The sequence below is a fragment of the Epargyreus clarus genome, unplaced genomic scaffold (genome assembly GCF_041222505.1).
Source record: "Epargyreus clarus isolate Ecla_fem2 unplaced genomic scaffold, WU_Ecla_fem_2.2 ptg000005l, whole genome shotgun sequence".
NCBI lineage: Eukaryota > Metazoa > Arthropoda > Insecta > Lepidoptera > Hesperiidae > Epargyreus > Epargyreus clarus.
This window is the reverse complement of record NW_027332213.1, coordinates 10933089-10993593: the sequence shown is the minus strand read 5'-3', so window position 1 is coordinate 10993593 and position 60505 is coordinate 10933089. Positions and strand designations below refer to the sequence as shown.

Here is a 60505-nt window from a genome sequence, read left to right as displayed (position 1 = left end):
ACAAATTTCAATTCAGACTAAAAATAAAGTAGGTAGCTGTATACCTTTTGTATCAATGCAACAACAGACAACTAGGTATCACTCGCGTGTTCCTTCGTCAAAACAACCGGCGATCACGTCAGTGCCAGCGCTCCAAGATGTTATCACCGATGATTGGAAGGCAGCGCCCCCGTAAACTCGCTGAACTGATCCCAGCGATAAGTCAATCAAGACACTGCTCCAATCGTGGGATTTGTAATAACTGCTACATTACTGCGATACCTTGAAATGCTGTTGTGACAGGATAGAAGTATACCAACGAATACGGATGCGAGAATAAAATTTATTTAATATACTTATTCCTAATATTACAAACTTATTTTATTGATAAGTCTATCGAAATATGAGACGTATGAGAAAAGAAGTAGAGTTGTTTTCTAATATGCATTGGAGTAAAATATTGGAAGACTTCAAACTCTAGTTTTGACAGAGTTGTGAACGTGAAAAGGGTAGCATTAAATTAAAATAAGTACCTACATTAAATTCAAATAAAAAAATATGAAATTCGCCAGGTGGGTATTAGTATAGAATTTGATACCTCATATGAGAATAAATAGTGCTATGTAAAAATCCAGTACCTATCTACCATAAATATTGTGAAACGAATTCCGGAAACATATTTACGTTGAAAAGGTTGACATAAGGAAAACCATAGAATAGAATGACACAGGACGAGTACGAAAGAGGGTATTCAGCCATGTGCCCTACTGCTGCCACCGATATCATTAATTTTGATTTTTTCACTTTAAACGTGTCTTTACAAACCTGTGGCAGTTGACGCACTTAGTAGGTACTGCTGGCAAAATAAATTGTTTACATCGAAATTTTTGGATATTTTTTTTACAGTCATCGCTTTTTTTTAAGTATTACGTAAAGTACCTATTGCAATAACATGTTTTATAAAACATATTAAATATTTCTTATTATTACAAAAAATGGAGAATTTGTCTAAAAGTAAAACTAAACGAAGATCGTTTAATTATTTTTTTAGATTCTGTAAAGTAAGAAAAAAATATTATTACTGTAAAGTAAGAAAAAAGTATTATTATATAATAACTTGAACATATCTTAAAATAATAATGATAACCTGAACCGATAACTGATGAAATAATTTTGGTATATTTGAAACTTTACGTCTAATTTATCAAAATCGATTCAGATGTATTACCAAGAAATTTCTATGAGTTCGCAATAGGAACTTGCTTACCTCATGATATCATGACATCAATTATTATAATTCCATATCTGGTATAGGTTACTGTAATAGCTCTGACTTCATATAATAGTGTGATTGATTGATTTGTCAAATAGATTACTAAGACTTACCATAAGCTTTGTAAACATCTTGTGCATTATATTTAATGACTACAAAGGATAAACTATACCTACAAGTTATTGATCCTAAATATAACTCGTATACAAAAATACAGGAAAATGTTATAGTATAGGTACTGTTATGTAATTTTTGTGCTACAATTTTCAAATATTAGATACTGATAATCAAGTATCGCTTCTTCGGTTTCCTCGCATATATTTCTACGCTCTGTTACTTTGGACCAAAAACTTTGTCTTCTATTCAAATCGGTTAATTCAATAGCTTCCAAGATTAGTTGGAATAAAATTAGACCGAAAAATAAGTAAAGTTCATTTTTGTTTTATTACCTGACGTCCTCACATGAACCTGAAATATCAACACATAATGATGAAACCGAATTTTTATAACCGCTTAAAATTACATCTTAAATTCTAAACTTACACAGGTACGCATTATTTCTAATATTTAAGCATGTTTAAATCTTACTTAAAATGCAAATGTAATTTTGTTTTATTTTCGTTTATAATTTGCTGACCGTAGCAGTAGCTTACAATAATCACCAGTCCTAGTTCCGTGCAATGTCGCGTTCGCGCTGTATCGAAAAACTTTTAATTTAGCCAAGTCGCTATTGTAAGATTTTTAAAAAGCTTCAAGTATTGTATGCATTTAACAAGGAGCCGCGACGACAGATATTAATGGTTTTCTTACTATTTTTCTCGGCAAAGGATCGGCTTAGGTATCAACTCGTCTTTGTTCTCATGTGTCGTTTGAAGGAAACTTAAGAAGGTTACTTTGGTATGTTTCTTCATACTGTAACGTAAATATATCTCTGTTTATGTTCTAGTCTATTCTATTCATTAAAGTTCTAGGTTTGACGAAATCTTGAATAAGTTAATATAAGTGGTATTTGGTACATTACAATATACACCAAGATTATAAAAGTATTAAAAGCAATTAGTAAAAACAATGTTTGTTTAGAAGGAGTTCTATATGTGTATAAGAAGATGTAGTCTTTGGTTTTGTCTTTGACTTTTAAAAATAATATATTGATTTTTTTTTAAGAGTTCGAAATAAAATGGATTCAGCGACAGTTTGACATGTTTGTCTTCTTTTAATATTTTTTTATAAATCCCCAACATTTGGTCCTTCGAGCCGGATTTAACAGTATGAAGATGAATATTAATTAAATAATAAAGATCGGGACCAGTAAATGGAGATTGGATTTGGAGTAAAGGCGAAAATTTGAAGATCTGCTCTGGGTCATCGTATGTTTAAACCATACTTATTGTGAAGAAAATAGGCCTCAAGAGTTGGTTCTTCATTTTCTTTTGATTTCCACCCAACACTCATGTAATACCTACCATTAGTAGTTTCATGTTTAATGTTTACGGTTACACACCATTATTGTAAAAGTCAGTTACATTTACAATTGTAAATTCTGTCAAAATAATTACACTTACAATTGTTTTGTAAATGACGTCAAATAAGCCGATATTACATTATTTGGTCGTATTATATTTGTTAGTCGGTAACGTTGACAACTGATCAGGTGTTGTAATTGTTCATTATTTTAGGTAAGATTATATTTATATTACAAATTGTAATCGAATTTTCAGGTTGTCTCCATACTGGTCTCCCAAGATGCCTCTCAAAGTGCTTGTCAAAAAGCGAGCTAGTTATAAAAGGCAGTTAACCTTATTTTCAGAATTTATTAAAACTTTAGATGCTTCTTCATTGGACTCTTCTGAGATAAACGAATTGCAGATTCGAGTCAATCGGATGGAAACTTTATTCGAAAGGTACGATGAGGTACAGTTGGCCATCGAATGTCATGAAGATGACTTGGATCAGCAAATTATTGAACGTAATGATTTTGAAAATTTATATTATAAACTAATTTCTCAGGCAAAACAAATTATTAATAATTGTACTAAGGCTGAATGTACAGCAATTGAAGTAGGTCATGTTAGTGTTCGCAATAATATTAAATTACCTATTATTCAATTACCAAAATTTAGTGGCTCTTATGACAATTGGATGGAGTTCCATGATACATTTTTAAGCCTTATTCACAAGAATGACGATATAGACAACATTAGTAAGTTTCATTATTTGAGAGCTTCGTTGGAGGGTTCTGCTGCTATAGTCATACAATCTATTGAATTCTCATCTGTCAACTATTCAATAGCTTGGCAGTCACTATGTGAACGTTATGAGAACAAAAGGATTTTAATTCAGAATCATGTATCCGCGTTATTTAATTTAGAAGCTTTCGGTAAGGAATCGTCATTTAATTTAAAACGCCTCATAGATCAAACAAATAAACATTTGCGTTCATTAGAGTCCTTAGGAGAACCAACCGTGCACTGGGATACACTCCTCATTCACATTATTACCCGTAAGCTTGACAATAAGACTTACCGTGAATGGGAGGAATTCAAAAGTAATTTTAGTCGAGATACCAAAATAACATTAGATATCTTTCTTAACTTTATTAAAAACCGTTCTGATTTACTTGAAACAATTGAAATGTCATCTGCCTCTAACACAAAGGTTTCAAACTTTACAGGCACCAATAAAACGAATACTAAAATGAAAACTTTCATTTCGGTTTCTGATAATTGTAACAAAAATAGTTCTCAACCTTTTAAATATTGTCCCAAGTGCAAGGGCGATCATAGGTTAATTCATTGCCCTGAATTCCTTGCTCTTTCTAATGAGTCTAGGCTTCAGTTACTACGAGTACCTCAATACAAAGTATGTTTTAATTGTTTTAATTTTGGTCATTATGCAAATAATTGTAATAAACCAGGTTGTAAAGTTTGCCGTCGTAAGCACAATGTACTGGTGCATGTATCCAAGATCGATAAAAGCGCTAGTAAAGCAAGTTCGTTTGATAATTCACTGAGCTTAGCTAATAATATTAATGTGTCTAATACCCCTTTACAGCAATTGTCTCCTCAACCGCCTGCGGTGCAAGCTAACTTATCTTTAGCTGCTAGCGTCGATGAGGTTCCTCGCTCTCATGTGTTGTTGTCAACCGCGTTAATTAAAGTATTAGGACGAGATAATAAATACCATGTTGTTCGTGCCTTATTAGACAACGGTAGCACATCATGTCTAATGACTGAGAGTATTTTTGAGAAGTTAGGGCTGCCAGTCAAAAATGTGAACAATTCTGTATTAGGTATTAATAATATTACTTCGAAAGTTAATAAGTTATGTCGGTTGAATATAACATCTTTAGATAATAGTTTTTCTTCTGATATCCAATGCTTTGTTTTGTCATCGTTGACTAATTATATACCTTGTAGACAAGTTAATTTGTCAAATATTAATATTCCTTCGAATATTTGTCTTGCAGATCCTCATTTTTACGCGCCGGCTCCTGTTGATATTATTATCGGCGCTGATGTATTTTGGGAGATTTTAGGATCACGAAGACTTAAGTTAGGAGACGGTCAACCAATACTCTGTGATACAAGACTTGGATGGCTTGTATCAGGTCCCATTAAAGGTGGCCATGTATTGTCGTCTCAAATTAAATGTAATTTTACAAATGTAACCTCTGATGAATGTGCAGATGAATTTAGTAAGCTTCAGAGTCAACTTAGTAGGTTTTGGCAAATCGAGGAAGTTAGTGTAGGTTCTCATTATTCTCGCGAAGAAAAGTTGTGTGAAAATCATTTCATATCAAATACTACACGTCTGAAAGATGGTCGTTTTTGTGTAAGAATACCTCTCAAACAATCATCTGATTTATTGGGTGATTCTTGGTCTCGAGCTAAGCTATGTTTTCTTTCATTGGAACGTAGACTTAAAGCTAAACCTCAATTTTCTCAAATGTATGAGGAATTTATGTCGGAGTATGAAGCTTTAGGTCATATGACTAAATGTCAATCCATTGGTCCGATTACAGATGGGTATTACATACCTCATCATGGTGTTTTGCGTGAATCGAGTACTACTACTAAGTTGAGAGTAGTTTTTAATGCTAGTAGTCCCACTACTACGGGAATTTCGTTTAACCAACTTCAAATGGTTGGACCTGTAGTACAGGATGATTTATTGGCTATTATTCTTCGTTTTAGACAACATAAATATGTTATTGTAGCTGATGTAGAGAAAATGTATCGTCAGGTATGTGTGCACCCAGATGATCGACATCTACAACAAATTGTTTGGCGTGACGATCCGTCAAGTCAACTCCAAGTTTATCAATTGAATACCGTCACCTATGGTACGGCCAGCGCTCCATTCTTAGCGACGCGGTGTTTAAAACAATTGGGCTTGGAGAGTACAGACAAGAAGGTATCCGATGCTATTATTCATGATTTCTATGTTGACGATTTGTTAACTGGCGGAGACGATTTTAGTGAGGTTAATGACTTGCGACATAAAATAACCTCCACGTTGGCTTCGGCTCAATTAAATTTACGTAAATGGAAGTCCAACAATCCTCAACTTATTACTACGTCTGCATCGTCCCCAGCGTCACTAGATTTGAATATTGGAGATTTAGAACCAAGTAAAACTTTAGGTCTTGGTTGGTTGCCGCTCTCAGATCAATTATGTTTCCCAATCGGAGATTTGATTACCCTTGGAAATACCAAACGTGAAATGCTATCAACTATCGCACAGATTTTTGACCCACTTGGTCTATTAGCGCCTTGTGTTATTGTAATGAAGATTCTTCTTCAGAAATTATGGCTACATAAATTATCCTGGGATGAACAGTTGTCACCAGAGATTAAAAAGTTATGGTCTGAGGTAATTACCAATCTACCATTGATTAATGAAATTCGTATTCCACGTCGTGTCATTTATAATTCACCAAAAACTATTGAATTTCATATTTTTTCTGATGCGTCGGAACGTGCATACGGTGCATGTCTGTATGTACGTAGCATTAGTGATGAAGGTGAGGTCTTAGTGCGTCTATTGGTGGCTAAAAGTCGTGTAGCTCCTCTCAAGTCGATGACTATACCCAGACTTGAGCTCTGTGGTGCATTAATTGGCACTCGGCTTTATGAAAAGGCCATTGCATCATTACGACTTCAAGTCGCACGTACAGTCTTCTGGACAGATTCCACTATTGTTTTAGCATGGTTACAAACCGTACCAAATAAGTTGCAAGTTTTTGTCCGCAATAGAGTCGTGGATATTTTAGATAAAACCGGAAACTGTCAGTGGAGACATGTACCTACAGACCAAAACCCCGCGGATTACATATCTCGCGGAGTTGATATCGCATCGATTTCCACTCTAGACAAGTGGTGGTCAGGCCCATCATTTCTTTCGGAAGATATGTCATTGTGGCCGTCTAATCATTCTTACATGAATTGTGACACATTACCAGAATTGAAAGTAAATGTCGTTTTACATGGTACTGTTATTGTCAATCAAATAGATGTTGGTAGAGTTATTCAATTTGAGAGATTTTCAAATTATTTGAGACTTCAGCGCACTGTAGCATTTGTATTAAGGTTTATTAGTGGTTGCAGGAAACAATTAGTCTCAGGCACCCTCAGTTGTGAGGAGCTACAGTCAGCGTTACATTTAATCATTCAGATGTCTCAAAATGAATCTTTCCCTGAGTATAAAATGTTACTTCGTAATCAAGAATTACCTAAGAAAAGTCCATTACTTAAGTTTAATGTTTTTCTTGACGACAATAAAATAATGCGAGTAGGTGGTCGTCTTAAAAATTCAAATTATTCCTACGATAAAAAATACCCTATTATTATACAGTCCGCTCATCAATTTACTAAAATATTATTTAATTTTGAACATAAACGATTAATGCATGCAGGGCCGCAGTTATTATTAGCTTCTATTAGAGAACAGTATTGGCCTATAGGTGGTCGTAATTTAGCCAGAAAATGTTGCCGTAATTGTGTACGTTGTTGTCGATTCAAAGGAAAACCTATGTCTCCTATAATGGGTAACTTACCGCAGCAGCGCCTTCTAGCAGGCTTTCCTTTTGAAAGCGTTGGCTTAGACTACGCAGGTCCAATTCAGTCTATTTCACGTCAAGGTCGTGGAAGTAGGCGTGTTAAAGTCTATATCGCCATTTTTGTATGTTTCACTACAAAGGCTATTCATCTAGAATTAGTAGGCGACTTGACTAGTAACACTTTTTTAATGGGATTGCGTAGATTTATTTCGCGGCGAGGTAAACCTAAACATATTTTTTCGGACAACGGTACTTCATTTGTCGGAGCTTATAACGATCTGTCTAAATTCTTAAAAGATAACTGCAATTCTTTATTTGAGGAAATGGCCAATGAAGGAATTAAATTTCATTTTATACCCGCGTATTCTCCTCATTTTGCTGGCCTTGCGGAGGCTGGTGTGAAGTCAACAAAGCATCATTTGGTCAGAGTGTTGGGAAATTGTCATTTAACATATGAAGAGCTTAACACTACTCTAACTCAAATTGAGGCAATACTAAACTCCCGGCCATTGACACCGCTCTCACCAGACCCCGAAGACATGATGCCTTTAACTCCAGGACATTTTTTAATTGGACGTCCGTTGACATCTCTGCCTTCACAGGACTATCAGGAACGTCCTACAACTTCGTTATCTCGCTTCCAAGGTGAGAGCGGTGTCAATGGCCGGGAGTTTAGTATTGCCTCAATTTGAGTTAGAGTAGTGTTAAGCTCTTCATATGTTAAATGACAATTTCCCAACACTCTGACCAAATGATGCTTTGTTGACTTCACACCAGCCTCCGCAAGGCCAGCAAAATGAGGAGAATACGCGGGTATAAAATGAAATTTAATTCCTTCATTGGCCATTTCCTCAGATAAAGTATTGCAGTTATCTTTTAAGAATTTAGACAGATCGTTATAAGCTCCGACAAATGAAGTACCGTTGTCCGAAAAAATATGTTTAGGTTTACCTCGCCGCGAAATAAATCTACGCAATCCCATTAAAAAAGTGTTACTAGTCAAGTCGCCTACTAATTCTAGATGAATAGCCTTTGTAGTGAAACATACAAAAATGGCGATATAGACTTTAACACGCCTACTTCCACGACCTTGACGTGAAATAGACTGAATTGGACCTGCGTAGTCTAAGCCAACGCTTTCAAAAGGAAAGCCTGCTAGAAGGCGCTGCTGCGGTAAGTTACCCATTATAGGAGACATAGGTTTTCCTTTGAATCGACAACAACGTACACAATTACGGCAACATTTTCTGGCTAAATTACGACCACCTATAGGCCAATACTGTTCTCTAATAGAAGCTAATAATAACTGCGGCCCTGCATTCATTAATCGTTTATGTTCAAAATTAAATAATATTTTAGTAAATTGATGAGCGGACTGTATAATAATAGGGTATTTTTTATCGTAGGAATAATTTGAATTTTTAAGACGACCACCTACTCGCATTATTTTATTGTCGTCAAGAAAAACATTAAACTTAAGTAATGGACTTTTCTTAGGCAATTCTTGATTACGAAGTAACATTTTATACTCAGGGAAAGATTCATTTTGAGACATCTGAATGATTAAATGTAACGCTGACTGTAGTTCCTCACAACTGAGGGTGCCTGAGACTAATTGTTTCCTGCAACCACTAATAAACCTTAATACAAATGCTACAGTGCGCTGAAGTCTCAAATAATTTGAAAATCTCTCAAATTGAATAACTCTACCAACATCTATTTGATTGACAATAACAGTACCATGTAAAACGACATTTACTTTCAATTCTGGTAATGTGTCACAATTCATGTAAGAATGATTAGACGGCCACAATGACATATCTTCCGAAAGAAATGATGGGCCTGACCACCACTTGTCTAGAGTGGAAATAGATGCGATATCAACTCCGCGAGATATGTAATCCGCGGGGCAGACCAGAAGATAAGGAGGGTTGAAAGGCAACCTTTCAACGCCCGGGGGCATGTTTAGAAGGAGTTCTATATGTGTATAAGAAGATGTAGTCTTTGGTTTTGTCTTTGACTTTTAAAAATAATATATTGATTTTTAAAAGTCAAAGACAAAACCAAAGACTACATCTTCTTATACACATATAGAACTCCTTCTAAACATGCCCCCGGGCGTTGAAAGGTTGCCTTTCAACCCTCCTTATCTTCTGGGAGAGGGCAAATCTTACAGAATGATAAGGAGGGTTGAAAGGCAACCTTTCAACGCCCGGGGGCATGTTTAGAAGGAGTTCTATATGTGTATAAGAAGATGTAGTCTTTGGTTTTGTCTTTGACTTTTAAAAATCAATATATTATTTTTAAAAGTCAAAGACAAAACCAAAGACTACATCTTCTTATACACATATAGAACTCCTTCTAAACATGCCCCCGGGCGCTGTAAGATTTGCCCTCTCCCAGAAGATAAGGAGGGTTGAAAGGCAACCTTTCAACGCCCGGGGGCATGTTTAGAAGGAGTTCTATATGTGTATAAGAAGATGTAGTCTTTGGTTTTGTCTTTGACTTTTAAAAATAATATATTGATTTTTAAAAGTCAAAGACAAAACCAAAGACTACATCTTCTTATACACATATAGAACTCCTTCTAAACATGCCCCCGGGCGTTGAAAGGTTGCCTTTCAACCCTCCTTATCATTCTGTAAGATTTGCCCTCTCCCAGAAGATAAGGAGGGTTGAAAGGCAACCTTTCAACGCCCGGGGGCATGTTTAGAAGGAGTTCTATATGTGTATAAGAAGATGTAGTCTTTGGTTTTGTCTTTGACTTTTAAAAATCAATATATTATTTTTAAAAGTCAAAGACAAAACCAAAGACTACATCTTCTTATACACATATAGAACTCCTTCTAAACATGCCCCCGGGCGTTGAAAGGTTGCCTTTCAACCCTCCTTATCTTCTGGGAGAGGGCAAATCTTACAGAATGATCTGCGATGCAGACCGCTTGCAGTTCTAATATCTGCAACTCTGGAAACGCCGTCTGCTCCAGGGTATACTGCAACCACTCGACCAAGCTTCCAATGTAAGGGCGACAAATTCTCTTCTTTCAGAAGAACCATCGTTTTCAATTTTAGAAAACACCCTTACTCGATCGCCACTTAGAACGAAGTTGAAGCTCTGAGATGTACTCCTTACTCCAACGAGCCCAAAAGTGCTGGTGTAATTGTTCAATTCGTTAAAAGCGAGATAACGAAGTTGTAGGACGTTCCTGATAGTCCTGTGAAGGCAGAGATGTCAACGTACGTCCAATTAAAAAATGTCCTGGAGTCAAAGGCATCATGTCTTCGGGGTCTGGTGAGAGCGGTGTCAATGGCCGGGAGATTAATATTGCCTCAATTTGAGTTAGAGTAGTGTTAAGCTCTTCATATGTTAAATGACAATTTCCCAACACTCTGACCAAATGATGCTTTGTTGACTTCACACCAGCCTCCGCAAGGCCAGCAAAATGAGGAGAATACGCGGGTATAAAATGAAATTTAATTCCTTTATTGGCCATTTCCTCAGATAAAGAATTGCAGTTATCCTTTAAGAATTTAGACAGATCGTTATAAGCTCCGACAAATGAAGTACCGTTGTCCGAAAAAATATGTTTAGGTTTACCTCGCCGCGAAATAAATCTACGCAATCCCATTAAAAAAGTGTTACTAGTCAAGTCGCCTACTAATTCTAGATGAATAGCCTTTGTAGTGAAACATACAAAAATGGCGATATAGACTTTAACACGCCTACTTCCACGACCTTGACGTGAAATAGACTGAATTGGACCTGCGTAGTCTAAGCCAACGCTTTCAAAAGGAAAGCCTGCTAGAAGGCGCTGCTGCAGTAAGTTACCTATTATAGGAGACATGGTGTGTAACCGTAAACATTAAACATGAAACTACTAATGGTAGGTATTACATGAGTGTTGGGTGGAAATCAAAAGAAAATGAAGAACCAACTCTTGAGGCCTATTTTCTTCACAATAAGTATGGTTTAAACATACGATGACCCAGAGCAGATCTTCAAATTTCCGCCTTTACTCCAAATCCAATCTCCATTTACTGGTCCCGATCTTTATTATTTAATTAATATTCATCTTCATACTGTTAAAATGTTGGGGATTTATAAAAAATATTAAAGAAGACAAACATGTCAAACTGTCGCTGAATCCATTTTTATTTTGAACTCTTAAAACAAGAAAAAATCAATATAATATTTTTAAAAGTCAAAGACAAAACCAAAGACTATAATATCTTCTTATAACATGTAGAACTCCTTCTAAACATTACCAATCTACCATTGATTAATGAAATTCGTATTCTACGTCGTGTCATTTATAATTCACCAAAAACTATTGAATTTCATATTTTTTCTGATGCGTCGGAACGTGCATACGGTGCATGTCTGTATGCACGTAGCATTAGTGATGAAGGTGAGGTCTTAGTGCGTCTATTGGTGGCTAAAAGTCGTGTAGCCTCTCTCAAGTCCATGACTATACCCAGACTTGAGCTCTGTGGTGCATTAATTGGCACTCGGCTTTATGAAAAGGCCATTGCATCATTACGACTTCAAGTCGCATGTACAGTCTTCTGAACAGATTCCACTATTGTTTTAGCATGGTTACAAACCGTACCAAATAAGTTGCAAGTTTTTGTCCGCAATAGAGTCGTGGATATTTTAGATAAAACCGGGAACTGTCAGTGGAGACATGTACCTACAGACCAAAACCCCGCGGATTACATATCTCGCGGAGTTGATATCGCATCGATTTCCACTCTAGACAAGTGGTGGTCAGGTCCCATCATTTCTTTCGGAAGATATGTCATTGTGGCCGTCTAATCATTCTTACATGAATTGTGACACATTACCAGAATTGAAAGTAAATGTCGTTTTACATGGTACTGTTATTGTCAATCAAATAGATGTTGGTAGAGTTATTCAATTTGAGAGATTTTCAAATTATTTGAGACTTCAGCGCACTGTAGCATTTGTATTAAGGTTTATTAGTGGTTGCAGGAAACAATTAGTCTCAGGCACCCTCAGTTGTGAGGAGCTACAGTCAGCGTTACATTTAATCATTCAGATGTCTCAAAATGAATCTTTCCCTGAGTATAAAATGTTACTTCGTAATCAAGAATTGCCTAAGAAAAGTCCATTACTTAAGTTTAATGTTTTTCTTGACGACAATAAAATAATGCGAGTAGGTGGTCGTCTTAAAAATTCAAATTATTCCTACGATAAAAAATACCCTATTATTATACAGTCCGCTCATCAATTTACTAAAATATTATTTAATTTTGAACATAAACGATTAATGCATGCAGGGCCGCAGTTATTATTAGCTTCTATTAGAGAACAGTATTGGCCTATAGGTGGTCGTAATTTAGCCAGAATATGTTGCCGTAATTGTGTACGTTGTTGTCGATTCAAAGGAAAACCTATGTCTCCTATAATGGGTAACTTACCGCAGCAGCGCCTTCTAGCAGGCTTTCCTTTTGAAAGCGTTGGCTTAGACTACGCAGGTCCAATTCAGTCTATTTCACGTCAAGGTCGTGGAAGTAGGCGTGTTAAAGTCTATATCGCCATTTTTGTATGTTTCACTACAAAGGCTATTCATCTAGAATTAGTAGGCGACTTGACTAGTAACACTTTTTTAATGGGATTGCGTAGATTTATTTCGCGGCGAGGTAAACCTAAACATATTTTTTCGGACAACGGTACTTCATTTGTCGGAGCTTATAACGATCTGTCTAAATTCTTAAAAGATAACTGCAATTCTTTATCTGGGGAAATGGCCAATGAAGGAATTAAATTTCATTTTATACCCGCGTATTCTCCTCATTTTGCTGGCCTTGCGGAGGCTGGTGTGAAGTCAACAAAGCATCATTTGGTCAGAGTGTTGGGAAATTGTCATTTAACATATGAAGAGCTTAACACTACTCTAACTCAAATTGAGGCAATACTAAACTCCCGGCCATTGACACCGCTCTCACCAGACCCCGAAGACATGATGCCTTTAAGTCCAGGATATTTTTTAATTGGACGTCCGTTGACATCTCTGCCTTCACAGGACTATCAGGAACGTCCTACAACTTCGTTATCTCGCTTCCAACGAATTGAACAATTACGCCAGCACTTTTGGGCTCGTTGGAGTAAGGAGTACATCTCAGAGCTTCAACTTCGTTCTAAGTGGCGATCGAGTAAGGGTGCTACTCTCAAATTAAATTCCCTGGTTCTTCTGAAAGAAGAGAATTTATCACCCTTACATTGGAAGCTTGGTCGAGTGGTTGCAGTATACCCTGGAGCAGACGGCGTTTCCAGAGTTGCAGATATTAGAACTGCAAGCGGTCTGCATCGCAGATCATTCTGTAAGATTTGCCCTCTCCCAGAAGATAAGGAGGGTTGAAAGGCAACCTTTCAACGCCCGGGGGCATGTTTAGAAGGAGTTCTATATGTGTATAAGAAGATGTAGTCTTTGGTTTTGTGTTTGACTTTTAAAAATCAATATAAAAATGGATTCAGCGACAGTTTGACATGTTTGTCTTCTTTTAATATTTTTTATAAATCCCCAACATTTGATCCGGCTCGAAGGACCGAAGGAAACATGCCGTTTAGAAGGAGTTCTATATGTGTATAAGAAGATGTAGTCTTTGGTTTTGTCTTTGACTTTTAAAAATAATATATTGATTTTTTCTTGTTTTAAGAGTTCGAAATAAAAATGGATTCAGCGACAGTTTGACATGTTTGTCTTCTTTTAATATTATTTATAAATCCCCAACATTTGGTCGTGCTGGCGTAATTGTTCAATTCGTTGGAAGCGAGATAACGAAGTTGTAGGACGTTCCTGATAGTCCTGTGAAGGCAGAGATGTCAACGGACGTCCAATTAAAAAATGTCCTGGAGTTAAAGGCATCATGTCTTCGGGGTCTGGTGAGAGCGGTGTCAATGGCCGGGAGTTTAGTATTGCCTCAATTTGAGTTAGAGTAGTGTTAAGCTCTTCATATGTTAAATGACAATTTCCCAACACTCTGACCAAATGATGCTTTGTTGACTTCACACCAGCCTCCGCAAGGCCAGCAAAATGAGGAGAATACGCGGGTATAAAATGAAATTTAATTCCTTCATTGGCCATTTCCTCAGATAAAGAATTGCAGTTATCTTTTAAGAATTTAGACAGATCGTTATAAGCTCCGACAAATGAAGTACCGTTGTCCGAAAAAATATGTTTAGGTTTACCTCGCCGCGAAATAAATCTACGCAATCCCATTAAAAAGGTGTTACTAGTCAAGTCGCCTACTAATTCTAGATGAATAGCCTTTGTAGTGAAACATACAAAAATGGCGATATAGACTTTGACACGCCTACTTCCACGACCTTGACGTGAAATAGACTGAATTGGACCTGCGTAGTCTAAGCCAACGCTTTCAAAAGGAAAGCCTGCTAGAAGGCGCTGCTGCGGTAAGTTACCCATTATAGGAGACATAGGTTTTCCTTTGAATCGACAACAACGTACACAATTACGGCAACATTTTCTGGCTAAATTACGACCACCTATAGGCCAATACTGTTCTCTAATAGAAGCTAATAATAACTGCGGCCCTGCATGCATTAATCGTTTATGTTCAAAATTAAATAATATTTTAGTAAATTGATGAGCGGACTGTATAATAATAGGGTATTTTTTATCGTAGGAATAATTTGAATTTTTAAGACGACCACCTACTCGCATTATTTTATTGTCGTCAAGAAAAACATTAAACTTAAGTAATGGACTTTTCTTAGGCAATTCTTGATTACGAAGTAACATTTTATACTCAGGGAAAGATTCATTTTGAGACATCTGAATGATTAAATGTAACGCTGACTGTAGCTCCTCACAACTGAGGGTGCCTGAGACTAATTGTTTCCTGCAACCACTAATAAACCTTAATACAAATGCTACAGTGCGCTGAAGTCTCAAATAATTTGAAAATCTCTCAAATTGAATAACTCTACCAACATCTATTTGATTGACAATAACAGTACCATGTAAAACGACATTTACTTTCAATTCTGGTAATGTGTCACAATTCATGTAAGAATGATTAGACGGCCACAATGACATATCTTCCGAAAGAAATGATGGGCCTGACCACCACTTGTCTAGAGTGGAAATCGATGCGATATCAACTCCGCGAGATATGTAATCCGCGGGGTTTTGGTCTGTAGGTACATGTCTCCACTGACAGTTCCCGGTTTTATCTAAAATATCCACGACTCTATTGCGGACAAAAACTTGCAACTTATTTGGTACGGTTTGTAACCATGCTAAAACAATAGTGGAATCTGTCCAGAAGACTGTACGTGCGACTTGAAGTCGTAATGATGCAATGGCCTTTTCATAAAGCCGAGTGCCAATTAATGCACCACAGAGCTCAAGTCTGGGTATAGTCATCGACTTGAGAGGAGCTACACGACTTTTAGCTACCAATAGACGCACTAAGACCTCACCTTCATCACTAATGCTACGTACATACAGACATGCACCGTATGCACGTTCCGACGCATCAGAAAAAATATGAAATTCAATAGTTTTTGGTGAATTATAAATGACACGACGTGGAATACGAATTTTATTAATTAAAAAATGGTAGATTAGTAAAGAATCTTAAGAAGAATCTTCATTACAATAACACAAGGTGCTAATAGACCAAGTAGGTCAAAAATCTGTGCGATGATTGAGAACATGATGTTGACTTTGAAGCTTACTAAATTCATCTACACATTCATCAGAGGTTACATTTGCAAAATTACATTTAATTTGAGACGACAATACATGGCCACCTTTAATGGGACCTGATACAAGCCATCCAAGTCTTGTATCACAGAGTATTGGTTGACCGTCTCCTAACTTAAGTCTTCGTGATCCTAAAATCTCCCAAAATACATCAGCACCGATAATAATATCAACAGGAGCCGGCGCGTAAAAATGAGGATCTGCAAGACAAATATTCGAAGGAATATTAATATTTGACAAATTAACTTGTCTACAAGGTATATAATTAGTCAACGATGACAAAACAAAGCATTGTATATCAGAAGAAAAACTATTATCTAAAGATGTTATATTCAACCGACATAACTTATTAACTTTCGAAGTAATATTATTAATACCTAATACAGAATTGTTCACATTTTTGACTGGCAGCCCTAACTTCTCAAAAATACTCTCAGTCATTAGACATGATGTGCTACCGTTGTCTAATAAGGCACGAACAACATGGTATTTATTATCTCGTCCTAATACTTTAATTAACGCGGTTGACAACAACACATGAGAGTGAGGAACCTCATCGACGCTAGCAGCTAAAGATAAGTTAGCTTGCACCGCAGGCGGTTGAGAAGACAATTGCTGTAAAGGGGTATTAGACACATTAATATTATTAGCTAAGCTCAGTGAATTATCAAACAAACTTGGTTTACTAGAGCTTTTATCGACATTTGATACATGCACCAGTACATTGTGCTTACGACGGCAAACTTTACAACCTGGTTTATTACAATTATTTGCATAATGACCAAAATTAAAACAATTAAAACATACTTTGTACTGAGGTAGTAACTGAAGCCTAGACTCATTAGAAAGAGCAAGGAATTCAGGGCAATAAATTAACCTATGATCGCCCTTGCACTTGGGACAATATTTAAAAGGTTGAGAACTATTTTTGTTACAATTATCAGAAACCGAAATGAAAGTTTTCATTTTAGTATTCGTTTTATTGGTGCCTGTAAAGTTTGAAACCTTTGTGTTAGAGGCAGATGACATTTCAATTGTTTCGAGTAAATCAGAACGGTTTTTAATAAAGTTAAGAAAGATATCTAATGTTATTTTGGTATCTCGACTAAAATTACTAATTCTATATTGATTTTTTTGTTTTAAGAGTTCGAAATAAAATGGATTCAGCGACAGTTTGACATGTTTGTCTTCTTTTAATATTTTTTATAAATCCCCAACATTTGCATGTTTAGAAGGAGTTCTATATGTGTATAAGAAGATGTAGTCTTTGGTTTTGTCTTTGACTTTTAAAAATAATATATTGATTTTTTTTGTTTTAAGAGTTCGAAATAAAAATGGATTCAGCGACAGTTTGACATGTTTGTCTTCTTTTAATATTTTTTATAAATCCCCAACATTTGCCAACGAATTGAACAATTACGCCAGCACTTTTGGGCTCGTTGGAGTAAGGAGTACATCTCAGAGCTTCAACTTCGTTCTAAGTGGCGATCGAGTAAGGGTGCTACTCTCAAATTAAATTCCCTGGTTCTTCTGAAAGAAGAGAATTTATCACCCTTACATTGGAAGCTTGGTCGAGTGGTTGCAGTGTACCCTGGAGCAGACGGCGTTTGTAAACCTAAACATATTTTTTCGGACAACGGTACTTCATTTGTCGGAGCTTATAACGATCTGTCTAAATTCTTAAAAGATAACTGCAATTCTTTATTTGAGGAAATGGCCAATGAAGGAATTAAATTTCATTTTATACCCGCGTATTCTCCTCATTTTGCTGGCCTTGCGGAGGCTGGTGTGAAGTCAACAAAGCATCATTTGGTCAGAGTGTTGGGAAATTGTCATTTAACATATGAAGAGCTTAACACTACTCTAACTCAAATTGAGGCAATACTAAACTCCCGGCCATTGACACCGCTCTCACCAGACCCCGAAGACATGATGCCTTTAACTCCAGGACATTTTTTAATTGGACGTCCGTTGACATCTCTGCCTTCACAGGACTATCAGGAACGTCCTACAACTTCGTTATCTCGCTTCCAACGAATTGAACAATTACGCCAGCACTTTTGGGCTCGTTGGAGTAAGGAGTACATCTCAGAGCTTCAACTTCGTTCTAAGTGGCGATCGAGTAAGGGTGCTACTCTCAAATTAAATTCCCTGGTTCTTCTGAAAGAAGAGAATTTATCACCCTTACATTGGAAGCTTGGTCGAGTGGTTGCACTATACCCTGGAGCAGACGGCGTTTCCAGAGTTGCAGATATTAGAACTGCAAGCGGTCTGCATCGCAGATCATTCTGTAAGATTTGCCCTCTCCCAGAAGATAAGGAGGGTTGAAAGGCAACCTTTCAACGCCCGGGGGCATGTTTAGAAGGAGTTCTATATGTGTATAAGAAGATGTAGTCTTTGGTTTTGTCTTTGACTTTTAAAAATAATATATTGATTTTTTTTTTTAAGAGTTCGAAATAAAATGGATTCAGCGACAGTTTGACATGTTTGTCTTCTTTTAATATTTTTTTATAAATCCCCAACAATGTTCATAACCAGATTTTAAAATATCTCCATATCAAATTTAATTATAACCAGCCCAGCCTTTTGACTGTGAAAACGTAACAAACTGACAAATACTTTGGCTAGTTTCGCATTTCTAATATTAGTATGGATTAATCCCAGATTATTTTAGTCCAATATACTTTTATCCTTTCATTTGCAAGAACTCGTATATAAATTTCTGCAAGCAAATGAATAGCAAATTGAAATTTTGTAACTGTTTAGCGGACACCTACTCAGGTTTATAAATATTTTTTTGCACTTATATCTCTACCAAAACAACTCATTTTTTCCTGCTCCCTAAAACCCCGGCGCCTTTGAAGTTCCCATCCAATTTTCAGTTATTATCAAAACTCGAAATTGTTGTCTACGGAGCGGTATTTTTCCAAATCCCGGGCCGCTTTCGCCACATCATTAGTCATCCGGCCGGGTGCGGGTTTTTGCGATGCAGTTCCATTTGACTCCAATGTGCATTTGCTGAATTGTCCTGCATCAAAACAATGCTCGCTTTTGTTGCCAAATTGTTCCAAATTGTATTTTTGTCTAATTTCTCCACGCCACTTGTGCTTCCATTTGTATGGGAAAACAGTGGATTTATCGTTCAAGTTTGTATATCGTAGGAATGTTTGATCGATGTTTTAGGGGTATTCTACATTTGTAGGCCCACTAAGATATACAGAATTGAGGCAGCCATACACATATAAGTACGTACAAAAAACTGCACACACTATAGATATTCGAAACATTTAAATTCTTCATTTGCATATCTATTCATTACATCGATTCCACGAACCGATCGAATTACTAGTTACAATATTTTTTTCTACCGCAAAAGTTTGTAGTAACAACTCAATAGAGCATGATTATTTAAGGTTTTGGCAACATTTGCCACCGGTAATCCCAAGCGACCGTCTGTACTGAGTTGTCTTTTAGAAACCATTGTCAAGATTGTTTGATGTACAAGTCAGCTACCGTTTGGATAACAGACACCCTTGAGACCGATCTATCAAGTGTCCGAGATTGCGAATCCCCTTAGAAAAGCAATCGTTCGATTATATTTGAACTCGATTGTTTCGTAATACGATGTTCGGATCACGTCAAAATATTTACGGTGATTCGGTACGATTTTCCGGGCAATCGATCAGTTTGTTTGTCAGTAAACAGGAGGTAGTTAGAAAGTGATGGTATGTAAAGGCGTGAAATTAAAGCTTATTCGAGCATAATACGACAGTTAGCATAGATTGACTAGGTATTGTATGCGGAAATGAATGTGATTCTTCATAGCGGAATGAATGGTGAATAAATTTTACTTTCATAATAATCGTGATGTTGTTCATTCATTTTTTACAAACATAATTATAAGTACCCACGTAGTATAGTAATCACGAGTTCATAACTTATTTGTGCTTAAACATTTCAGCTGGAGATACATATTGTTAAACTATACTGAACTACTTTATAAAGGTAGGCATCATAGATTATGATGATTTTAGTCTACGGTCAATGGTCTAACCACATATATGGTTATTAATATTTTTGATTAAAGTCGGTATACTAGTCATAATATACACTATTTTTAAGAACAATAATATCATTGTAATCCTAAATTAGTTCTTTTAAATACATAGAAAATATGTAATTCCTATAATATGATACAAGAAAAACGAATATTATTTATTATAATATATAAAGATTTTATAGAATTATTTAATATATAAAGATTGACAAATGTATATATTTCGAAAAAAAAAAACAATGTCTTACATACTTGGGTTATTGTAAAAATACTAACATATAATCACATTACTATATTTTACCCCCTAGAACTTTATTCTTCAAATCCTTTTTTACTAGTTCTATATTAATGTCCAAATCTATATCTTTCCTTCTATTATTTACAATCCAGTGAACAATAAACACTCGTATACGTACATGTATCTAAATTTACAAAAGCATTAACAAAAGGGGAAAAAAGAACAGTCCTCCATTCCCAGAGGTATTATTCGCGGGATGGAGTGCAAAGAGTGACTGAGGGGAGATAAGGGATATATTTATTCGAGTTGGAGACATTCGCGAATGTACATGGTTAAATTATGCATTGAAATGCAAATTTTTAGAAGGTTCACGCTTCACTGTGCGGGGTTCGAAGTTTGACAGCAATTTTCGTTTGTAAAAATGTTCCGATTTTTTATTTGGACTGTGTACAATATGTATTGAGTTAAATAGTCATATATTTAAACGCAGTAATATCAGTGATAGCCTAGTGGTTACCAAAACTCGGCCTCTCCATCGAGAGGTCCGAGGTTCAAACTTGGCCAGCGCGGTGGACTATGGCCAAATCCTTCTCATTCTGAGAGGAGACCAGTGCCCAACAGTGGGACAATAATGGGTTGATGATGATGATGATGATGATGATATTTAAACAAGATAGGTCGATAAAACATGTTTTGTAAATATAGTATATATACCTTTAGAATAAGTAAATAAAATAAACGATTTACTAAATAATTACAACGTTTGCTTCAAAAGTGTTAAATATGGGACTCTGTGTAATAGCACTGTATTTAATTACTGCACAATGTACGACTTTGACAATAATAATATAATTCTTAAAAGGGAAAATATTGTAAACAAGGTTATAATTGCATAGAATAATTTCTCATTGTTTTACGTTCCGATAAAAGCCTAAATCGATGTTTCTTATAATTAAAAGTTAAATATAAACATAAAAGAAAGGTAATGCAAAATCCGGTTGAACACGTGTACTCATAGACGTGATGTACGTAGGTACTGTCTATCGATTGCGAGCGACCACCCAGTTTCTCCCGAGAATCCCAGGAAATCGCGTCCAATATCCACTGTAAGGGCGCAAGAGGAAAAAATTGAGCCGCGATGCCAGCGCCGCTGCACTGTCGCGACTGCGCTGATTAATGAAACCTCTGCTCACTCAGCTGTGAACAACCGTAACAACCAACTCACAATACATTCAACAAACAGTCTTCCCTCTTACATAATACAGTTCAAATTAGCTTGAAGTTGAAGCTCAATATGACGTTTTTGTCCGTCTACGTCAAGAATACCAAACGTTTCCCCTCAACGCTGTAACGTTTGACGTTTTTGCGCGACATACGTATGTATAAAATGGCAAAATATGGAATTATTAGCTTTTGCTATTTCGACGGGGCAGCGACGTATCGATAACATTTTACGTGATATAACATTTTATTAAAACGATTCAAACTTCTATGATGGTAAGTATAGAGAATTATGTTTTTGTATTCGCTTATATTTAAGCGTGTTGTGTTGATTTTAACCCATCTATAAAGTTAGATACGTCAAGCATGGTCAGTAGTTGTAGTAGTAGTAGTTGGTAGTGCCTGCTTGTGGTTAAAATTCATGTTTTTTATAAGGCATTTTAATGTGCTGGTCTCAGTTGGTAATATTAGGTAACAGTTATTAAGCCTTGACGCCCTATTAGCGTCTTGTAAGCAGAAGATACGGGTTGGCCCTTAGGCCATAGCTTCCTCCATCATTTTCGATTGGAGCTATATGACGAAGTACGCTTCAGGTCTCCTTAAGTTTTAGGGACAACCCGTGCTCAAATGTAGGATGAAAAAAGATAGGAGGAATTGGCTTATATTGTAGCAAGGTAGGACAGTAGATAGAATCGTCTTTTAACAAATAAATCACAGTAGTCAAGAGGATGTAGCAATCTTAAGAAGGTCTTCAGTCTATTAACTGTGAGATTTGATATTGAGACAATTCTACAATATAATCCTAATGATAAATCTGCTCACATTAAATCTACATTATGCGAACTAGGCTGTACTTGTATACTAGGTAATAATATGTATAAAAATAAAAATTATGCTATAAAAAGCCACGTCTACGATTCGACTTAATTAGCGCATTTCAATATAATTACCGATGCCTACTCTACGTTTAAATATAGAGAAGCATTCGTTTACTTTGTTTTAATGTTACGACATTCTTACTGTATATTTATTTTTAAAATTTAGGATTAAGTGGTAGGTAGAGAATGTCAATGGATAAGAACATGTTAAAGAATTATAATATAGAACTTAACTAGTTCTATAGTTCTATGGCCAGTAGTGGAGAGTATGTAATCCTAATGTTGTGTCAGTAAAACAATATGTGTATATAATTAGTTTAAAAATAAACTGCTAAATTAAATCTACATCAACATTTGTTTTCATAATTAAATTAAAAGTAAAAGAGTAGATCGATAGGCGTAACCTAAATAGCGCCATTGTTTCGTGCGTACGAGCTGCGAAATTTAATTTGTTGCAAAAAGGTATTGAACTCGCGAACAAAGGCATCGATATTTCAACGTTGAAACTTTGATTAGATGTGGAAAGTTGGAGTCAAAACTGAGCCCTCAAATAATATTGTGGGTGACGTCATGGGGGAGGGGGGTACTGTCAGGCTCTGACATACGATGACGTTTCCGTGTCAGAAACTTGAGCGTGGCTTTGTAGTCTGTTTGATGTTGGCGTCATGTTGCTTTTGTGTGTACCAATTATGTATACGTAAATATAAAATTGGAATTTTGAGTTTAAGTGTAGCGTTAGGGCTGTATAGGGTGTCCTGTAAGTAGTGAATAATGTATTAGACATTGACTTATATGTGTTGGTAAAAACCTTTCCAGTTTTTATCTTAGATTAGTTATATTGGTCTTTCTAGCATCAAAGTATCTAGTATTCATTCTGTTAATTTAAGATTGATACTGTGGTAACGTTAAAAATTAATACAGAGAATGAGTATCTAGCGTATGGCGGTCATGGGTGGTTGTAATCATTTAAGATAATTTTGGAATAATATGAAACCATACTGAATACAACTTCAATGAGATGTACATAACCATATAAGTAAAATCTTTCTTACTTATTTAATTAAAAATGTATGTTATGTTCTATAAGTTACAAAATTAAAATATAACTAAGTTCGAAATGCGTGCGTTCTATTTAATGTGCAAAATAATCAGATTTGTACCATTATCAATACTTAACTACCTACATAACTCCGTTATACATAAACTTATCTATTTCCAAAGTTGACATCAGTGTGACAAATTCTCTATATAGAACACATGGAGAACCCCGTACGCTACCTACGCATCCCATAAATTTAACGAACCCTGCCCCTTGGAAGGGGCGGTCGCAAAAAACGTCGGCACACACAACAAAGATAGGAAATGCAACCCGCCATTACAGAAAATTGGCTATTCGATCCCCTACACAAATAATTGGGGATTCTTTGAATTTAAATTAATTTTTTGGAAGACAACTTCGAGTTTGAGCGAAATTTTGAAGCTTGTTTTGGGTTAAAAGGGCCGAATTTTCGACTCATGTTCGTTTGCAGAATTGCAAAATTTTGCATTGAATTGCAGAATTAGGAAAACGCTTTAGAAGTAACAAAGGGAATAAAATATGTCTGATGTTATGTCTGTATAGAATTAAGGTCATATCAAATGCACACATGCACAAATTGACTAAGCTCCAGATGTGACAGCTTAGTCAATTTGTGCATTTATACTTAGGACGACTAAGAACTCTACACTATTGTATTTTCCAATCAGTCTTATGACCTAAGATAGGGTTTCTCACAGTCTTGTTTAATTTATTTCAGGTGTTAATTCTGAGAGCTATGTAAGATTGGAAAGCCCAGTTCGTCTATGAATATTGCCATTTATTTCCATAACAAAATAAGCAACTTTGAGCTGACAAATTAATAAACGGCAAAACACATTGATGAAAAGTGTGGCAATGAGTTGATGCAATGAAATCCTCTATAGATATTTCTGCCATCTTCTCTAATACACTTGTGATTTGTTTACAAAGGCAAAATTAAGTTTAGTTCATTATGACTATTAGAAAACGCAACTACTTTTATAAAGGTTTTGGTCAAATAGTCAAAATTAAAAGTACTATCTACAGTTTATCCTAAATTGCCTCGATGAAACTCTTAAGTGACTCCCGTTAATCCGATCCAAGCAAAACAAGAAACAAATAATACGATCAAACTCGGCTAAATAGGTTTATCTCCTGAATTATTTTCGAAATACAACGCCTTATGTGATTCACAAAGTCCAAAGGATTCTCTGTTTTAAGCTAACACATTGAGGAGCAAAATAGCGAGGCGAGATAAGTTACAAAATCCAAAGTTTGATTAAGGGTCTGTCGTATTGTTCATTAAACTTGGATTAAGTTTGCGCTGGATGGAACGAGCTGGCAGGCAGTTAGCGTCTCGAAAAAACAGGAGGGTAGACGAAAGTTGGGAAAAGTTTGCGAGCGATAAGATTGTCTCCGGACATTGATCTAAATAGCTTGTCTATTAAATTGAAAGCATGACATGTTGATTAAGCTAAAGGTGAGATTTTCCCTTGAAATGGTTGAAATAAAGATTTTTCCTTGTGTGTGGGCATGTTTTCTTATATAATCATGAAGAAGATTATAGAATAGAATAGAAGAAGAAGTATGATTAGAATAAATTACAATGTAATTTTCCTTGATAAAATAAAGTCGTAGACTTTTCGAGTCTCTACTTCAATAGTTTGCCGGACGTGTAAAGCAGACTTTTCTTTCCACAACTTTGGCATCATTTGGCTTTGTTGCTCGGGACCAGAGTAGAGGTAGAGTATACCTTGTCTATGTCCCTGGTTGCGAGCAGCAAGAGTTGGAGTTCAATCCGTCCAGCCAGCAATCCCAGGAAGAACGTTATGTGTAGCCACATGCTCTTGTATACAGCTAAAGTTGTGAAAGTAGTATAATTGTCTCCGAAGGAATGCCCGATAGAGGCACTGAAGTCTGAAGACTATACACCACTTGCAAAGACTACCGTGGGGATTTTAGTGCAGTAAAAAATTACCCGGTGTCCTTTGCACCTTGTCATAAAAAAAGATGTATGATTATCTTTTTGAATTCAAACCACAAGCTCTGAAAGGTAACATTGAAGCGTGATTGATTTTAATTAACTCTTTTTTATTAAAAGCTGGCATGTTTGCGAAGGTTCCTTCGTATGTTCTGTTCTCGCATGCTACTAGACTATCAGTGCTCAAAAGTACTAGTTATCAGGTAAATAACTCAAACTACAATCATAAATCAATCCAGGTCGACGAAACCGAGCAATGATTAAAAGAACCTCATTACGGTGCCGTAAAGATTCTTAAAGCCTAATCTTCAGGCATCAGACACCAGGCACACGTATGTAGCTATTGATCAAACATCCATTGAACGGGTGTTCCCACCTTTTGTACCGCACCGGTTGGAAGCCGACGTCATGACTCAGCAGAACAGTTCAGCTCGTGATAGTATTATTGCAACTTACGACGACACGTCCTACCACCTCTACGGTGAACAAATTAGGTTGAAAATCCCTGATGTGCCGCGTCTTCGTGACTTGAAAGCCATACCATTGTGATCATCTAATTCAATAAAATCACTGGACATTTTAGTTTGTTTGCTGCCGGCTTTGTCGGTGATCTTAGTGTTGTATTAGCGGCTTAAGGCCATGATAGGCTTTGGACGGTGACTTGTAATTGTGACTGCACTGTTTTTGTTCGGATGCTTAACTAGTTTAGTTGGTTGTCAAGAGATAAGTAACCAACCTACCTGTTTTGGTTTGACATGCTAACCGTCGATAGTTTAGGACAAAGGAAAATTTGGTTATTTTTTTGTGTTTTTAAAATAGGTTTGTATTAGTAATTGTGGTTTTCGGCTTAAGAGTCATTAAATAGTGTTTACAAAGGATTTGTCGCAGTAAACGTGTGAATTACGATTACGGTATGGTTAATGGTTGTACATACATAAGTAGGAATATTTTTCAAACGAATACTAGAATTATTGCCAAAGGTTTGTTACCTTTTAAAAATCCTAATGCTACTTAATCGTAAATACTAGTTTGGGTAAGGAATGGATATAACGAAATTACTCAAAATTAATTTTATGAGTATGTCAGTATTTAACTTTGTAATAGCATACTTATTGTGTGGATATTCTAGCTAGTTATTGAAGGAGTCGTAAATTATAGGAATACTAATAAAAGTAAAAAATAAAATCCTTTAGGTATTTCCCCATGATATTACAAATATATGTATTTAACATTGAATACTTAATTAAAATGTATCATTAGCGTAAGGTAAGTTACAGTAGTAACTTACCTTACGCTAATGATATATAAGCAACTTGTAAAACATTTATTTCATGGTAAAAACAAAGTGGCCTCTAAATGCTAGTATCATTTTCATTTAAATGGCTATTCTCTACGTAATAGTTTTTACCTAATAATTAATGCCGGCCCTACTCAATATCATTAATTTATTCCAAATTATATCTCACTTGTCGCCCATTAAAATAACGAACGGCGTTATAATGAAAAATAAAGGAAATTGCATATTAAATATTTAAAACGCCATGTCGTAACGAATAGAGACCATGTTCATTCTGTATTATTACCGACCAGCTTCTTAATCTCTACGTAAGCTTGTATAAGTTCACTCTTCACTACGCACGCAAAAGCTCGTAAGTTAGAGCGAGAAAGATATATCTCGCTCCGTTCGTTTTAAATTTCTTCAATATAACTCCGTCCTATTCGCACGGGTAGAGTTATGAATGTGTGGAAGGGGGAACATAGTTGTTGCGGTTCGAAGCTTGGATTGCCGGGCTCTACGTAGAGTCAGTTTTATGTTGTGTAGAGTAGAGTCGAGATTGGATTGTATAGATTTGATAGAGTCGACTGAACAACAGCTCCGCCTTAAAAATGGAAGGTGGTATGTAAAAATTGATGAACATGTATAGGAGTCCTTAAAGTGACAGAGTGCGCTGGCGTGTCGGGCAGTGTATATTGTCTCAAAATGTCGCGAGAGTGCGCGCCTCATACACCATTGTTTATTATCAAAAAGTGATAAATCAAATGACTTTGCAATAACATTGTTCTAATCCGATATCCATTCTTAAACTAGTGACTTGTTTAAACTTTAGTTGTGTGCTAGTGTTTGTGTGAACTTATAAACTGTTTGTGTTTCAACTAAACTACGTGTTTGTTGTAGAAATTCTTAAATTGTTATATCGAAGAGGATAGTGGTGATACGAAAAGGTAAATTTTATACGATATTTAACAATATTACCAATAGCATTTTTGATATTATTAGGTGTAAATACATACCTACCTTAATCATGCACGTACTACGACCCTCAAAATTAGCAAGTTTGTTACATAAATAATTATGATATAACAATATAGATTTATACGTATTAATATAACTATAATATATTAGTATCCAGCATTCAAACAGAAAGAGATGGAAATGTTTCCAAAACTACAAGAACTTGATACTTGAACAGGTACAGAGAAAGTATGAAAGGGTCATATAAATATAGATCAGTATATCTTACTTACTTCTAAAACTTATATATTACGCGTTAATTATCTTGCACACATGCAATATCGATATATCTTACAGGTATAGTCATTTATTCAGAGGAACTACAATAAAATGAAAAAAAAAATTAAACAATAAAATAAATAATGCTGCCAGTATCTGGGGTACACCTCCTCGGGGTAGCGATTTGGCTCATTTATTTTATTTATAAATTTCTCACAGATAACAATCCCTCTTATCCATTTAACTACGCTTTTAAGCAGTAAAGTCGAAACTATATAAAACAGTCGAAGCACCCTTTTGCAGGAACTAAATGCCGCTCCCGTTGATGTATGAATGGCGGCCATATTAGCGGGCGTGTTAAGCGCTAGGTGATGCGCGGTACGACCACGCCCATCATGAGCTCCTTCCTCATGAACGGCGGGTACCAGCCGCAACCGGACCCCAAGTTCCCCCCCTCCGAAGAGTACAGCCAGGCGGACTACATCCCGCCCGGGGAGTACTACCAGCACCAACACTTGCAGTACGGCTACCAGCATCAGTATCCAGTGCAGATCGGCACAGGTTACGGCTATGGAGGGTACTACCACCCGTTGCCACAACACCCACCTGTCGCGCCGCCGCCACGACCGCCAGAACCCTCGCATCCATCTGACGCTGAGCTTGGCTACGTATCCCCACACACAGATATTCCTCCAGGCTTCGCAGAGCTTGGTCTACGGCTTGAGAGGCATATCGAAGAGGCCGCACCAGCTGGGAGGAAGCTCCAGTCCTTGGGCAGGGAAGGGTCGCCGGTATCGGAGATGGATGACGAGAGACTACTGCTCGATAGTCCTCCGGTAGAAGATGACGACTCGTCGATATGCTCGGATAATACTGACAGGGTTATCTATCCATGGATGAAGAAGATCCACGTTGCTGGAGCGTGTAAGTAACCCTTAGTCTCATAAATAATTTAGTTCCTATAGGTTAGCGTTTTGCAAAGATTTTAATTTTCTGGTAGGCATCCTAAATGGCATCAGAATGAAAAAACGTATATCGTTCTTATAACTACGTACCCCTACTAAGTCCTTTACTTTTGTGTGAAAGTCCAATCAAAATAAGTTTAGCCGATCCTAAAGTTGCTTTAGTTGGGCTAAAATGGTAATAATGGATACATGCGTTTTTACGTTTATTATTACGCAAATTTGAGGCGGATAAATATGTACATACCTACGTTAGAACGCTATTTTAGTTTAGTTTGACGTAACGCTTTATTCTCGTACTTCGTACCTATAAATTGTTAGAAGTAAAGTATAAATAATGAGCAACAAAAGACAATTATGATTTATATACCTACGTAATAGCTGATCCGGCAAACGTTGTGTTGTCATATAAATAAAAAAATGTTAAGGGTGAACAACCCTTATCACTTAGGGGTATGAAAAATAGATAGTAGCCGATTCTCAGACCTACTGAATATGCATATAAAATTTGATGAAAATCGGTAAAGCCGTTTCGGCGGAGTACGGTAACTAACATTGTGACACGAGAATTTTATATATAAGATATATATACGTGAGTAGTGGATACGTACCTATACAAATACAGTTATTGGATGTGTGTGACTAGAAATTCAGTCACACAAGAAACCTCCGCAGATACCATCAACCAAACCAACCAAAACGTATTTTTATTAGTTAAAAATCTTAACATTGAGGGTACTATAAAGAAAACGCAGGCATTTTTGTACAATGTATTACCAATTTTTAGACAAATAACACAATGCAGTTTTCATGGAAAGTGTGTCATTGAAAATAATATTATAGATAACTTATAGATAGTTGTACACAGCCAATAGGGTCGAAGCTACTAAACTATCTTAATGGACCCTCCATTACTATAATTCACGCGATATAGTCGTTAATAAGAAAGGAGTAGGTACCTAATCAATATAAATTTATTAGACACGAAATTGGGTTTAGTTTTTATTGATCTAACAATACGAGTATCTTCTAAATCAATGTATCCGATTTAAAGGTACTTAGATTTTTTCGACAAAAAATTTAAAAAAAAATAGGGCTGTGTTTTATAATAACAAGCTTTATTAACTTATGGTGGAATTGATTTAACTTGCAAGTAAAATTTGACTTACTTGGTATCCGATTGAGCTGAAGTTTTGAATGCATATGTAAATCGGATGACACTGCATTTTTTAGTCATTTTTATGACTTGGTATAAACACACTTGAATTGTTGTGGGAAGTTATAATCAAAGTAAATAAACTTACTTATGGTTAACTACAAAATATTTCTGAAATAATGACAATTCATTTAATTATTTTTTTTATCAATTGACACTTCCGTTGAAATGATTACTCAATAAGCATCAGGATAGCTCAGAAAATGGTAGTGCAACTAGGTACCTTAAGTTACAGCTCAGTAAAATCTAACATAGAATTGACAGCACAGCAATCAGCAAAATAAGCATTTTACTATCTTCTTCTCAAAGTCCCTCTCCGACTAGCGAAGGCTGGCCGTCAAATTTGCAACCTTCCTCCGATCTTCCTTCCATCGATTTTGCTATCATATACCTATAAATATTAAGGATTAACAACAGTAACAGTGTCAATATAGTATAGTAAGTTAACAATTAAGGTATCCAAGGTACTAGTGGGTATCGTCGAGTAAATAGCCGAAAAAAATTGATAGCTGTTATAGTTCAATAGATACATACGATAGTGTAGACTTAGCAGAAAGCAGCAGTAGAAAAAATAGGAAAGTAATAGTAACAGCTCAGTAAATATGGATGAATGCTTAGCACATATAATATTTATGTTAAGTCGGGCGTAGACATTGTAACCCAATAATTAGTAGAGTTATCTCAGGTAATACCGTTATTACATATTATGATATGATATGATATGCTTATGATAGCTCAAAAAAGACCAATGATAGAACCCAGTGAATAATAGACGGTGTAAATTTTTCAAGTGTGCGTAGATGGTCAAATCCGAAACTAAAATTAAAATAAACGAAACAGGCTAAAAGGAAATAAAAGGAGCGATTTTGATACAAATTGGTACTGCATTATTAGAGAGATATCTAATAAACTAATTACTCTAGTCGATAATAACACAGATTCTGTATTATATGATGAATAATCGGATAGTGTCCCTTATAAAGATCTAGTTAATAAATGGGAAATTAATAAATGACAAACTAAAGGAAAATGTTCAGTTGAAAGTAAGTGTGGAACAATTTACTGTCTGTATATCACTGAATGACATTCAGATTATGTTTAATGAAAATGAATTCCTAGAAGATATTATTGGTGCTTGTGTAATGGTTTAATGAATTCCCAGAAGATGTTATTAGTGCCTGAATAAATGGTGCTGAAATTTTAAGTCATAATACTAGAGTTCGCTCAGTAAATGCTAGACACGGCTTGGGAAATATGGATGATAACTTGAAAAATAGCAATATTAATCCAAACATGAATATATATTCACTTGATCATAAGGAGATAAGAATTAAATCAAAATATTTTTTAATTATGTTGCTATCCAGGTTTGCTGTAGGTAGAATAATATATCAGTGGATTAGACCAGTATTCCGCAAAGTGTGCATTTTGGTGTACCGTGATCATTAGTTGATGTGCCGAGGATAAGTAAGGTTATCCTATAAAATTATTTTAGTAAGTAAGGGTAAGGAAATTACCTACACAAATCACGCGAGCGCACGAGCGAGGCGTTTTGTTTAGTTCATCTTATTATTTGGTTTCAATAAATGTTGATTAATATTACTTAAAAACAATTTTTAATGTGTGGTGTACTTCCAAAAATGTTTGTTTTCCTAGTTGTACCTTGAAAACAAAAAGTTTGCTTAACACTGGTCCAGACATTTGAAATTGCCCAATTTCATTTGAAAATGGAAGACAACCAAACGAATTATTGTAGCGGATTTTTAAGGAGCCCACAATATTTAACTACACTAATATAACTCGTTCGTTAGTTAACTCGACTGCAGAGGGTAATGTTTTTCGAACATATGTGTAGGTATGCTTTTGCCATTCTTTGGCATGCCCAAATGTCCTAACGAAATTTGATATATTATGTGGTGTTGTTGGATTCGTCTAATTTGAGGTAGTAACATAGGCTAGGCAGAGGGAACTTTTGATTTCTGGTAATTTTCTAGTTAGGCCTGGTGTCATATCATAATTAAAACGATGATGCTAATATAGCGTAACTAATTATTATCGTTTATTAAACACTTTCCATAATAATTTCAATATGTAACGGTATTTTTTATTTGAATTTAATTTCAAAAATAATGAAATCGATACGAGCAATACTCATTAAAGTTTTAAAGGAATTAATTTTTAAACTTTATACCGATAAATTGTATTTACTCGTTATAAACACAGTCATAATTCTTGAAATACATTAAAAATACATAATAATATATGAGCATAGTATCATCGTTGTTGGAATAATCAAAACATATCAATAGGTATTTTAAAATACATATTGACTCTAATTTAACCACCTATAGCGGCAAACGCATTCGTAAAAATAAGGAATTGAATAAAAATCGAAATGCAATCGTATAACAACAAAAAATCAAGATTAATTTCACCACATTAATATTTCCTTTGGCGCATCATTTCACTATTGTTGTGTATCAAACACGAGCGCAAAATAGCTTTTAAAGAGGCTAAATGTTTGCGGTGTGCACTTGAAAGAATTTACAAATTGCATCCAATCAATAACACTCACTTTTAACGGATACTCGAGATCCCGAGTGTCTTTTGATGTGTTTTGACAGTTTACTAATGTGGACCCATTACAAAGGTCCTGTAAGACGCCAGGACCTTTGTTACACGACAATAGGACCCACTAATGTTAATGAGTCTCGTTTATTTTTATCGCTTTTAAATAGAGGTTTGTGGCTCGGAATTCGCCGCGGAGATTATCGATCGTGGATTTTTTATATATCTTCCCGAGATTTCAGATTCTTTGTTTGTTTTCTTCCCTTTATTTCGATGGTGACAGGCGACGGTATATTCGGGTCATTGTGTAGGCGTCCGTTAGAAGATAATTCAAGCGCGTTATATTTAGCTACATTTATTTATGTGTGTGACAAATATCTCGTCTTAAAAACACAAAGTGCTTTACAAATTTTATGTCACAGGATTTTATGTAATCTTGATTACCTATTGCTAACATACGTATTACAAACATATTTTTGAACACTTTTAATAGTTTTTAACCGTGTATTGCACGTTTGCTTTTTATATTTAGTTTTTAATTTATATTTTTTTCTATACATTACTCACGAATCTTGTTATACTTCGGTATAACATAACATAAAGGTATTCGTAAAGTATGTATTACAAAATTATACAATTAAAATAAAATGTTACTCAGGTTTCCTGTCAAAACAATATGACTTATTAGAAGCCTCAATAAATAGTAAGACGCGCCTAGATTTATGTAAATTAAATTACATGCTTACATCTTTACATACGGGCCGGCAACATCAAAGTAACAACCAAAACACAATACATTTATATTGAAATACATTAGTTTAAAACCGTACATTATCATCTAACGTTGACAGCGTTTTCAATGCGTTGATCTGTGAGTAAATTATGCGCATTGTATTCACTACATAATAGGCGATGTTGACCCGAGGCTCCTAGTTCGAAGGTCGCCTTATTGTGCCTTAAAACCGAAAACTCATTTACTGGCATGACGAAACTATGACGTCATACACTAACGAAGACCATTGATTGATGGGTAAAGAAATCGCAAGTATTCGCGCGCTAATTCTGGACTGTGTTCGGTCTTATCGACACCTGTCAGTGGGCACACATTTTTCACTACATAATAGTAAGAGATCCATCGTAAGTTGGTCGTAAGTCGTAATGAGGCGGGACCACCAGGCGGGTTCGATAGCGCATGCGTTGCGAGATGGGCTCGAGATTAACAGATCGCTTATGAGACCACACGTTCGTCGCAGGTAGCCAGTAATTCAATTCAGATTGTCATCGTCTCGATGACGTGATAGAGGCTAACGAAGCGAAGATCGAACGTGGACCGGTAGCGGTAACGGGTTCTCGTGCGATAAACAGGATAATGCGTGTTTTGAGTTCATTTGCTCAGACGGAAAATAATACTCATCTATCGGTAGCCTACGGTCTTATTATGAGTTTTAACTGAAAAAGGTTTCGAATTCTATCTACTATTTTTCTTCTACTATCGAATTCAGTTCTATCGGTACATGTTCACTTAAAACACCTCTTTCTAGGAGGTTAATTATCTTAATCAGTCAATTTTAAAAACTTGAATGTGTATTTTTTATGATTCATAGTAATCATTGTATTGGGTTGTTCGAAAAGTCATTTCTTTTATTTTTGTGAAAATGAAAGACATTTTTCGTATATTGAATAAATATTTTATAAAATTATATATTGTCCATTTTGGCCCAACACCCTAAGCCGTCTTTCTGGTAGGAGCGTAATTCCACGTTCTTAATTTGTTTGGTCGATTCTTGCAAAAAACTGTTGCAGGTGATTTTTGACCTCTTTATTTCAAGTAAAGGTTTTACTGTCCAGAAAATATTGCAGTGATCGAAAAAACCCAATAATATAGATTGTTATGCAATCTTTTAAACGTCCCTGGTAGCCACCATTAGTGCAGCCTATGCTATCTAGCTATTCATCAAAAATTTAGCTTTTTAATTAGCTCCCTTTGAGTATTTAAACAAGTTATGTTTCCAGAACTTCATTAGCTCATAGTCAGAAATAGGTACCTATGTAGACATGTCCTCATTACGTGATTTTTCTAAGGCTGGTATGTCTAATTTTTTGAAATTCGTGGGCCTAAAATACGGTAATAAAGTCGCGGTTCGCGGGCCGTAGTTTCGAAATGACCACTAAAATATGTCAACAGAAAAAAAATAAGGTCTAAATGCAATCCTCAAAACGTTGTAGGTACAGTCAACGAAAAACAAACAACTTTCAATATAAAAATCTTCCATATTTTAAATTTACTGCCCCTAAACGTTACCTACGTTGACCTACTCGTACGTTACCTAAGGGCCGGATTCCAAGCCGAGGTGGCCTGTATTGGGTCCGCGGGCCGCAGATTGCCCCTATGTGTACTAGGCAAAGTTATTTTCGAAATAGAAACTTGGTATAAGAACCTGTCATATGCGTGGCTATTTGATAAGTGAAATGTACCTGGAGCTTTTCTGGGTATTTTTAGCGACGTTTTCTAAAAATGAAACCTAGCTAGGTTGATTTATCGCCTCCAAGCCCCATGTAGGTACACCTACTAAATTTCATGAAAATCGTAGGAGCCGTTTTGGAGACTCAGATTATATACAAGAACTGCCTGTTTAAAGGTATTAGGTAGATCACGCGCTTTTTCCATAAATTACTAAATTTTCCGAATTTTTACTGTGAAATTTTTCAAAACTTCTTTCTGTGACTATATTAAATTCAAAACTTTAAGTCTTTAATTTGGCTGTTGATATTATGTTTAACTGTGATGGTCATCTTAGGTATAATTAGTACGAACAATAGGTGCGCATTAATAATTGAGCTTTGTGTGATTTTTTCAATGCCATGAAATTATGATACCCACAATCTACATATCTCAGGTGTTTAATCTGTCAGACATATTCGTAATTAGTTGCGGTCAACTAATAACCATATTATGTGCATGGTATTTAAAATATTTACAGACAAATGTTCATAATAACTTCTCAAGAGCTAAATTTACTTTTTTATTTTGAATAAATTGCAACCGTAAAATTTGTATATTTCTGAAATAAAGTCAAACAGATACTTCAGAAAATTTGTATTTTCTAATGTCTCATTCACCCTTTCACTTGGTTACCACCTGTTATTATTTTAACAGCTAAAAATAAGTGTTTATCTATTTTGAATGACTTTATAGTAAATACAGCCAAAATGCAGCCATAGTAAAATTTTACTATTGTAGGTACTCTTAAATTATAATGCAAAATTCTTAATTAATTCTTTATTTAATGCAATCCTCAATATGGAAATTCCAATAGTTATAATCAGGTGATTAGTAAATGTGTTGCGTAGACGTAGACGTAAAGTAGTCTGATACATTTTTTTATAATATGGGAGTAGCAGACGAGCATGCAGTCCACCTGATGGTAAGCGGCTACTGCCAGCCATGGACATTTGTAATCAACCCCAGATAGGATTGCATATTCCTACCTGAGATCGGCCACAGGTGCGCCGCTACCCCTGAGGACTAAGCTGCCTCGGAAAAGTCTGTCTCCCTTACCACACCCTTCAAACCAGAACACAGCAGCGCCTAACACTACTGTTATTAGGTAGAAATAGGAGTGGCACAAATGGTTCTACCACCTTTTACAATTCCTGTTACTATAAAAGCGCTTGAAGAACATTAATTAATGGCCTGGTGCCTACATCACCGTTCCTCCATCGCACCACTCGCCGAAGGATGAAGTTCCATCCACACCAACTGGACTCGTGGCGGTCCTCCACGGTTCGGTTTGCGCGGACGTTCTTGCCACGGACGTGCAAGATGTGGAATGAACTTCCTTCTGAGGTATTCCCGGAGCGCTATGACATGGGGCTCTTCAAAAAAGGTGCAAAAAGAGCTCTCCTTCAAAGCCGGCGATGCATTGGCGACTCCTCTGGTGTTGCAAATGTCCATAGGCGACGTTGACTACTTTCCATCAGGTAGCACGTCTGCTTTATCGTCTGGTTCAAATATAAAAAAAATAAAAAAAAATTAGGTACCAAAATTACAAAAATTGTAACACATATTTTAACATAAGCTTGTAACTAATATAAGCCTATACCGTACCAAGGTACCAAGATATTTACATAGAAAGTATTATATATCCAAAATTTCTTATATAAGGGTGAGGTTTTACCGAAATTCTTTTTCAAAGCTTTACCGACCCGGATCAATGCTGACCAGTGGAAATCTCAGCCGGACCGCACATACCCTCACCCAAACCGCGGAATCTAAGACATTCTTCGCCCCATCCAATAGCCTTTGTCCGTTTCACGCTTGGGCATTTTAGATACCTACTAGTAGTCTTCGTATGTTGGTTATTTTGAGCGTATTCTGAATATGCAAGATGTGTTTAGACGTTCGTCAGCGTATGTTATGAATAGAATAGGTATCTAGAGTATTTATATAAAAAAAATACACGAATGCTTAAAAATATGTATTTCACTACCACAATTTAGAGGAATCAAACGTCACCGTCACCGTCAAGCCATAAAATCTTATATATAAAATTCTCGTGTCACAATGTTAGTTACCGTACTCCTCCAAAACGGCTTCACCGATTTTCACCAAATTTTATATGCATATTCAGTAGGTCTGAGAATCGGCTACTATCTATTTTTCTACCCCTAAGTGATAAGGGTTTTTCACCCTTAACATTTTTTTATTTATATGGCAACACAACGTTTGCCAGGTCAGCTAGTAAGCAATAAAATGCGTCAGGACATTTATTTGGACTGTGGAGCGTGCAAAGGTATGGGTCATATATACATAGACTCGAAAAACATTACCCTCGGGTAACAAAAATATATATAGGTGCCTATAGTAATAATTCTGACATTTAATGTTATGTAAAAGAAATGCACTATGACAACCTAATTGTTACAGAAATTACGTATTAAAAATACCGGAATGAATTATGTAAAATATGATTGTTTTTAAATAACTAATATAATCGTATACTCTTTACCTATGTAGTAAAGGCCAATAAATATAACAGTTTTTAATTCAAAGACAATATTTGCAAAACATTTCATAACATACTTATCTAATAATTTATCGTTAACATGATTACATATTTACATTCAATTACCATTGTAAAATTAAACAAAAAACGCAAAGATTGAAAGCTTCGCAAAGCTTCGTAAGATAAGAGCTTCGTACTGGAGACGATCGATCGGATTGCGTAGGACGTTTGGACGGAATTCTTGGGTTAGCGAGCTTATTGAAAAGCTCACAATACCTCTAACTATAAATAAAATTCTTTTGTTTATCTGTATTGCATTCGCTTACTATTTTGAGTTACTTATATTACCATTACTTTTTTACAAACTCGATTAGTAGAGAAGAGTCCTGAACTTGAATGTATTTTTCTCTTACTATTTTCAAAGATTTTCTTAATATTTACCCTTACCATGAGTTTTCAAAACATCCCAAAATTTTACGTTACGTTTACTCAATCCAATATTCTGTTCCGTTTGCTTCAGTAGACTGATTAAACGTAACAATAAGTAAGTGCTCAAGTCTTTCTGTCTGCCTCACATGTTCGCAAAAAAGAGAGACAAAACATAAAGCGCTATTTTTCAATTGAGACATTTAATGTCACGTTACTGACACTATAGTTCTGATACAATCCGCTAGGGGCGATGATTGGAAATCGTATGGGCAAATACGTAAACAAATACAAAAACAGTCATATTGGTCGAAACGTAAAAACTCATGGTAAGGGTACTGTAGAGAAGAGTTTTGAATTTGAATGTATTTGTGTCTGTCTTGTTGTCTGTAATGTCCCATTTAGTTACTATTAAACATGTCGATCAATAGAAGAGTTGTGAAATTCAATAGACTAATTTTAGTAGGACTTTTTAATTTAAAATAAAGCTATTTAAAGGAGTAATGTAGTGGAAATAAATTTGTAAAAAGACAGGTACCTGGATAAAGTTAAAAAAATTGTGGGAAAGAGCACCGCTTATGCTTTTGGGGGATGTACGATGTATAGGGCATGTATTTAGATGTATGAAAAATGTTGAAATAGGAAGATTTGTTATTAAAATTTTATTGAATATTTAATTAGTCGGTCGTAAAATACAAAGACATATATCACTAGGAGTAGAGCTCTACTTACTCGTATCTTCTAAAATAACCGTATTTTTTTAGGTTTTCAAATTCTAAATTCATATTAAATAGTTTGGGGTAGATAGTCCTTGTTATAAATATAGTATTTTTGTGTAGGAGATCCGTGGGTGGGTACATAGTTTGATCAAATATTCCGGGAAAATCTCTATAGTAATGAAAGGTTAATAGTGTCGTGAAAGGTTTGATAAAGATTATATCGGTAAAGGTTTTGAACTATATATTATATCGCTTTAATATTGATACACAAGTTGATAATTAAATTTATTTGTAGTCTAACTACACACTTTAATTGTTTAATTAATCATTTATTAATTTCTTGAATATATATAAACTTTAAGGTGAAACCAATAAATATGTTATATGTACTTCTGATGATATTATTGTAGAGAACTGAATACAAAAAATAATTACAATGTATGTAGTCTTCAGTAATCTCAAAAATATGTTTAGATTTACTTGTAAAATTGATCGTTATTCACTAAAAAAGAACCAATTATGAACTGATATTAATACTTTGTAAGGGCGGCAGAAAAAAGCATTTCCTTCATAAATGTTGACAAATGCTGTTTTAGAATTATATTTTTTTTCTTAAAAACATTGGTAGGTATAGGTAATAATGAGTCGGATTACAAGTTTTTTTTTGCAAAAGGAAGAACTAAAGTGATAATTTTGAAGTCATGAGTAAAATCTTTATTTTACGATTATAATGTCTTGCTTCACTCACGGTACGTAGTTGTAATTACTTTCTTACTTTCCTCAAGAAAACTTCTTATATAATCCGCATCTAGCTTATAGTATACAATAAGTTAAATATTGGCAGTAAGATGAGGTCGAGAGACGTTTGTTAGTATTTCAAAATTGCATGTCATATGGTAAATAGACCAATTAATTTGCATGTTGATGACTGTGTGAATATTCTTAGAATATTTAGGGCACCTCCACTTGTCACTTATGTTTACATGAGTTTCCTGTAGTAAATCATTAACATTATTATCTCCTACACTAGTAAGATACCTCTAGAACGAACATATCTCGCCTGTCAGTCGATCTTTATCTAACATATGAAGATAGTTTGAAAAACGAAATAAATAAATAAATAAGTTTTTATTAGTATATAATTTGTTTATTTTTTTTTGTTTAATTAGTATTTAATTTTATTGTTTCAAATATTGTATATAACCTTATTATTATCCAATAAAACTATTACCCCTTTATAAAAAAAAAAAAAAAACGAAATTAGATCAAAAAAGTACTCATAACATATAAAAATACACAGATACTCCCACAGGTATTATTATTTACTTATCTTTACATTTTTTACGCTAAATCATAATGAAGGGATGTAACGAATTTTGATCTTATTTTGGCTTCCATGAGTTAAGACTTAAATTTACAGATTTATAAAAAGTACTTACTTACTTTAACTTAGGAATTGTATTAATATTTTAGGCAATAATTAAAATGTAAAGAAAGGCATCGACGGAAAACTACCTCAGAATTCTCCAAATAGTTTTAAAAATGTACTTATAGTTCAATACATTGTAAACTTGCAAGTTTTATGGATAGTCTAATCCATGGTTAATCCATTCAGTCAGTACCCATAAGAGATTTTATTATAGGCATGGGTTATTAAAACTTATGATTATATATAATTATACACTTATTTTTTTATCTATATAGTTACGTATCTACGCATCCATATGAACATATATACGATTAAAGTTATAATTTGGCTCGTACCTAGAAATTATCTTAAAATTGAGTTACAATCTTGATTAAATGCCTACTACCGACTATATTATTACATCCAAAGAGGTTTATTAACATAGGCATATTCCAATTTACGTATGAATTCAAATTGATATAATTACTGAAGTTAAAACAAAAACGCCCGTACAAAAAAGTAATAAATATATAATACAAAAGCGCTTTAATAAAATTATTCGCGAATAGGTTCAAATACGAGTGTTTACAGCCATTGTACTACTTTGAAAAGATGTAAGAAAGCAATTTCCTTCGAAGGAAATTAAAGAATTGCTTTGGAATTTGTACCACAATAGCGTATTTGTTGGAGGTTTATTAATAATTCTATACTTTATTTTGCTAGGTATAAAGGTAGCTATAATATGGAACACGTAGGTCATTGTAGTTTAGTTTAGTTTGAAAAAGTGATAGCCTAGTGGTAAAGAAACGTGGCCTCTCGATCGAGGAGTCCGAGGTTCAAATCCCAGGCACCTCTGATTTTTCAAAGTTATGTGTGTATTAGAAATTAATCATCACTTGCTGAACGGTGAAGGAAAACATCGTGAGGAAATCTGCATAGGTACCTGAGATTAAAAAATAAAAATGTCAAAGGTATGTGAAGTCTACCAATACGCACTTGGCTAGCGCGGTGGACTATGGCCTAATCCTTCTCATTATGAGAGGAGACCCGTGCCCAGCAGTGGGACAGTAATGGGTTGTTGATGATTGATGAGGTCATTGTAGCCTATATTATAGAAATGTATTGATAAGCAAATTACGACAAACTTTTTCTTTAATATAACTATTTTTATTGAAATGATATAATGAACGAGCTTTTGCCCGCGGCTTCGCTCGCGTTACGAAGTAATATTTTCATCCCCTATTTTATGCCCTTACAGGTAGAATTGATCAAAATCCTTTCTTAGCGGATGCCTACGTCATAACATCTACCTGCATGCAAAATTTCAGCCCAATCCGTCCAGTGGTTTAGGCTGTGCGTTGATAGATCACGTCAGTCAGTCACCTTTGACTTATATATATTTAGATTAAAAAGTTAAAGTATCTATTCTAAGCGACACATAAACTAAACATATGTCCTCTTCTCTTTTAAAGTGTAATAAAATTTCGAAATCACATCGATTAATTACGTAACACATTAATTTAGTAAAAAGGTGTCGATCCACCATAGCGGAGCTAATTCCAACTTTTTCAGGTTGTTATAGAAAGAGCTAATTTGCTAAGAGTAATTAATCAAAGTAAAAAGGAAGCTCATGCTCGTACACGTGTAATTATTATGCACATTAATTAACCGCTCCGAGGTTGTTACTACCACATAAATTATTCAGTGCGTCCTGCACGCAACCTTAGAACTCAGTATTATAGACTCGGTAATGTACTATACTCATTTCCCCGCCTATTTATTCGTTTTACATCGTATATTATATATCCATCGTATATATATAGTCCTCGCTTTAATCTTGAAATAAGTCTTATTGACTGAATTGAGTGATTCATTTTCTTCAGCATAATAATGTGTGCTGTCTGAATGTACCCTATTTGGCAGTGTGTGGTAAAATAGTGACATGAGACATATTTAGTCCTTGGTATTGGGTCCATCTTATTTGTGATCGATCGCAAGTAGGGGTCGAAATGCTCCTTGCATTAATTAACGTTGATCATATAATGCTATTTATCTTCATATAAAAAGATTGAAAGTGATATAGTTCACTAAATCTTGTATTAAAAATAAGTTGTATGTTGGACGTTTCTTCTTTCATATCAGTTTAAATTTTAGTTCAATAGTTCAATTTCACATGTATAGAGCAAAATATGGGGCAAGTTAATATCATAATATGACAGCAATGATTAAACTTATGAACGCCGTAATTTGGAATGCTATATTAATATAAGACTGTCCTCCATGCTTATTATATCGAAATTCTACACTTACTAAAATATTTTGTGAAAAATATAATGTAAGGTACATTTCAAATCTCTAATAATACATTTTATTTACAGCGAATGGCACCTTTCAACCTGGGATGGAGCCTAAGAGACAGCGGACGGCGTACACCAGACACCAAATATTAGAACTGGAGAAAGAATTTCACTACAACCGGTACTTGACGAGGAGAAGAAGAATAGAAATAGCGCACACTCTAGTCCTGTCCGAGAGGCAAATAAAAATCTGGTTCCAGAACCGACGGATGAAATGGAAGAAAGACAACAAATTGCCGAATACCAAAAACGTTAGGAGAAAAACTAATCCAGCCGGCGTCACCACGACCACGACTAAATCATCCACACCAAAGAGTAGATCGAATAAGAACACCAACAACAACGACAAGAAGAAATCAAACAACAACGGGCGACCGGACAGCATAGAGAATGTTACGGACAATATAATGAACGACTTGCACTGTGTTGGGACGCAAAGTTTGTCTCACGATCCCGCGATCAGTCCGATGTCGCATCCCGGCAGTCAAATGAATCCCGGTCATCCGATGACGCCACACCACTTGCACATGATGGGCATGCACGGAGGCATGGACCCGTCTATGATCGCCAACCTCGCGGCGCATGGTTCTCCCGTAGGCGCTTGCGGCACTGGCATAAACGCTGGCTCCCAACCAGTAATTAAATCTGACTACGGTCTCACCGCCTTATAATCCTTAGATGTGTAAAGAAGATGCTATATTTTCATTAACGAACTCTTCGATTCTTACCATTCCCTTGTGTCGATAACGTGTATTAAAGTGATGTTAAAATTTATTAATTTAAGATTTATACTAAGTTGTGTAAGTATAACTAGAATAACCAGTCATAATTTGGATGTTTGGATAGTTTAAGTGGAAAACTCTACAATGTCAAAAGTGTGATTATTTTAGGGTAGGAATAGATATCCTGAGTGTTGGTTTTGTACTTCTTCGAGTCATTGTCATGAGAATCTTTAGTTAAACTTTTCATAATAATTAAAATTGTCTTTAACGTCGAAGTTACCAGTGTACCTATTGTTTTTTGTATATAAGCACGCATCTACCGATTTTTTGTAACAATTAAGAGAACATGAGACCTTACTATCTTAATATTTTTGTAATAAGAACTATTTAACGGAATTTAATATCTGTTTATATGTGTGTAAAACTTAAATGTATTAACTATTTTAACTGATGTATACAAATACGGATTAGTGGGTATGTAGTAAGCTGTATTTTACTTATAAATATTTTCTTGGATCGGTAGATGTAATTATTTATTGTATTAATGTAATTGTAACATTATATTGACAATGACTTCAGTTTAAGTACAATATGTGAAAATTAATTTTAAAGGAAAACATTGTTTTGTAACTGAGATAGGAAAACTGTGAATAAAACCAATAAATATAGTATAAATATACATTTGTTGTTCATTTTATTTAAAAACTTAACACACTCAAACAACAATAATGTTTTGACAGTCGGATAAGGTTTTACTTTGTTCACAATTTCATATTATTTTACAAACACGTTTTTAAAATTGCTCACTGACCGCATAAAACTTTCAACTGTGCCAAATTTCACCTTTTTACATTTAATTATTGAGTAAAACTCTTAGAAAAATGCATGTGACAGACATACAGACAGCAAACTGATTCTATTGCAGACTTATTTTGACAATATAGAGAATACAAAGGAATACAAAGGAAGCTAAATAAATAATGTTATTATTCTAAGGAAATTCCTACTTTAAACTATAACACAAAACAAAAGATTTATTTTATATAGATAACTAGCTTTTACCCGTGTCACTGTCTGTAACCACTGTATATTTTATCACATATACGAGTATACACGCACAAACACAGACAAACACGGACGGCACTCTTCTTTTACTGGAAGGCACTGGTAACTTCTTACTCAGATTTTACTTACCTACAATAGCCACCAGGCTCTCAATTCGTAGGGTTGGAGATATCTTGTAATAATGAACTAAGCTTATAAAAAAAATTACCTATTTTTTTATATCTTTTTTAATGCATGTAATATAAACCCTTTTTTGACGTAGTTTTAACTTTGGTTGTATCAGGTCACACATATTTTTAAGAAAAAATATCAAAATAAAATACCCCTAATAAGTAGGAACATTATTTAGTCTCATTCAAAAAAATATATTGATTAAAAATATTTGATGAAGCCCAGCCTTATTAATGATGCTTTGATTTGTTATCATTACTCAAACCATTACCTAACGTATTGGTTCACGAAGCCCAAGTAAACATAAATTGATTTACGCACACCCCACAACTCGAAATTTGATAAAATTCCAGAGGCAAAAGAAATTGATAACATTTTTAGTATCTGATGACATGTCGCCTTACGCGGTAAAGTTGCGCTTTAGTGAGCACTCCGATATCATAACCTTGCGCCATTCGTATCGAATGAAATGAAAGCAAAAATCGTAATGTATTCGTTCAATGTGGAGCCATCAATCAACGTCGCCGCTCATTGTGTGGCCGGCACGCAACGCGTATCTTCCACCCGCTCCGTACACGGGCCTTGACGCATACAACACAGTTTTATCATTCAGATACAAAGCCAATGCTGAGATGCTGATTGTGTTTTGTTTCAAATAAGATCGCCAGCGAGGGAGCACTCCGAGATTCATCGGGTTTAGGGTTTTTTATTATATTTAACAGTGAATTCAACACAGTTGTTTGGTCATTCGGGTATAAAGCCAATGCTGAAATGCTGATTGTGTTTTGTTTCAAATAAGATCGCCAGCGAGGGAGCGCTCTGAGATTCATCGGGTTTAGGGTTTTTTATTAAATCAAACAGTAAATTCAACACAGTTTGCTTATTCGGGTACAAAGCCAATGTTGAAATGCTGATTGTGTTTTGTTTCAAATACGATTGCCAGCGAGGGGACTGCTCCGAGGTTTCATCTGGGCTTAGGGTTTTTTTTTATTAAATCAAACAGAAAATTCAACACAGTTTGGTCATTCGGGTACAAAGCCAATGCTGAAATGCTGATTGTGTTTTGTTTCAAATAAGATCGCCAGCGAGGGGACTGATCCGAGGTTTCATCTGGATTTAGGGTTTTTTATTAAATCAGAAAAATCAACACAGTTTGGTCATTCGGGTACAAAGCCAATGCTGAAATGCTGATTGTGTTTTGTTTCAAATAAGATCGCCAGTGAGGGGAGTGCTCTTAGGTTTCATCTGGGTTTAGGGTTTTTTATTAAATCAAACAGAAAATTCAACACAGTTCGATCATTCGGGTACAAAGCCAATGAGGAGATGCTGATTGCGTATTGTTTCAAATAAGATCGCCAGCGAGGGAGCGATCCGAGATTCATCGGGTTTAGGGTTTTTTATTAAATTCAACAGTAAATTCAACACAGTTTGGTCATTCGGGTACAAAACCAATGCTGAAATGCTGATTGTGTTTTGTTTGCAATACGATCGCCAGCTGGGAAGTGCTCCGAGATTCATCGGGTTTAGGGTTTTTTATTAAATTCAACAGTAAATTCAACACAGTTTGGTCATTCGGGTACAAAGCCAATGCTGAAATGCTGATTGTGTTTTGTTTGCAATACGATCGCCAGCTGGGAAGTGCTCCGAGATTCATCGGGTTTAGGGTTTTTTATTAAATTCAACAGTAAATTCAACACAGTTTGGTCATTCGGGTACAAAGCCAATGCTGAAATGCTGATTGTGTTTTGTTTGCAATACGATCGCCAGCTGGGAAGTGCTCCGAGATTCATCGGGTTTAGGGTTTTTTATTAAATTCAACAGTAAATTCAACACAGTTTGGTCATTCGGGTACAAAGCCAATGCTGAAATGCTGATTGTGTTTTGTTTGCAATACGATCGCCAGCTGGGAAGTGCTCCGAGATTCATCGGGTTTAGGGTTTTTTATTAAATTTAACAGTATATTCAACACAGTTTGATCATTCAGGTACAAAGCCAATGCTAAAATGCTGTTTTTAGTTTCAAATAAGATCGCCAGTCAGGACAGCACTTCGAGGTTTTCGTGTGGATTTTATTCAAACTTCATACAAATTAAATATCTAAATAAAAATATCAAAAACAAGCATAAATTAACATTTATCAGTGTTTCGTCCTTCAAGTACAAAGTCAAATTTTCTGTTTTGTTTCAAATGAGATCGGCAGCGAATGCTCCTTCGAGTTAAAAGTTTTAATTCTTTTAGATTTTTTATTAAATCAATCTTTGAAGCCTTCAAACAGTTGATTGATATGTTTCTAATTAGGTACCTGTATAGTGCACCGGATTAAAGTACTATAGGTTCAGGTAGGTAGTAGGTATTTTAGGTTTTAAATGAAAATATGGGGATGATTTATAAAATAACATTTACGAATTTGGGGTTATCTTTTTGGAAGCAGTAACATACAAAGGTTATCGAAAAGGAAAAAGTGGATGCTAACAGAGACTCTTAAAATCAAATCATAAGTGAAAAAAAAGTCTGTGACTCCGTGGTTTAAATCTATAGCTATATAGGTATGTCAACCAATATAGCCCGCTGCGCCATATAAAAAGTATGAGAAGAATCAAAACGCAAGAAATAATATGGATGCTACCAGTAGGTATATCCATTATTATGGTTATAACCCTATGCACTACTACGATTAAACCAACAGGTTAATCGTAAGGTCAGTAACTCCCAAAGCCTTTTGCTATATTTAGTTGTTAAAAAATCTAAGTTCCAAAATTGTAGATGGACAATTAAATATTATAAATCCTTTCAGATTAGTTCACGCAAGATAAATAAGCATCAACGAAATTTACTGAACTTAAAAGCTACTGAACTGTTCAGTTTAACGGTACTGTAAATAAAGAAACAATGATCTAGCAGACTTGCAAATTGGATTGAAATCGACAAAAACTTGTCACAGGCATTCCTGATAACAAAACCCTTTCTACCGGCGCGTCAAAGGGTTGAAATTTCTTGCAGATTTGCTAAATAAACAATAGGCTTATTGTCGAGTGACTTGTATGCAAATAACAGGATTTGCTACTGTCCTTTTGATGGATTTATTGCTAATATTTTTTTGCATATCCCTTGAGAAACCTTTTGTAACGCTTGTCAGTAGCAATGAGTTTACAGTTAGGCAATGACTTCTGTTGGAGTTTCTGTTTTTAGGTGATATTCCTAAAATTAAAAAAAAATCTTAAATTGACACTTTTAGTCGCTGTTCATAAACATGCCCATATTTCATGGCCGAAATGTGAGTATGGGTATATTGTGACCGAATTTATTAGCTATGATTAAAACTTTTGCATTGTTATTTTATAGGTACTTTACTCGAAATAATGAGATTACACAAAGTAATAAAAATCTCATAAAGGATCAGAATTTAAATTGTAATACAAGCAAGCATACTTATAAATATTACTTTTACGATACCTATCATAAATTCATGCATTCCAAATTTTCCATACGGAAAAGAAGATGTCTTAAAATAGCTCTACTTCGAATAATATTTAGACAACATTTTAAGCTGCGACAATATTTTTTCATAGAGAGCGAAGAACTCACAGAAAAATGTTTTAAAACACGTTGCTATAAAGACTTGTATTAAATGTATTTAAATACTCTCACCTTAAAACATGCAAAGCTATCGATATTTAAGATATACGGCTCTAATAATAGAATGTGAATGCAAGACGGAAGACGCATCAGATTAGTGACTTCTCTGCGAATTGGTTTATTAATCATACTCAGACGATACTTGGCTTAGACATAGTGTAGTATCGCATTGAAGAGTCTAGAATCTGGAGTGTATTTTAACAACACTGTACCCACTAGTGTCGTGATAACGTTGGCATGTCATCTATCACGCGTGGGATAGCGAAGACCTAGCAGGATGTAAGTAATGGATATTGTGTATATTTTAATAGTTTATTTAATTATGAGTTCGCTTTCGAAATACTGTGATTGGAAGATCTTATGTGTTGAATTAAATACCTATATAGTCGCGTACAGTTCTGAAACTAAGCAGGTATTTTTTAGTGTATGATGGGTGAATGTCGCAGAAATAAAGCTATTTAATCAGTTATTAGCCAGTCATCATAGCATAATGAAATAAAAATTGTAAAAAGCAAATTGATATTGAATATGAATAAGATTTTTTTAAGTCTCGTCATACTATGTGCCGATTTATTTTGGCAGGTACGAGTACTTTTACGACTACCTATGTCGAAATCAATACGGTTTTCCATTTCGTTTTGTTCTTATCCTATATTTTCTATTGTTGAATGTTATACTTTCTTAACTATAGATTTCATTTCTTTTGCAATTACCTGCCTTAATATTTTGTACAAAATATGATTTTATCCATAGCCCATATCTAACAAGTCCACTCTTTACAGATATTAACGGTTCCTTAAAAGTCGCAGTACAAAAATGAACAGAAAATCGCAACAAACCGTATCTAAGCGCGAAATGGTCAGTACATTTCCCAAGACACTACTATTCATGAAACAATGGCGCATCGGTAAAGTAAAAGGGCTCTCAATCCAGCAAGCAATTGGCAGGTGAGTCTCCCGGGGCTCTCCCAGGGGACTGTTTAAAGGAAGCGCCGCAGATCCAATGACTTGCAACACGGAATGTATGGAACGGCATCCACTGTGCGTTTCTAATCTTTAGCGTTCTACAATAAGTATGAAAATAACAGTTGTTACTAGGCAGAATAAAGTAGGTAATATGGTTGGTTGTAACTGTTATTTATGAAAATCATATAGCCTTGTGTTGTTAAGCTATGATATTTGGTACCATGTACGAATTCATGTGGTGGTTAGTAGAAGGAATCTTACAGCGAAAATAGCGTAAAAATCGGAAGGTTTCCGGGGCTAAAGACATGAAAATTAGTCTGTATTCTTTTTAAACTGTACAAATATATAGTTTAACTAAAACGGATCAATTAGACAAGACTTAGTAGACATAGATTTTAATGAGTAAATTGAAATGTGATTCCATAAATAATTGATTTTTTGAGGTTAATATGAAGCTTTAGACCCCAAATTCACATTGGGACACAAGATACGAGAAAACAATTAAATTCTTAGTAAATACACTTGACTATATGAGATTTATTCATGTATGTAATAATTATGCCGAATAAATTATTAGTAGATTTGTAACAAAGAAACAAAAACACGCAGTCATCGAGTTCCAATATTACTTCTGTCGACAAATTCCTTTGAATTATGAAAGTAAGAGTCAGCAATATTATTGCGAGAAAATCACACAGACGCGAATTCTGAGGCATCTCGGCGAAACGACAAATTTCAATGTATCGTCGGAAACGTCGCGAGGGTTGAACCACCCTCCATATATTATATAAGTACATATCTCGAGTTTATTGTGGTGCAACTGAGAAGCTGCTGATGTTTATTTCATTTTCTTACCCTGGATTCTTCGCAGGTGAAACTTATGATATTTGCTTGCATGTGCATGTGCTGTTATATTGGATTCTAGAGGCTTATTTTATAATATAGGAGTAACAGACGAGCATGCAGTCCACCTGAGTGGCTACTACCGCCCATGGACATCTGTAATCTGTAATCAACCTCAGATAAGATTAGGTACCAGAGGTCAGCCATAGATGCACAGCTCCCAAGAGGACTAACCTGGAACGCCTCAAAAAAGTATGTCTCCCTTACCCTTCAAACCGGAACACAGCAGTACTTAACACTGCTGTTATGAGGCAGAAATAGGTTTGGCAGTGGTGCTGCCGGAGTTGAACCACAAAGGGTTCTACCACCTTCAAAAGGTTTTGATAAAACGAATCTACTTTTGGAAACGTTTTACCTTAATCCTCAGGGTTATAAAGATATATGATGATAATTTCTAGTTAAGACTCCATACATGCATATAGTTATCATAATGCAGTATGGTAACTAGTACTAGTACTTAGTAATAGTAATAGTTAAGTTTCAGATATGTATGAGCGTACGTCCAGATGCATTCTCGATGATGCTTTAGAAACTAAGTGTGAGTTTTTATGTTAGTAATGCCTTGCCACGCACTAATAGCAACACTAGATGAAAGTCGGCTTCTCAATCAGGGAATTTGCATTCGCAAGATTTAAATCCAGACAATTCTGATTTTTTTTTAATAAATAGTTAATTCTAGTTGTGCTACAGTAGTGAAGGAAAACATCGTGAAGAAACGTACACACTTCAAAATTTACAAATCAAATCAATCTTTATATCAATATCAATATCAGTTATAATAAAATCGCTTTCGCTTACATATCAGGCATCATCTAGGAGTGGCTAATGTCGTTGCGAGGTTGTAATCCGCTGCCGAGTCGATCTGAGTCGTGAGATGACGAGATGAGGGCAGGAGGGTGATAAGAGTGGATTTCTTTGTTTCAATCGCTGTTCTTACTAACTTAAGTGAGTGCTTCAGAAAAAAAACGCTAATAGAAAAATGTGACTAGAAAAGTATGTATAAGATATGTATTTAAAAAAATACTATTCATTTTATAATTTGTGTATTGCGTTATCAGTTATACCCATTGTAGTTCATATATAATATTTTGAATATTACATTTGATCTATTTTTTAACTATACCAACCAGTTCAAATCTGTCGCATGCTACCTTTCTTTAATTTACTTCTGTAATTTCACTTGTCTGACCATGGATTACTGCTTACACCTCTATCGTTCTGAGAGGAAACTCGTACAGTGGTACATTAACAGGTTGATGATGCGCTAGCAGCGGCAGAGAAATGGTTGCTTCAAATGATGATTATGAGTTTTTCACATACCTATTATATATTTCTAAGTATATATTATATTAGTATGTACGTACATTGTGTCTAAACAGAATTGGACAATAATTTGATTTACTTCACATTTTTTAAAACACGCTTCTCAATAATTCTGATATTTGTCAAGATAATACTTATTTTGAAACTAAACTATTTTTTTAACTAGTAATTATACGGAGAATAATCATTTCATATACGTAAAGTAATGTTTTACTTACTGCATGTTCACTATTTGTTTATTTTAAATTAAGTTATCTCAAAAAGTGAAATGTAGTATTAGTAGTTTTAAGAATAAATGTCTTTAACCAGAAAGTCCAATTCTATTGCATTTAAGACATAACACATTTACTGTGGTGTATCTTTAACTAACAAACTAACCAGTATTACTCGTACTACATTTTAAAAACCAACTGAACATACTCGTAGTACGCTTACAAAAATATAGAGTTGTTGTTCTCAATATTCAATAGCGTCTATGCCACGAGCGTAATAAAATGCTTTTAAGGATCCCACTTCATAGTTCGTATAGTATGTATAGCTCATATCTTGCTCAGTAGTCAGTGAGCCAAGGTTTGTGCCCTTCGGTGGGGACGAGCTATGTAGCGATGTGTGTGTTGATTTCCCGACGCCGCCCGGTACGGTTCCATATGCTAGGGCTGGCACAAACTACTTTTAATTTATTTATTTATATGTGTACCATAATTTGGACTTACATGTGAAGTGTCATCTGTTTATGCTGAAATACAAGATGTGTATAGATATTCATTTTTGTTGAATCGCTTTGTTGAATATCATATAACCTTTTAGAATATCATGCAGCAGGTTAAGATTTCAATATTATTTGTCTTTGAGAGCTAGATCTTATTAAAGTGATGCTTCAAATTTAAAATTTGATACAATAATAAAATAATTTAAATGCCACTTGAAACTCAGTATTGTTTATGAGTAACACAAGATTTCTCCAGAAATTTAAAAATTTAAGTCAAGCAACAATAATATTTAAGACAGTACCTACGGATGTACCTACAGTATATACTCGTATGAACTGGTATGAACTGTTCGTATGAACAACTTAAAATAGACGATGGATGGTTAATCGTTAGTTATGAAATATTCATGGACGTCAAGAATATTCATGCTAAATGTCTAAAAATTCTGCTGTAATAAAAACCCTTTCTTTAAACGTCCTTATATTTTTTCCAATAAAAAACAAAATATCAGCAATTTCTTTGAGCCATGCCCAGCTGTCAACCGCTTCGTAGCGTAGGGCACCCACACACTCACAGACCGACGAGGGGTGCGCCTAAGGGAGGCGCGGTGGGGACTGTATTAAGTTCCTTTCTTTTCACTAAAATAATTTTAGGGGATGGTTTTACTTCAATATTTTTTTCGGAGGGACCTCACCCGCTTCTGTTGAATACGCTCGCTTCAATTTGAGAAATGGCCGCTTCGGTGGGGTGCATTCGCTAGTGGTTGAGATGTCGACGACCGTGATAGCTACTTTATTGTGTTTTTACGTTGCATTTTTCGCTTTTTACGTCTGAAGATACTGGAAGAATGAAATTTATATTTCTTTAATTTAAACTGTAAAAGAGTAAAATGAAGATGTATGTTTTATTATTTTAGTTTTAAAACTGGCTAATAAAGGTCTATTGTTTAACGCGCCTTACCTACCAAAATTTAAATTTGACAATGGCTACCCTCAAAACTCTCAAATATCGATATTTGGTAGGAATAAACATTAATGATAGAATATTTATTAATAATGGGTGTGACTCTATTATATTTTTTGATACTTACAAATAATTCATCTCATTATAGCTTAAAATACGAAAGACATAAATCAATTTTTAAATACTTCTAATTTAAAGTACACATGGTTAAACTTTAGGGGAACTAAACCCAATTTTTTCGTATTCCAAAAAGATAATAGAACAGCTGAACAGCAAACATTTTAAATGAAACGCCGATAACATCGGCGAGGGCAGTGGGCTTTCGCTGAAATATTTTTAATCAAAGTTTTTACCTGATAAAGGCCTCCGGCGCGGCGGGTACGAACCGACCTGTCAATCTCTCAAATTAGGGATGGATTATTTCCGAAAAAGATCGATTCTTGAAACGATTCGAATCGAAGTGCAATAAATGAATTCACAAAAAAATCGAGGCCCAAAAAATCGATTTTCCAAAAATCTATCTTTTATCTTTTCAGCTAGAATGTGCGAAGATAGCGGAAAAAACGTCATCAGGACCAAACAAGCACTGAAATACGTATCCGTCACCAAAAAAATGTCTATAACACATTCACAACCAACTTCGAAAAAAATCGACTTTCTAGGATGAAAGATTGATTCGCTGAATCGATCCATTACTGAAGATCGATTAAAATAATCGTTTTTTTTTGACACAAAACATCGATTCTTCGATTAATCGATCACCATCACCATCCCTATCAAATGTTAGATTAAAAACATCTTTACTTTTTTGGCATTAGGATCAAGGAATTATGGTTTTAGAAAAAAATATCTCTCGAAGGAATATGATTATAGGATGTGTTAGATAAAGTTTTGACGAAGGTCGGCGCGTTGGTGGGAAGCTTTGACTGCCTATGTATTGTTCATTTACTCACATTGACGGTTTCTACCTGGTGGAGTTATGTGCTATACAATATAACCGGCCTAATCCATATGCTTATGTTTGTGAACTAAACTTTTGTTATAACTTTACGTATGGATTATAAATGGAAAGTTTCTGAACCATCTGCTCTATATAATACCTTGACATGTGACTATTACACGTTAAATTGATTTTTATAAGTAAAGTATACTTTTACTATCAGTAAGTACGTTTAAAAAAATTAAAATGACATATAACTGAAAAATGTTTGCCTTTATAATATTAACAATTTTATATAGATAATCACGAAATCATATTATTTCATATTTATAGCTTCTAAAGACAAATTATGTTTATAATGTTTTAAATGAAAAATCTTATTTGTCAAATTCTGCATTTTACTTCAGTTAACATATAAAATATCTGGTCACTGAATATACAGCAGTTAGCATTTAAATATAATCATGCTTTCATAAATAAAAAGGTTCACACATTTTTCCGACGGATAATATACGGTGCTCACATGTAATACGAGTACCTACTACTCGTATTATTCTGTAGAACAGGCCGTTCCAACAGCAGTTACTACATACAATACAACTTCGCAAGCGATAGTCTAATTAACATCCAAATACCTACATACCCACAGCAAACAAAAGTTCCGTAACAAGTCTATCGGGTCCGTAATTAACAATAACATCGCGTTATCACAAATTCGATTAGAGATACCGACCATCTTACATCATAAGTCAGTTGAATCTAAATTTTAAACGTACTACCGTAGGGGTTACTTCAGTTGGTATCTAAGCGTAGTAAAAAACAGCAGGTGTTCTAAATTCGCTGAGTCAGCCCAGTGGCACCGGTAGTCTGTGGTAGCGGATCATGCTACGCCCGATCACGACTTACATGTCACTCCAGCTATATCCGATTGTACGGGAACAGTAAAGTCATTCTGGACTCTATCATTCGACGAAAATACGATTATGAATATGTAAATTTGGTTAGGTTAGTTCACGATACTTAAAACGCGATTAAGGTAGTAGTAGGAATTGGAAACAAATGTGTGTATGGAGGTACATCGTTTTTTGATTTTGGATGCAAAAGTATTGTATAGTATTTTGATTACAAATACAATGGATATAAATAGTAGTTCTATTATATACCTAATACCTATTGTTTTCTTCATAACTCGTTTGATTCTCAAATAGAATAGATATTGGTGTAATAAATTAATTTTAGTCTCTATCATTCTTAAAAGAAGCGCATACTCGTATGTATAAATCGTACTCGTAAAGTAGATTATCGTAAAGTGATTTTAAGTGGTCTTTGCCCCGTTGATATATTTATTAACGTGAATATTATATGTATTTAAGGCTACCCTAACACTATTTTTTTCCTTTTGCGTAACAATGAAGCATACTGTTCACATGATGGTAAGAGATCATTGATGATTGATGGGCATCACTAACAAATTCTGTGTAGAATAGCAGTCATCGTTGAAGTCGCATACATATGCTGTTTCTGAAGACTAAATTGGAATGCCTTATATTAGTATCCTCAACCGGAGCACTTGAAAACGTTATAAGGCTGAAATTAGTGTGGTTCTGGTATAACCGCAGTCGAAATATACTGACTTCTAGTGACTGAAAATTCCAACATACAAGGAAAAGTAGTCCGCAAAGATTTTTTATAATGTTCTCTGTACATATCGCTCTCTTTATAAAGTGGTAATACATTAGTTCTACTCTTTTCTATGTCTTTATAGATTACTCTTTATAAAGTTGCAGTATATTTAGCTCCTTTATATATGGTGTATAATGTTCCATTGCCTCAAAATATATTGCAAGGCAGTTGGGATTAAATCCGACGGTTTCCGTTATGAAGACGGACATGTCAATTGAACCAATAAGTTCCAACACGGCCTATTAGCGGTCGTTGACAAAAATAAGAGCACGATACCCCATGTTATGAGTCAGTATACAGTTTACATATGTCGGTAAAGAATAATTTTAGGGGAAAAGGATTAGTAGGTAGGAAAAATATGATTATCGTAAATATAGAGAATACATTTCTAAAATTGATTTCATTTATTTTTTTTAATATTTTATACTATTTTTAGGCAATACGAATAAATTTCATGCTTCTAAAATCTTCAGTAAACTACTAAGGATTTAAAATAAAAATTTTAATTGAGACATTGTGGCGGTTCTTTACATTGCAAATGTAAGGTACTATGGACTAAAATTATCACATTGGATATAAATTCGCTCAGAATTAAAACAAAAAGCTTGTAGAAAACGTCTCGAAGCCTGTAGCTATATAATTACGAAATTTGCAAAGAAGTGAGTTTCACTTTTATAAGCTTAAAACATAAATTCGGTTGAAACCAAAAAAGATATCTACTGTAATCCTTGAGTAATGGAGACAGCTTTGTCCACTATCTCCTAATAATATAGTGTCTGTACTTCATTCAATTTGCGTAGTAACACTTTCTTTTTGAAAGTCATGGTATAAAGTATTAGTCTTCATTCATTTGACGTCTCAATGTTAGTCGTCGGGCGACGCAGAAATCTGATATTAACGGACTTAGCCAGCGAAAACAGACGATTATTGTAATGTACAATCGAAAGTATAGCTAAAGTCTAGACGAACTATAAGCCTAGTATTACATTACATATGAATGTTATAATAATTATTTTATATTTAATGCCTAACGTTGGTATAATCAGCGTAATCGCTTTATTCTTTGGTAATATAACAAATGGCTTTTAACGTAGTCTTCACAAGATGAAAGTACATAATTTCAGCTGCCCTTAGCTCTCCAATTCTATAAGAAGTAGTAACCAATATCCATGGGCGGTGGTGACATTTTTTGGCGGACTGAATGCCTGCTTGCTATTTTTCTTAGATACGTACTGAAACGAATCAATATTACCTACGCCTTTTTATGGAGATAAGGAAGTGTGCTTCAGAAAGATTATGCTAGATTAGGATTAGTGAAACAAAAATAGGCTTAAAAAAGTTAGCAATTAAGAGATATAAGTTTTGCTTTCAAGCGATCTTTCTTTTCAATGACAGCCTATCTGAATTTTTCATATTTTAGAAAAAATAAATAAATTAGTTATATGAACGATGCGTCGTTTTTTTCCAATATGGAAAGCACAATACAACTCACAACAGCTTATCGCGAAATCGTACGTACCTATCTCCAGCGGAACATAATGATTGCTCACAAAAACCGGGCATCTGTCCGCCATTGTTGAAAAAAGCCCGGTAAGTAAACCGGTGGCGCACGTGCTTACGTGCAACGTCATCGGGCAGTCATTATCAGGGGTCAACGGCCTGCTGATTACCGAGCGCGCCCTGTCGTTCATCATTACCATTAGCCTAGGTTAGGATGTTTGTAAACATAACACCATTCACTTGTTTTTTTGATAACGGGTCATCTCGCAAGTTTGTGGGTCAAAGTCACATATGTAACAGTCACGTTCAAATTTTAGAATTATTCGCAATTGTAATGACTTGTTTTCTGAGCATTAGCCTAGGTTAGGTTGTTTGTAAACATAACACCATTCACTTGTTTTTTTGATAACGGGTCATCTCGCAAGTTTGTGGGTTAAATCACATATGTAAGAGTCACGTTCAAATTTTAGAATTATTCGCAATTGTGATGAATTGTTTTCTGAGCATTAGCCAAGGTTAGGGTGTTTGTAAACATAACACTATTCACTTGTTTTTTTGATAACGGGTCATTTCGCAAGTTTGTTGGTCAATGCATTGGTTTATTACCTATGTGACGTAAGAGGTTTATTTTGGTCATTTCGCATACGGTAACTCATTACTGACCGTAGGCGTTATGTAGAAAATTGTTCTTCATGATTTCGACCAGGCATTTTAGACAAATCCGATAATCCATCTATGGCAACATGCGAAATATTACAAACTCGCCCATTTTAGATTACTAAAATGGGCGTTTTAGATTTCTGTCACCCTAAGATGTTAGAATTATTTACAATCGTGATGACTTTTTCTGAGCATCTTCAAAAATATCAATAAATATATTTTTGAAGTATTTGGAACTGGAAGTTGTCTAAACACAAGTAATTTAAATAAATTATACAAAAAATAGTTTTAAGTAAGTTACAAAACAAGCTGGTACCTACTGCGGTAATTAGATTCATATACGGTTGGGTAGTCTAACTCGTAGAATTATGGAAAAAATGATTTATTAATAAACTTAAGTTCAACATCAAAAACAAACAGTTGTGCGTTCCTACTCACTCGCCTATAAAACGTAATAAATCAATCAATCATTCGTGTATGAAAACAGGCCGTTCAAAAATGGAATTTATTACCTGTCATTATCGCAATTCGGCTAATCAATTTACGACGAATATTCAAATTTCTTTTCGGAAAGTGTTATATTTATCACTATCAGTTCGAAAACGGAATGAGGATGAGATTTTACGTCGGTGTACAGTGTAGAAAATAGGATATCCATCGTTTATTTTTCAATATGTTTTATATTACGTTTCGATATAGGTTGAAAATTGCTTGTTGAAAGCTGTCGAATGTTATTACCGCTTCGCCGACCGTACGTCCATCGACAGTTAATAAATCAACGTACTTACGCAGGCGCACGATTCTGCAGCACAGAATATATCAAATCAGCTTGGTGCCTCACGATCGAAGCTTGTACCTTTTGTTTCTTAGATACTTCATAATAATATATTGAATGATTTAAATCTCTTAACCCAATTGCTGAAACATTGAATTGAAAACCATTGAACCGAAATAGCTTACACGTATCAGTTACATGTAATTAAAATTTCGGCCTTGCTCAAAATAAGTGAGTTGTTTGCTGTAATTGTTCCTAATGAAAATGATTAATTGAATACACTTATTTCAATTCTATGTATTAACGTGTAACTATGTTACGTATTTTTGAGTAAGTAATATCCCCATGACTGAAGGTCTAGTGTTCTATGCTACTCCAGTGGAGACTGGCTGACGGAAATATAGGATATAGATAGAATAGTTAATTTACTCGTCCAATAAAATTTATGCATATATCTCATAAGTACCTACTGAAAATTGTTTTCCTAATAGAGTGAAGGTGGTAGAACTCTTTGTGGGTCGAGTCCGACGGCACCACCGCCACACCGTATTCTACCTCATAACTGCAGTGTTAAACGCTGCTGTGTTTTGGTTTGAAGGGTTGCAGCTTAGTTCTCAGGGGTAGCGACGCATCAGTGGCCAACCTCTGGTAGGAATATCTAATCCTATCTGGGGTTGATTACAGAAATCCATAGGCGGCAGTAACCACTTACCATCAGGTGGACTGTATGCACGTCTGCTACTCCTATATTATAAAAAAATAACTATACAAACAAATAAATAGAAGAACATTACCTGTTGCCTTCAACAAAACATTTTCATCTAATATATTATTAAAAAAACAATCCAGAACGTAGAATTTAAATGAAAATCCCGCCCTTATTCGACAGTCGATAGGCGCGCGCGCACACGATTGGTCTCGCCGCGTATGGACTTGGCAATCATCAATTACGAGCGATTGTAACGGAGATCAAAGCGGCCGGTCGTGCGCAATGTGAGCCGTGTTATAAATGTTATAATACATCTACATAGTACATGTGAGCGTTGTGAAGTATACGTTTATTTGGTTTACTGGCCCTTCAGTTTCAATGTTTAAGTATTTGTTATAGCTTAGGTACCTTTTTTATATAATAAGGGTAATAAGACGAGTTTGCGGTCCATCTGATGGTAAACGGCTACTGCGCCCCAGATTCTGTAATTAACCCCAGATAAGTAAGATAAAATTTCCTACCTGAGGTCGACAACAGATGCGCCGCTAGCCTTGAGGACAAAAATGAAATGCCTCGGAAAAATATTTCTCCCTTATCACACCTTTCAAACCACACACAGCAGGGTTTAACACCACTATGATACTGTTACTAGGCAGAAATAGGTGTAGCGGTAGTGCTTCGAACCACAGAAGGTTCTATAACCTTCAACCTATTATGCTCTAAATGTTTCAGCGGAGACGATTTTTCTCACGACTGAATTACGTGCGTTCGTACTCCTTTAATACAGAACGTTACACGAATCCCATTCCCTTACGATTCTAGGATCGCTGTAGAATTTATGAATTATATTTTTCATCTCATTTGGATATTTACACCTCAATCAGGATTTTAACGAATACGGACAGCTTAACCTTCATATTGTGCTAAAACTAATTATTATTTGACATAAACTTGCATTTTTACATCATTGAATTTAAACACCAAAAAGGAAGCGCTAAAGTAATTTGTACGAAGCCTTAACCCAACAGAAATGAAGGTTTACGCTCTGAACTCTCGCTGAAAAAGTTAATAACTGAATATTTAGCTGCATGAAAAAGTGTTATTAAGTGACA

General features: G+C 35.1%; 3 protein-coding genes across 4 annotated transcripts; all 3 read left to right on the top strand.

The window, feature by feature from the left end:
* The first annotated feature begins 13078 nt into the window (after nt 1-13078).
* Nucleotides 13079-13693, top strand: LOC140757842 (uncharacterized). Its single transcript, XM_073093713.1, has one exon. The coding sequence runs from the start codon at nt 13079-13081 to the stop codon at nt 13691-13693; it is 615 nt and encodes a 204-aa protein (XP_072949814.1).
* Nucleotides 13694-17776: 4083 nt separating this feature from the next.
* LOC140757841 (uncharacterized) lies at nt 17777-18391 on the top strand. Its single transcript, XM_073093712.1, has one exon. It carries the CDS (start codon nt 17777-17779, stop codon nt 18389-18391), a length of 615 nt encoding a protein of 204 aa, XP_072949813.1.
* A 3359-nt stretch (nt 18392-21750) lies between these two features.
* Dfd (transcription factor deformed) lies at nt 21751-44070 on the top strand. 2 transcript variants are annotated; one of them, XM_073073153.1, is made up of 3 exons: nt 21751-21855; nt 28311-28931; nt 42691-44070. In XM_073073153.1, exons 2-3 carry the CDS (start codon nt 28379-28381, stop codon nt 43338-43340), a joined length of 1203 nt encoding a protein of 400 aa, XP_072929254.1. In that variant the 5' UTR covers nt 21751-21855; nt 28311-28378; the 3' UTR covers nt 43341-44070. The 2 variants fall into 2 exon arrangements, with proteins under 2 accessions (XP_072929254.1, XP_072929253.1); XM_073073152.1 differs by lacking the exon at nt 21751-21855 and adding an exon at nt 27445-27718.
* Nucleotides 44071-60505: the final 16435 nt, after the last annotated feature.

Excerpts from the sequence above, each read along its gene's own strand:
- LOC140757842 (XM_073093713.1), top strand. The coding sequence starts at position 13,079 with ATGGCCAATGAAGGAATTAAATTTCATTTTATACCCGCGTATTCTCCT.
- LOC140757841 (XM_073093712.1), top strand. The coding sequence starts at position 17,777 with ATGGCCAATGAAGGAATTAAATTTCATTTTATACCCGCGTATTCTCCT.
- Dfd (XM_073073153.1), top strand. The coding sequence starts at position 28,379 with ATGCGCGGTACGACCACGCCCATCATGAGCTCCTTCCTCATGAACGGC. Across the intron at positions 28,932-42,690 it reads GATCCACGTTGCTGGAGCGT|CGAATGGCACCTTTCAACCT; the intron begins GTAAGTAACCCT and ends TTTTATTTACAG.